General features: G+C 32.8%; 6 protein-coding genes across 6 annotated transcripts; 3 read left to right on the top strand and 3 right to left on the bottom strand.

Annotated features, from left to right (window-relative positions):
• The first annotated feature begins 28,542 nt into the window (after nt 1–28,542).
• Nucleotides 28,543–30,659, top strand: LOC139876216 (uncharacterized). The gene is made up of 4 exons (XM_071863503.1): nt 28,543–28,568; nt 28,839–28,987; nt 29,069–30,003; nt 30,591–30,659. Exons 1-4 carry the CDS (start codon nt 28,543–28,545, stop codon nt 30,657–30,659), a joined length of 1,179 nt encoding a protein of 392 aa, XP_071719604.1.
• Nucleotides 30,660–35,544: 4,885 nt separating this feature from the next.
• Nucleotides 35,545–37,815, bottom strand: LOC139877275 (probable enoyl-CoA hydratase 1, peroxisomal). Its single transcript, XM_071864683.1, has 3 exons — nt 37,381–37,815; nt 36,072–36,354; nt 35,545–35,787 (listed from the first exon to the last, which is right to left on the bottom strand). The coding sequence occupies exons 1-3, from the start codon at nt 37,788–37,790 to the stop codon at nt 35,683–35,685; spliced, it is 798 nt and encodes a 265-aa protein (XP_071720784.1). The 5' UTR covers nt 37,791–37,815; the 3' UTR covers nt 35,545–35,682.
• Nucleotides 37,816–42,319: 4,504 nt separating this feature from the next.
• LOC139877381 (uncharacterized) lies at nt 42,320–43,360 on the top strand. Its single transcript, XM_071864804.1, has 4 exons — nt 42,320–42,480; nt 42,560–42,615; nt 42,908–42,974; nt 43,137–43,360. The coding sequence occupies exons 1-4, from the start codon at nt 42,346–42,348 to the stop codon at nt 43,227–43,229; spliced, it is 351 nt and encodes a 116-aa protein (XP_071720905.1). The 5' UTR covers nt 42,320–42,345; the 3' UTR covers nt 43,230–43,360.
• A 764-nt stretch (nt 43,361–44,124) lies between these two features.
• Nucleotides 44,125–46,094, top strand: LOC139877050 (pentatricopeptide repeat-containing protein At3g02330, mitochondrial-like). The gene has a single exon (XM_071864451.1). The coding sequence runs from the start codon at nt 44,357–44,359 to the stop codon at nt 46,034–46,036; it is 1,680 nt and encodes a 559-aa protein (XP_071720552.1). The 5' UTR covers nt 44,125–44,356; the 3' UTR covers nt 46,037–46,094.
• LOC139876215 (uncharacterized) lies at nt 46,081–66,135 on the bottom strand. The gene is made up of 13 exons (XM_071863502.1): nt 65,897–66,135; nt 65,021–65,390; nt 64,301–64,868; nt 64,105–64,145; nt 63,877–63,945; nt 63,626–63,726; nt 63,454–63,532; nt 63,254–63,352; nt 63,082–63,150; nt 62,717–62,766; nt 62,494–62,575; nt 62,040–62,134; nt 46,081–46,733 (listed from the first exon to the last, which is right to left on the bottom strand). Exons 1-13 carry the CDS (start codon nt 66,133–66,135, stop codon nt 46,631–46,633), a joined length of 1,965 nt encoding a protein of 654 aa, XP_071719603.1. The 3' UTR covers nt 46,081–46,630.
• A 2,552-nt stretch (nt 66,136–68,687) lies between these two features.
• LOC139876212 (uncharacterized) lies at nt 68,688–70,350 on the bottom strand. The gene is made up of 3 exons (XM_071863501.1): nt 70,239–70,350; nt 70,031–70,141; nt 68,688–69,556 (listed from the first exon to the last, which is right to left on the bottom strand). Exons 1-3 carry the CDS (start codon nt 70,348–70,350, stop codon nt 68,688–68,690), a joined length of 1,092 nt encoding a protein of 363 aa, XP_071719602.1.
• Nucleotides 70,351–72,089: the final 1,739 nt, after the last annotated feature.

Here is a 72,089-nt window from a genome sequence, read left to right as displayed (position 1 = left end):
AAACAAGTCTCAAATGGCATTATCTTTCAAAAATCAAGTTCATGAATTTTAGACTTGAAAAAGTCCACTTTAATTCTCAAAATCATGTTTAGGCTCAAAGTTTGGATCATTTAACTACCTAGACATGTTACACTACTCAATTTAGCAACAATTCATGACAAAAATCGGCCATAACCTGTTTATATCAAAAAGCCCCAAATTGCTCGAGAACACAAACCCTAGATTACTCAAAATTTGAAGTTTAAGGCTTCTAATCATGTTAAACAGCATCAATCTAGGTTATACAAGCATAATACATAAACAATTTAAGCTTAATTACACTAAAAAGCATCAAAATCAAATTGGGGAAAAAATAGCTCAAGAACACCAAAATTCGGATTAAATGGTGTTTAGGTGTAGAAATTTACCGTTTTTCTTGAGTAATTCTTAGATAGCATCCTTCTCAACATGATTTTAGCAAAAAATTTGGTGATTAACGGTTAAAAATTGGGATTTTTGGGGGTGTTTTTCGGGTTTTTTCGCAGCTCTTTTCGCAGTGTATTTTTCTGTTTTGTGTGTGGGGGAGTGACTGATCGTGCAGCTCTTTATATTTTTTTTTCTGATTTTCGGTCCCTCCGCGAGTCGCGGAGGTTTCCCTTTCAAACTCCGCGAGTCGCGGAGTTTGCTCTTTTTTTTTTTTTTTTTTTTTTTTTATATAATCTTTAACTTATAAAACAATTAAGTATTTAATTTTAAAATTTTGTTTCCCTTGTTATTTAGGACGAGGTCGTTTCGGATCGATGTCCTAGTCCGTCTCTCGACAAAATTTTAAAATTTGTCTTTTTGTAGCGATTGTTTTAAAAGCTAAGATTTTTGGGTTTTTTTTTTATGTTTTTGGCATACTTTAAATCAATAAGATTAAAAATAATGATAATAAAAGTTCTCGTCCCTCCCTCGGGTAAAGCAATTTCGGTTCAAAGACCTAGTCTTCAACTTACGACGAATTTTAAAAATCATATTCTTAACTTAATGAGATAAAGTAAATTTTTGTTTTTTTTTAAATTCACACAACTTAAATATGAAATTCAAAATTAATATTAAAAATTCACACCAAACTTAAAATTTGAAATGCATAAAATTAAAAATTCATATTTTAAAAATTAAAAATTCACACCAAACTTAATTTAAAAATTTATAAATTCATATCAAACTTATATTAATTTTTCAAATATGTACAATTTTAAATATATTGTTTTTACAAAGTTTACAATATTAATTTAAGATTTAAATATTAATTTTAAAAACATGGTAAAGATAAATTTAAAAATCTTTTTGTCTTTTTATCCCACTTTAATCAATCAAATATTATCAAAAATATGCGCCCCTCTTTTCGGTAAAGTAATTTCGGTTCCAAGACCTAATTTAACTCATGACGAATTTTTGAAATATTTTGGGTTGATTGATTAAAGATATTTATACCTTAAGAATAAACGTTAAATTTCGCAGTGATGTAATAAATTTTTGAATGATATCAATAATTTCGGTCGCCAAACCTAATTTTATTCAATACCAATTTAATACTTTTTAGCGAACAAATTAGCGTTTATTATCAAAAGGTTAAAAATAAAAAAAAATAAAAACTGTACAGACATACCTGTGAAATAGATCTTAGTTATATGATCTATTCCATTCATAAGATAGTCGGTTTAATTGGTTTTCCATGGCTCCAAAGGCGTAACCTCGAGCATTCAGTGTCTTTTCTTCTAAACATATGAACGGTCCGTCTCTGCATAAAGTAACAAATTCGGTATTTGAATAGGTTTGATTATTTGAACATTTACCTCCATGTGACCATTTTCCGCATATGTGACATCGTTCTAGGTGTCGTGCTCTTCTTTTCGCTGCGGATTTTGATTTTCCTTTACCAAATTGTAACTTATTATCTTCGCATCTGGATTCTTTTCTAACTCCGTCCATTCTTTCTCTGATTACTGATACTAATTCGCTCGGTAGTATGTCATTATTACGTTTAGTGATCAAAGCGTGTAGCATTAGACCATGGTTTAGTTCACAGGCAGTCTTCATTTCGTAGAAACCTAAAAAAAATAAAAATTCAGAATGGGGGGAGAAGACTAGTTCTTTAGGGTCTGCTAGGGAAAGACCATACGTGTTCCATTTTCGAAAACTACACGAAAACAGACAATCTAACTCTAACAGAAATACATATTATCCTTTAAAGACTTGATTCTCCCCACACTTAGTTAGCTGTGGTGTCGAAATTGTGATTAACTTCGTTGTCGACTTCCATCGGACCATGTATGTAATGTTTAACTCTGTGACCATTAACTTTAAATTCCATCCCATTTGAATTTATTAATTCTATCGTTCCGTATGGGAAAACTCTTTTGACTATGAATGGTCCAGACCATCTTGATTTCAATTTTCCAGGAAATAGCTTGAATCGTGAATTGAAAAGAAGAACTCTGTCTCCTTCTTTAAATTCTTTTGAACTTCTGATTCTTTTATCATGCCATTTCTTCGTTCTTTCTTTATAGATTAACGAATTTTCGTATGCTTCATGTCTTAATTCTTCTAATTCGTTTAGTTGACTTAATCGTAGACGTCCGGCTTCATGTAAATCAAGATTACATGTCTTCAAAGCCCAAAATGCTTTGTGTTCAATTTCTACTGGAAGATGACATGCTTTTCCATAAACAAGTCTAAAAGGTGTGGTTCCAATTGGAGTTTTGTAGGCTGTTCTAAAAGCCCAGAGTGCATCCTCCAATTTAATGGACCATTCCTTCGAATTTGATCCTACGGTTTTCTCTAGAATACGTTTTAAAGCTCGGTTGGTATTTTCAACTTGTCCACTTATTTGTGGATGATATGCGGTGGAGATTTTATGAGTTACTCCATATCTTTTAAGAACTTTCTCAAGTTGATTATTACAGAAATGAGTACCCCGATCACTTATTAAAGCTTTCGGTGTTCCAAACCTTGCAAAAAGACGTTTTAAAAAGTTGACTACAACTCGTGCATCGTTAGTTGGGAGAGCTTGTGCTTCCGCCCATTTAGATACATAATCAATGGCTACGAGTATATATAGATTATTATGAGATTTTGGAAATGGACCCATAAAGTCAATACCCCAAATGTCAAATACTTCACATACTTGGATGACATTTTGTGGCATTTCATCACGTTGACTTATTTTTCCGGCCCTTTGACATGCATCACAGGATTTGCAAAGAAGGTGTGCGTCTTTGTAAATTGTAGGCCAATAGAATCCAGCTTCATAAACTTTTCTTGCTGTTAGTTGAGGCCCATAATGCCCTCCTGTTGGTCCTGTGTGACAATGGTTTAAAATTTTACTAGCTTCATCTCCAAATACACATCGGCGTATTATTCCATCGGGACAACTTTTAAACAGATGTGGATCTTCCCAGAAATAGTGTTTTATATCACTGAAGAATTTCTTTCGTCTTTGGTACGATAATCCTTTTTCAAGGAATCCACAAACTAAGTAGTTTGCATAGTCTGCAAACCATGGGATTTCTTTATAATCTATCTTCAATAGATATTCATCAGGAAAGTTGTCTTGTATGGCTGATTCATTCAGAACTTCTAATTCGGGATTTTCAAGACGAGAAAGATGATCAGCGGCGAGATTTTCTGCTCCTCTTTTATCTCGGATTTCAATATCAAACTCTTGTAAGAGTAAGATCCAACGGATTAATCTTGGTTTAGCATCTTGTTTTGAAAATAGGTATCTAAGAGCAGAATGGTCGGTATAGACCACCGTTTTTGCTAGAACGAGATATGATCGAAATTTGTCAAAAGCAAAGACAATAGCAAGGAGTTCTTTTTCAGTAGTTGTATAGTTTGTTTGTGCTCCTTGTAATGTCTTACTAGCATAATATATAGGTTGAAATCGTTTTTCAATCCTTTGTCCTAAAACGGCTCCCATTGCAAAATCACTTGCATCGCACATTAGTTCAAATGGTAGATTCCAATTTGGTGTTATCATGATTGGTGCATTAGTGAGTTTCTCTTTAAGAATATTAAAAGATTTGATACACTCATCTGAAAAGATGAATGGCGCATCCTTTTCTAGAAGTTTATTCATAGGAGTGGCAATTTTAGAAAAATCTTTTATGAAACGTCGGTAAAAACCGGCATGCCCTAGAAAACTCCTAACTCCTCTAACATTGGTGGGATGTGGAAGTTTAGCAATTACATCTACTTTAGCTCTATCCACTTCAATTCCTTCTTTTGAAATTTTATGTCCAAGAACGATGCCTTCTTTAACCATGAAATGGCATTTCTCCCAATTAAGTACTAGATTTGATTTTTCGCATCTAATTAGCATTCGTTCCAGATTAACTAGACATGATTTAAATGTATCACCGAAGACTGAAAATTCATCCATGAATACTTCCATGCATTCTTCTATCATGTCATGAAAAATCGCCATCATACACCTTTGAAAGGTTGCAGGGGCGTTACAAAGTCCAAATGGCATTCTTTTGTAAGCAAAAGTACCATAAGGGCACGTGAATGTGGTTTTCTCTTGATCTTCGGGTGCTATTGGAATTTGAAAATATCCGGAAAATCCATCTAGAAAACAATAGTAACTATTTCCGGCTAATCTTTCCAACATTTGATCTATGAAAGGTAAGGGAAAGTGATCTTTTCTGGTGGCGTCATTTAATTTTCTATAATCAATACATACACGCCATCCTGTTACAGTCCTAGTAGGAATAAGCTCATTTTTCTCATTTGTAATGACAGTCATGCCACCCTTCTTAGGTACGCATTGAACTGGGCTTACCCATGGACTATCAGAGATTGGATAAATTAAACCTGCATCTAGCAGTTTAATAATCTCTTTCTTAACTACATCTTGCATATTAGGATTTAGTCTTCGTTGGCGTTGCACATACGTTTTATGACCTTCTTCCATAAGGATTTTATGTGTGCAATACGAAGGACTTATTCCTTTAATATCATGAATCTTCCATGCAATGGCTGGTTTATGAGCTTTCAACACAGAAATGAGTTGTGATTTCTCATTTTTAGTAAGAGAAGATGATATTATTACAGGTAATTCAGATTCACCATGTAAATAAGCGTATTCCAAATGGTTTGGAAGTGGCTTTAACTCTAATTTCGGAGGTTCTTCTATCGATGATTTATATCGATATCTGTCTTCTTCTTTTAGAATTTGAATTTCTTCTGTTGTTGGTTCATATCCATTAGCTATAAGTGTAGCTAACATTTCAGCTTCATCAATTGGTTCATTACCTTCTCCTAAAGAACATTCTCCTGTTCCTTGTAATTCTGGAAATTCTTCTAATAATTCTGCATGTGCATCTATAGTTTGAATATAATAACATGTATCATCTGCAGATTGTGGTTGTTGCATTGCTCTATCAACTGAAAAGGTAAGACTCTCATCCTCTATACTTAGGGTCAGTTTCTTACCGAACACGTCTATCATTGCTTTAGCCGTGTTTAAGAATGGTCTTCCTAATATGAGAGGAACTTGAGAATCTTCTTCCATGTCCAAAACAACAAAATCTACTGGAAATACTAAAGTACCAACTTTAACTAGCATGTTCTCCATTATCCCTCTAGGATATTTTACTGATCGGTCGGCTAGTTGTATACTTATTCTTGTTGGTTTCAATTCTCCAAGGTCTAGTTTAGCGTATAGTGAATACGGCATTAGATTTATACTAGCACCTAAGTCTGCCAATGCTTCTATTGAACTAAGACTACCCAGAAAACATGGAATTGTGAAACTTCCTGGATCAGATAATTTTTCTGGTATCTTATTCAACAGCACTGCTGAACAATTTGCATTCATAGTGACAGCCGAGAGTTCTTCCATTTTCTTTCTATTTGTGATTAGATCTTTCAAGAATTTAGCATATCTAGGCATTCCTGAAATCACATCAATGAAAGGAAGATTTACATTTATCTGTTTAAACATATCCAAGAATTTGGATTGCTCGGCTTCAAGTTTTTCTTTCTTCATTTTACTTGGGTAAGGAAGTGGTGGTTGGTATGGTTTAACATAAGGTTTATCCTTAACTGTGTTATCTTTATTATCCTTTTCAACTACCGGTTCTTTTTCCTTATCTTGATCAGGTTGTGGTTCTTGTGGAGTAGGAATAGTTTCATCAGAAGTTACAGGTATTTCAGGTGGTTTAAGTGTTGTACCACTTCTTGTGGTAATAGCTTTAGCTGTTTCATTCCGGGGGTTAGCATTTGTATCGCTCGGTAGACTTCCCGGTTTTCTTTCACCTATTAACCTTGCTAGGTTACTTACTTCTTGTTCCAGATTTTGAATAGAAGCTTGTTGATTTCTAAATGCTTGAGCATTTTGTTCATTGGTTTGTTTTTGAGATGTGAAAAACTGTGTTTGAGTTTCAACTAGCTTCGTCATCATATCTTCTAAATTCGGCTTTTTATCATCGGTTTGTTGTGGTGGTTTGTTTTGAAAATTTGGTCTTTGCTGATTATAAGTATTATTGGATACTTGTTGATTGCTAGGACCTTGTTGGTTGTTGTATGGAATATTTCGGTTATAATTCTGGTTTTGATTGTAAATCGGTCTTGGCGGTTGATAATTATTCTGATAATTATTTCCAGGCCTTTGGTTTATGTATGAAATATTCTCTCTTTGTTCCATTGTTAATTCAATACTGAGACAATCTTTTGTCAAATGTGGTCCTCCACACTGCTCACAACTAATTCGTATTGAGTGAATATCTTTAGTCATCTTTTCCATTCGTCTCTCCACAGCATCTATCTTTGCGGAAATGGAATCTAAGTCATGGCTAGAATCGGCTCTAGCTGCTTTAGATGATCTAACGATGTCTTTTTCTTGGTGCCACTCATGTGAGTGGGAAGCAGTGTTATCAATAATTTTGTAAGCATCAGTTTCGGTTTTCTTCATAATAGAACCACCAGCTGCTATATCTATGTCTTTTCTTGTAGTGATGTCGCATCCTTGGTAGAATATTTGTACTATTTGACAGGTGTCTAAACCATGTTGCGGACATCCTCTTAACAACTTTCCATATCTTGTCCACGCCTCATATAGAGTTTCATTTGGCTTTTGTGTGAACGTAACAATTTCTGCTTGAAGTCTTACGGCTTTAGATGCAGGAAAGAATTGTTTAAGAAATTTGTCAATTAAAACATCCCATGTATCGATCGCCCCTTCAGGTAACGATTCCAACCAATCTTTGGCTTCTCCCTTTAAAGTCCAGGGAAATAACATGAGATATATCTGTTCATCCTCCACTTCTCGGATTTTAAATAGTGTGCAGATCCTATTAAAGGTACGTAGATGTTCATTTGGATCTTCCTTCGGCGCACCACTAAATTGGCATTGATTAGTCACCATGTGTAGAATTTGTCCTTTGATTTCATAATCTGGCGCATTAATGTCTGGATGAGTAATTGCGTGACCTTAGCCAGTGCGTTTAGCTCTCATTCGGTCTTCCATACTTAAAGGTTCCAGATTCTCCATAATTGAATTTGTTGAATCGGTATCACTAGATGATTCTGATTTAATGGTTCGTTCCTCAACAATCTCTGTTTGAATGATTGGTGGTTCCGGAGGAAAGTTTAGTGGTTCAGGATCTACGAACCGTTCCTGAATATTTTCCGGATTCTCAATTGTGAGGTCGGGTTCAAAAAATGGATTATCGGAAATTTGAACTGAAGTACTTGGTTGACTGGATGATGATTCTAAAGAAAAATCAACGGCGGTTATATTTGTTAAACGATGTCTTGATCGAGTTACAGGTGGTGAACGTACAAAAGGTGATGAACGTCTTGCTCGGTGCATTCACTGAATATCCTATTAGTTTTAAAAAGGAAAGAAAAATTATAATAAGTTATCCAATCAATAGACTTTTCTGATTTTTGCCCACGTTTCGAATAGCCAAAAGATGCAGCAGAGGGGCAGGATTCGTTTGGTCTCAATATAATTGAGGACTGTTTGGCTCCAATAACCCGGTCCACGTACAAATCCAACTATTACTACGAACCAGAAAATTTTGATGTCTATCAATTTAACCACTCAAAATAAATTTTCGTAATTTTAAGAAATTTAGATAAGAAGTAGAAAAAATTCTAAGTCCTAAAAACTAGAATAGCGAGAAATAAGAGAGAAAAAGAGTTCGTCGAAAAAGGTTGAAAAAGAAAAAAAAAATGGTTGAAAAATAAAAGATGACGGAAAAATAAAAGAAACTTATAAAAACTTAACTAACCTAACCTTATTACTACAACTAACTTAAAATTATAATCGCAAATTGAAATTACTAATTGGAATGATAATTGATACATAGTAAAAGGTCTAAAAATATTAAAGCTTACAGGAAAAACTAAATCCCAAATGGAAATAACTTAAAAAGAAACTAAAACTTAAAAAGGCGTCGCAAAATTCTAAAGCACCTAAATCTTAGTCTAAAGAAAAAGCACTTAAGGAATTCTACGGCAAAGCCTAAAAATCTAGGAGTAAAAATAACTATGGCAAAAACTAAGTTTAAAATTAAATATGAGCGAAAAAATACAAATATTACGCTACAGCGATTAAAAAGGTACAAAATATAAAAATATACAAAAAGTTGTAAAAAGTACAATTTTTATAAAAATATTATTTTTATATTATTTTTTTTTTATAAAACTACTAATTTTACAATTTTAATAAAACTAATTAAACAAAATACATAAATTAAATAAAAAGTAAAAATAAAACTAATAATAATAATAATAATAATTAGGTTTAAATAATAATAATAATTAAAAATAACCCGTAATTAATGCAGATTTAGGGTTTTTGTCCGTGTGTCAGATGGTCTCCGCGAGTCGCGGCAATTAAAGAAGAAAACCCCGCGAGTCGCGGGGTTCAGAAATTCAGTTGACAGCTTTCAATTTTTACTCGTTTTTCTTTATTTTTTTTTATTTTTTTTATTTTATGTTTTCTGTTTTTTAAATAAATAAAAGATTTTAAAATAAAACTTATATTTTTATAAACTAAAATAGAAATAAAGAAACTTATAAAACTTAAATATTTAACAAAATCTTAAAAATACTTATATTTTTGTTTTTCTTTTTATATTTTTTAAAACGTATTTTTACAAAAACGAATTTTAATAAAAGTTAACTAAAAATTTTTTTTTTTTTATATTAGCGTTGCGCTTCCGGCTTTTAAGATATTTCCCCGGCAGCGGCGCCAAAAATAACTTGGCGTCAGCGGGGTAGTATATAAAATAGTTTATATTTTACTAGGAAAAACTATTAAATACGATACAATTTTACACAAGATATTTATTTATTTATAGAATGGATATACTTAAACTTGCTACAACACTTATAGGCAGTGTACCTAATCGTACAGTAGTGTAGTTTTTAGTAAGTCCGGTTCGTTCCACAGGGAAATCTTTAAACAAAGCTCAACGCTATATTAGTTTACTTTTATAAAAATACAAATATATATATAAGTAATATTATTATTATAAAGGGGGGTTTTTACCGTTTAATGACCGGTTTGTCGATTTTAAGACTTTAGTCGCAGTTAAAACCTAATGTAAAATATAAAATAAATACAAGACTTAAATTAAAGCGTAAAGTAAATAACGATAATGAAATTGCGAATAATAAAAGTGCGATAAAATAAACTTACGATAATTAAAAAGTACGATAATTAAAATTGCGATTAAATAACAATAAATAAAAGTGCGATAATTAGAAGTGCAATTAAATATAAAATAAAGGAAATTAAATATGAAATAAAAGAATTATGCTTATTTAAACTTCCGTAATCATGATGTTTGACGTGTTGATTTTAGTTTTATGCCCATGGGTTAATTGTCCTTTGTCCTGGATTATTTAATATGTCCGTCTGGTTTTTGTCCATAACAGTCCATCAGTTATAAATATAAATTGCAAGTGTCCTTGTCAAATTATTATTATACCCGAAGATAAATATTCCAACTAATTGGGGATTCGAATTGTAACAAGGTTTTAATACTTTGTTTAATGAATACACCAGGTTATCGACTGCGTGTAAACCAAGGTTTTACTACTTTGTTAACAATTACACCAATTACCCTTGAATGTAATTTCACCCCTGTTTTAATTATTCTAGTGGCTATTAATCCATTTCCATTTCCGGTTAAATGAACGATTATTCGTACATATAAATACCCCGCCCATCGTGTCCGATCGAGTGTATATGGTAATTTATAGGGACGCCCAATTGTAAATCTTTATATTAACATTAACAAACTTTCATTTAGTTAAACAAATATAAAGCCCATTAATAGCCCATAGTCTAATTTCCACAAGTGTCGTTCTTTTGTCCAAACCCCAATTATGGTACAAAGCCCAATTACCCAATTTTAGTAATTAGCCCAACATCATGATTACTTCGTTTTAAATAAGCATAATAATAACTTAGCTACGAGACATTAATGTAAAAAGGTTGAACATAACTTACAATGATTAAAAATAGCGTAGCGTTACACGGACAGAATTTCGACTTACACCCTTACAACATTCGCTAACATACCCTTATTATTAGAATTAAAATTAAAATTAAAATATAAATTATATATATATATATATATATAAGTTTTACGTATGATAAGAGAAGAAAAAGATGATAATTTTGATCAGAATTCGGTTGGCTTTATAGCCAGAGTTGATTTTTGGGGCTCCGCGACTCGCGGCAAAATCCCCTTCAAACTCCGCGAGTCGCGGAGATAGAAATTACAGCTCAGTCCTTGGAGTTTTCTCTGCCGACGGTTTTATATATATAAATAATATATATATATATAATTAATATAATTAATTATATATTATATTATATTTATATACATAGTTAACTTGTAATTTTTAGTCCGTTGCGTCGAGCGTTAAGAGTTGACTCTGGTCCCGGTTCCGGATTTTCGAACGTCCTCGCGTATAATTTAATATCTTGTACTTTGCGTTTTGAATCTTGTACTTTTGTAATTTCGAGACGTTTCTTATCAATAATTGAAACCTTTTTGATTGTCTTTTGTACTTTTGAGCTTTTTGGTCGTTTGCGTCTTCAATTCGTCGAATCTGTCTTTTGTCTTCACCTTTTATTATACAAACGAATATCACTTATAAATAGAACAATTGCAACTAAAAGCTTGTCTTTCTTGAGGAATAATGCTATGAAATATATGTTCGTTTTTAGCATTATCAGGGACTATAACTCACTTTCACAGATTTTTACTTCGTCGGGAAGTAAGACTTGGCCACTGGTTAATTCACGAACCTATAACAATATATACATATATATCAAAGTATGTTCAAAATATATTTACAACACTTTTAATATATTTTGATGTTTTAAGTTTATTAAGTCAGCTGTCCTCGTTAGTAACCTACAACTAGTTGTCCACAGTTAGATGTACAGAAATAAATCGATAAATATTATCTTGAATCAATCCACGACCCAGTGTATACGTATCTCAGTATTGATCACAACTCAAACTATATATATTTTGGAATCAACCTCAACCCTGTATAGCTAACTCCAACATTCACATATAGAGTGTCTATGGTTGTTCCGAAATATATATAGATGTGTCGACATGATAGGTCGAAACATTGTATACGTGTCTATGGTATCTCAAGATTACATAATATACAATACAAGTTGATTAAGTTATGGTTGGAATAGATTTGTTACCAATTTTCACGTAGCTAAAATGAGAAAAATTATCCAATCTTCTTTTACCCATAACTTCTTCATTTTAAATCCGTTTTGAGTGAATCAAATTGCTATGGTTTCATATTGAACTCTATTTTATGAATCTAAACAGAAAAAGTATAGGTTTATAGTCGGAAAAATAAGTTACAAGTCGTTTTTGTAAAGGTAGTCATTTCAGTCGAAAGAACGACGTCTAGATGACCATTTTAGAAAACATACTTCCACTTTGAGTTTAACCATAATTTTTGGATATAGTTTCATGTTCATAATAAAAATCATTTTCTCAGAATAACAACTTTTAAATCAAAGTTTATCATAGTTTTTAATTAACTAACCCAAAACAGCCCGCGGTGTTACTACGACGGCGTAAATCCGGTTTTACGGTGTTTTTCGTGTTTCCAGGTTTTAAATCATTAAGTTAGCATATCATATAGATATATAACATGTGTTTAGTTGATTTTAAAAGTCAAGTTAGAAGGATTAACTTTTGTTTGCGAACAAGTTTAGAATTAACTAAACTATGTTCTAGTGATTACAAGTTTAAACCTTCGAATAAGATAGCTTTATATGTATGAATCGAATGATGTTATGAACATCATTACTACCTTAAGTTCCTTGGATAAACCTACTGGAAAAGAGAAAAATGGATCTAGCTTCAACGGATCCTTGGATGGCTCGAAGTTCTTGAAGCAGAATCATGACACGAAAACAAGTTCAAGTAAGATCATCACTTGAAATAAGATTGTTATAGTTATAGAAATTGAACCAAAGTTTGAATATGATTATTACCTTGTATTAGAATGATAACCTACTGTAAGAAACAAAGATTTCTTATGGTTGGATGATCACCTTACAAGATTGGAAGTGAGCTAGCAAACTTGAAAGTATTCTTGATTTTATGAAACTAGAACTTTTGGAATTTATGAAGAACACTTAGAACTTGAAGATAGAACTTGAGAGAGATCAATTAGATGAAGAAAATTGAAGAATGAAAGTGTTTGTAGGTGTTTTTGGTCGTTGGTGTATGGATTAGATATAAAGGATATGTAATTTTGTTTTCATGTAAATAAGTCATGAATGATTACTCATATTTTTTGTAATTTTATGAGATATTTCATGCTAGTTGACAAATGATGGTTCCCACATGTGTTAGGTGAATCACATGGGCTGCTAAGAGCTGATCATTGGAATGTATATACCAATAGTACATACATCTAAAAGCTGTGTATTGTACGAGTACGAATACGGGTGCATACGAGTAGAATTGTTGATGAAACTGAACGAGGATGTAATTGTAAGCATTTTTGTTAAGTAGAAGTATTTTGATAAGTGTATTGAAGTCTTTCAAAAGTGTATAAATACATATTAAAACACTACATGTATATACATTTTAACTGAGTCGTTAAGTCATCGTTAGTCGTTACATGTAAGTGTTGTTTTGAAACCTTTAGGTTAACGATCTTGTTAAATGTTGTTAACCCAATGTTTATAATATCAAATGAGATTTTAAATTATTATATTATCATGATATTATCATGTATGAATATCTCTTAATATGATATATATACATTAAATGTCTTTACAACGATAATCGTTACATATATGTCTCGTTTAAAAATCATTAAGTTAGTAGTCTTGTTTTTACATATGTAGTTCATTGTTAATATACTTAATGATATGTTTACTTATCATAGTATCATGTTAACTATATATATATCCATATATATGTCATCATATAGTTTTTACAAGTTTTAACGTTCGTGAATCACCGGTCAACTTGGGTGGTCAATTGTCTATATGAAACATATTTCAATTAATCAAGTCTTAACAAGTTTGATTGCTTAACATGTTGAAAACATTTAATCATGTAAATATCAATCTCAATTAATATATATAAACATGGAAAAGTTCGGGTCACTACAGTACTTCACTTTGTCCTCTTCAGTACACTTACTTATGGCAAACACCGATTCGGCCTTCTCAGTCTACCGTTTCAATCCGATCGGTCCTTCGGTTCCATCAAATTCCAAAGGTTTGCAGGCAGTGAATTCTTTATAGGTGCACCCTACACGATTTCATGTACTGCTAGATCCAAGGTTATTGTTGGTATGTAGCGCAGCCTGTACTGCGGCTATGTTTGAAGTAAGAAAGGTACGAAATTCCTCTTCGCTCATATTCAAGGTGTGTCGAGTAGTTGGTGCCATTTCCTTCAAAATAGTCAAATGAAACAAGTTAATCATACAGAATATTAAGAGTAGTCAATAGTATCTCGTAGCATAATATGAACTCATTTATAAAAGCTTTTTCTTCATATTAGCATTTTATAAGTTTAAATTCGGGTAGTACCTACCCGTTAAGTTCATACTTATTAGCTAACATACAATTCAACTACTACAATTCTATATGAAAAACTGATTATAATAATATTTCGCGTTCAAACTTTTACACAATATTTTACAAACTTACAATACCGCTTATTTTACATATAGCATGAAATATAGCACACAATAAATTTGATACAAGATGGTTGTGAAGATAATTCTAGCTAGTACACAAGTCGTTCAGCAAAGGCAATAAAGACACGTAATTCATACGTCCAGAAACAAATCATGCATTCTGGTTTTACTAGGACTACTTCCCATCCTTGGTCTTGTGAAACATAACCGTTGTGGCCGTTGATAAGACAGCGTGTTGTAACGTTGTCAAAGGGACGAGGGTTACGTAATGTCTAACAGTCCTGTAACAATCTAAAAACCTCATTTCTTACCCCAATTACCGACTCCGTCACTTGTGGGAACGTTTTGTTTAATAGTTGTAGCCCGATGTTCTTGTTCTCACTTTGGTGAGAAGCGAACATTACTAACCCGTAAGCATAACATGCTTCTTTATGTTGCATGTTAGCCGCTTTTTCTAAATCACGAAGTCCTATATTCGGATATATTGAGTCAAAATAATTTTTTAACCCGTTGCGTAAAATAGCATTTGGGTTCCCCGCAATATATGCGTCAAAGTAAACACATCGTAACTTATGGATTTCCCAATGTGATATCCCCCATCTTTCGAACGAAAGCCTTTTATAAACCAAGACATTCTTGAAACGTTCTTCGAATGTCTTACAAACTGATCTCGCCTTAAATAGTTGTGCCGAGGAATTCTGACCGACTCTAGACAAGATTTCATCAATCATGTCTCCGGGTAGGTCTCTTAAAATATTGGGTTGTCTATCCATTTTGTGTTTTTATACTGTAAAATAGACAAGACTTAGATTCATAAAAAAAATACTTATTAATACAAGCAATTTTTACATATATCATAAAGCATAAGCACACTATATTACATATATTACACCACATGAATACAACTATCTTATTCCGACTCGCTCGTTTCTTCTTCTTCGGTTTTAGTTCGTTTTGCCAAGTTTCTAGGGATATATGATGTTCCCCTAATACGAGCCGTCGTTTTCCACATTGGTTTAGAAAAACCTGGTGGTTTAGATGTTCCCGGGTTATTGTCACAACTTAAGAAATACAGGTGTTGACGATACATATAAAGTTCATCGGGTTTGGAATCAAATTTCTCTATTTCTATGCCCTTTCTCTTATTGTTCTCTTTTGTCTTATTAAATTGTGTTGGGGTAATTTCTTTAACATCATCGAAATCCTTGTCAGGATCCGATTCATCGGAGAATTGGTAATCCTCCCAATACTTTGCTTCCTTGGCGGAAACACCATTGACCATAATTAACTTTGGTCGGTTGGTTGAGGATTTTCTTCTACTTAACCGTTTTATTATTTCCCCCACTGGTTCTATTTCTTCTTCCGGTTCCGATTCTTCTTCCGGTTCCGATTCTTCTTCCGGTTCCGACTCTTCTTCCGGTTCCTCTTCGGGACCTTTTGAATCAGTCCACGAATCATTCCAATTTACATTTGACTCTTCATTATTATTAGGTGAGTCAATGGGACTTGTTCTAGAGGTAGACATCTATCACATAATATCAAACACGTTAAGAGATTAATATATCACATAATATTCACATGTTAAAAATATATAGTTTCCAACAAAATTTGTTAAGCAATCATTTTTCAAGTAAACACGGTCGAAGTCCAGACTCACTAATGCATCCTAACAAACTCGATAAGACACACTAATGCAAAATTCTGGTTCTCTAAGACCAACGCTCGGATACCAACTGAAATGTCCCGTTCTTATTGATTAAAAACATTCCATATTAATTGATTTCGTTGCGAGGTTTTGACCTCTATATGAGACGTTTTTCAAAGACTGCATTCATTTTAAAACAAACCATAACCTTTATTTCATCAATAAAGGTTTAAAAAGCTTTACGTAGATTATCAAATAATGATAATCTAAAATATCATGTTTATACACGACCATTACATAATGGTTTACAATACAAATAAGTTACAATGAAATAAGTTTCTTGAATGCAGTTTTTACACAATATCATACAAGCATGGACTTCAAATCTCGTCCTTATTTAAGTATGCGACAGCGGAAGCTCTTAATAATCACCTGAGAATAAACATGCTTAAAACGTCAACAAAAATGTTGGTGAGTTATAGGTTTAACCTATATATTATCAAATCATAATAATAGACCACAAGATTTCATATATACACATCCCATACATAGAGATAAAAATCATTCATATGGTGAACACCTGGTAACCGACATTAACAAGATGCATATTTAAGAATATCCCCATCATTTCGGGACACCCTTCGGATATGATATAAATTTCGAAGTACTAAAGCATCCGGTACTTTGGATGGGGTTTGTTAGGCCCAATAGATCTATCTTTAGGATTCGTGTCAATTAGGGTGTCTGTTCCCTAATTCTTAGATTACCAGACTTAATAAAAAGGGGCATATTCGATTTCGATAATTCAACCATAGAATGTTGTTTTACGTACTTGTGTCTATTTTGTAAATCATTTATAAAACCTGCATGTATTCTCATCCCAAAAATATTAGATTTTAAAAGTGGGACTATAACTCACTTTCACAGATATTTCCTTCCTCGAAAATAAGACTTGGCCACGGATCGATTCACGAACCTATACAAATATGTACATATATATCAAAGTATGATCAAAATATAATTACAACCATTTTTATTATGTTTTAAAGATTTGAGTGTATTAAGTCAGCTGTCCTCGTTAGTAACCTACAACTAGTTGTCCACAGTTAGATGTACAGAAATAAATCGATATATATATTATCTTGAATCAATCCACGACCCAGTGTATACACGTCTCAGCCTAAATCACAACTCAAAGTATATATATATTTGGAATCAACCTCAACCCTGTATAGCTAACTCCAACATTACTGCATATAGAGTGTCTATGGTTGTTCCAAATAATATATATACATGGGTCGATATGATATGTCAAAACATTTGCATATGTGTCTATGGTATCCCAAGATTACATAATATATTAGAATACATGTATAATACAATATAAGTTAGCTAGAATATGATTTGTATAGATTTGTTAAACATTTCCCGTAGCTAAAAAGATCAAAAATATCCAATCTTGTTTTACCCATAACTTCTTTATTTTAAATCCGTTTTGAGTGAATCAAATTGCTATGGTTTCATATTGAACTCTAATTTAAGAATCCAAACAAAAAAAGTATAGGTTTATAGTCAGAAATTTAAGTTACATATCAATTACTAAAGAGGTAGTCATTTCCGTCGAAAGAACGACATCTTGATGACCATTTTGAAAAACATACTTTCACTTTTAGTTTAACCAAGATTTTTAGATATAGTTTCATGTTCATATGAAAAATCATTTTCCCAGAAGAACAACTTTTAAATCAAAGTTTATCATAGTTTTTAATTATCCAAACCAAAACAGCCCCCGCTTTCACTACGACGGCGTATATCCGATTTTATGGTGTTCATCATGTTTCTAGGTTTTAAATCATTAAGTTAGCATATCATATAGATATAGAACATGTGTTTAGTTGATTTTAAAAGTCAAGTTAGAAGGATTAACTTTTGTTTGCGAACAAGTTTAGAATTAACTAAACTATGTTCTAGTGATTACAAGTTTAAACCTTCGAATAAGATAGCTTTATATGTATGAATCGAATGATGTTATGAACATCATTACTATCTCAAGTTTTCTGGATAAAACTATTGGAAATGAGAAAAATGGATCTAGCTTCAAAGGATCCTTGGATGGCTTGAAAGTTCTTGAAGCAGAATCATGACACGAAAACGGTTCAAGTAAGAGTTTCACTCGAAATAAGATTGTTATAGTTGTAGAAATAGAATCAAAGTTTGAATATGAATATTACCTTGAATTAGAAAGATAACCTACTGTAAATAACAAAGGTTCCTTGATCTTAGATGATTACTTGGAATGGATTAGAAAGCTTGGAAGTAGACTTGCAAACTTAGAAGTATTCTTGATTTTTATGAAACTATACTTATGGAATTTATGAAGAACACTTAGAACTTGAAGATGGAACTTGAGAGAGATCAATTAGATGAAGAAAATTGAAGAATGAAAGTGTTTGTAGGTGTTTTTGGTCGTTGGTGTATGGATTAGATATAAAGGATATGTAATTTTGTTTTCATGTAAATAAGTCATGAATGATTACTCATATTTTTGTAATTTTATGAGATATTTCATGCTAGTTGCCAAATGATGGTTCCCACATGTGTTAGGTGACTCACATGAGCTGCTAAGAGCTGATCATTGGAGTGTATATACCAATAGTACATACATCTAAAAGCTGTGTATTGTACGAGTGCGAATACGGGTGCATACGAGTAGAATTGTTGATGAAACTGAACGAGGATGTAATTGTAAGAATTTTTGTTAAGTAGAAGTATTTTGATAAGTGTCTTGAAGTCTTTCAAAAGTGTATGAATACATATTAAAACACTACATGTATATACATTTTAACTGAGTCGTTAAGTCATCGTTAGTCGTTACATGTAAGTGTTGTTTTGAGACCTTTAGGTTAACGATCTTGTTAAATGTTGTTAACCCAAAGTTTATAATATCAAATGAGATTTTAAATTATTAAATTATTATGATATATTAATATATCTTTATATGATATATACATTTAAATGTCGTTACAACGATAATCGTTACATATATGTCTCGTTTCGAAATCCTGAAGTTAGTAGTCTTGTTTTTACTTATGTAGTTCATTGTTAATACACTTAATGATATATTTAATTATCATATTATCATGTTATATATAATATAACAATGTATTAATATGCTTCATATATATTTAGTGAGACGTGGTTATAACGATAATCGTTATATGTATCGTTTCGAGTTTCATACGTCAATAGTCTCCTTTTTAAGTATATAACTTATTGTTACTATTTTTAATGAGATACTTGATGATCATTATATCATGTTAAACATATATATTTATTCATTTATGTATCATCATGTCATATACAACTTATAGCGTTCGTGAATCATTGGTCAAACTGGGTAATCAGACGTTTACAAAATTTCCGTTTCAATTAACCAAGTCTTAACAAGTTTGATTGCTTAACATGTTGGAAACATTTAATCATGTAAATATAGTTTTCATTAAACATATAATCATAGAAAGGTTCGGAAAAGTTCGGGTCACTACAAATATGGACTTCGTCCGGATGGATTAGGACGGGTCTCTACAGTTGGTATCAGAGCAGTGGTCTTAGCGAACCGGGTCTGCATTAGTGTGTCTAACTGATAAGTCGTTAGGATGCATTAGTGAGTCTGGACTTCGACCGTGTCTGCATGTCAAAAGTTTTGCTTATCATTCGTGTCAAAATTCATCTACTTATTATCCTTAAGAAATTACCTACTTATCATTATTTGTCTAGACATATCTTACTGCATTGATTGCATGAATAGTGTATAGACAAAATCCATATCTTAGCGTATCTATTACTGTAGACTTTATCTGACACGTTTCCTTAATTTCCTTCGTAATCTACGGGATCTTCTTTATTATATTAGATATTCTATCTAATTAGAATATTATTCGATAACTGAAAATCATTTCATATCGAAAATCCTCTATAGAAATGGATCCTACACCTAGCTTGGATTCCATTAGTTCCGGAAGCAATTTCGAGATGCGTATTGAAGTAGACTCCGAAGTCAATGAACCCGAAATGTCTCCACCGTTTAGCTATTTTTCTTTCTGGAGGAGATGGGGGTGGGTCCGAGACTTACTCACTCGATGGAGAAATGAAGAAGGCGAGCCCTACCGCGAACCAAACGTACCTCTTAACATCGGAGAAAACGATGTACTCACCGGTGAACCTATGCGCAACACTGTATTCACCCTTCTTGCTAAAGTTTTTCACCTCGAAGGTCGCATTACTACAATTTCAGAAAATATTCAACCTTTACTTCCGAATACCAATCGAAGGGGAATATTAGAAGAAGTTAGGGAACTTCGAATTGATAATCAAGATCTATCAAATCAGATGAGTGGATGGATAGAAATGATAGAGGGTAGGATAGAAACCCTGACAAGAATGGTGCGTGATCTACAAGCTATACTTACTACACCAATATCATCACCAACCTCAGCACCAACAACACTTGTAGCACCGATAGCAACAGTACCACCATCAGCAGCATAACCAGTACCAACCACAACAACATCATCACACGTCTCAACCTCGCAGTCTATACCTCAAGCATAATCATCGTTCAACGAATCGTTCTACATAAACTATCTTCGTCCTTCATGGCGATTATATAATCTCTAATGTTTTAGAGATTATGTACTCTAGTTCTAGCCGTAAATCTGATGAGTTTAATATCACATTGACTCATTAAATCCATGATACGTCTGAAGAAAATATATATGTATATATGTTTTCATAAAGATGGTAATTAAAAGTTTTATTGTACAAACTGTTAATGGTGAAAATATTTTAATGGGTAGGTAATACCCGAGGAATATTTAGATTTCACATTAATAATTTACATTGTACGTTCTTCGAATATGATTCAACAGTCTTTTACTATCCTACTTATATCCATCGATATACAAATCCGTTCACCACAGAATAACCATATTCATCCAATATCATATTGGGATTTTGATTTATCAGAATCCAACAAGTGGCATAATGAAGAAAACATTTGACAAAATAAAATTTGTTAGAAATAAACAAATTAACTATGAGAAACTTTGTTAAGAATCCACGCTAACTGTTCCGAGCTAATTGTTCCCAGCTAACTAATTACACTTTATTTATCGCAATTTAATTATCGCAATTTACATTCTCGCAATTTTAGTTATCGTCATTTAATTCCTGTTATTTACTTTACGCATTTTATTTATCGTCATTTAATTTCTGTATTTATTTTATGCACTTTAAATATCGGGACACGTATACAAGGTTTTGACATATCATATCGACGCATATATATATTATTTGAAATAACCATAGACACTCTATATGCAGTAATGATCGAGTTCTCTATACAGGGTTGAGGTTGATTCTACAATAATATATATACTTTGAGTTGTGATCGAGTCTGAGACATGTACACGGGTCACGATACGTATTAATTAATTCGAATATTATATATTAAATTATATATGAATTATTGAATTGCTAACTGTGGACTATCAACTGAGGACTACCAACATTGGACAATTAAAATGAATTAAAATATTGATTATAACATATGAAACTAAATAATTCTTCAAGTTTGCCACTTGATTTTATCTTAAACCTCATTTGTATCTTGACGATTACAATCTGCGTTCAAACCTTTCATTACGGAAGAAAAGATTAATGCCTATAGTGATGCACCTGAAAAACTCTCGAAATCTGAACAAACGTTTGACACGTATCTGTGCTAACTCCTTTGGCATTGTTATTACCGAAAATAACTTTGCATTTCCTTTTCAAATTAGCCAAATTTGTCACAGCTCCAGCAAGTCAACTTCGACTTTTCAGACGGACTAGCCTTACTATAACCTTGATATATATGCGTACTCTTTTATTGTTACCGGAGAACCTTTTATATTCCACCATATTACCAGCAGATGTACCAGCAGCCTCGTTGCTCCTTGGTTTAAATCTCTTCGACAAATCGCTATATTTATCTATTGAAGTCTCATCATGTACTCATCCGCATCTTGTAACAAGAAGTGTCATACCAATTATCGGAAATCAGTGAATCTGTATTGTGAGTCTCGCAACGTTTCCACAACAACAGTTATATGTATCCATATAACATTTATCTCTTAGAACTATAATCTTCCATTCTGAAATTCTGAAAAGCACCCATTCTGCGAATTAATACTCTGAATTTTGAAAAGTTGAATGAAGCAACAAAAACTGTAAACGACCTCAACAACCAAAAGTTGATGATAAAGAATTGTATGTTGACAAAGCTCAGAAAAAGTTTGAAACTGAAAAACTGATTGAACAAATCACGAAGGAGTCTCTGAACAAATCACAAGGACTAAACTTGTACATTAAGAATCCTGATGATTCTGTTTCCGATGAAATCTTTAGCGAGTACCTTGCTTCTGACTCCAACTCTTGCGGACAAATTTTCTTCACCATCCTTCGATATTAGAAATTCCAAGATATCATCGTATCTTTCATTATAAATATCCTCCATATTTCTGAAGATATTTTCATAACAGTTCTTATCTGAAATCATTAATCTCTTCGTGCTATCAGTGTTACATCATATAGAAACTGTTAGTTTCTATATTCTGTAAACTTTCGAGCTTAAAATACGAATGTTATTGAAGTAATGTTGGGAACTGATGCATGAGTTAGTATAATATAATGACACTTGATCAACGTGATTATATTACAGTAAGTCATGCTGAGTTTCTAATGGAACGTGATGATTCACAGATCATACCGTCATCATGTGCCATGTTACACGACTCTTGTATTCTATTTAAACCTCTAAAATATCAAGAAAATATTTCTTGATGATTCGTTCTTTTCCAGGGTATTCTGGTAATTTAACCAATCAAGATCGTGCCATTACCATTCCCTTCTTAGAACATTAACAATGTTTATTCTGAAATTTATATCTGCGAATTCTAGACCATTACAAGAGATGCCTAACCGCAAGAAGAAGAAACGAAGGGACAAAGCTCCGAAATAGAAATTGGAGTATAAATCGCAGCAAATATGAGGGAGTATTAACTGTGGATGACAATGATTATAGGAAACAGAAATATGGACATTGAAATATAAGGGGAGATATAAAACCTAACAACAACGCAAGTTACAAACCATGGATATTAATATGAATAGCAACATAAAGACACGGTAGGATTAAGAATAATATCATCCCAAGGTAATAGTAGAAGTAAACAGATTCTTCTGGTGGAAGATTGAAAAGAAAGATGACAGAAATGATAATTAGGAAAATATCAAGGATTAGAATTGGATTAAGTATTTTCAAACTCTTTAGAAATGTGAATTAAGAAAGAAATTATTGAAGTGGTGAAAATTAATGAAACGGAAAGGTTAAATTTATAGTGGAAATATCAGACAAAGCAATCAAGGCAGATGATAACATTTAATTAAAGAGATCATAATTTCCTTATCTACCGATGAATCAAATCTTATATCTATACGAAGATTTTCTTTAAATCCCTTGAATTTCGGAAATTCAACCCTGACTCTGTCAAAAGTTAAGACGCGCCTTATTTTCTAAATTCAACCATGACTAGTCAAAAGTTATAATGAATCATGTCTTTCTCATTTCACTATTTAGTGATAGCTTCACTCGTACTCTTCAAATAATCGAAATATCTTATCTATATTACTCAACAGTAATAAAACTCTATATATCAGCTCATATTCGTCAGGAAAACATATTTATTGTTAGCCATGACGATCTCACTCAAATTTCGGGACGAAATTTCTTTAAGGGGTAGGTACTGTGATGACCAGGGAATTTTCGACCAAATTTAAACTTAATCTTTATATGTTTCCGACACGATAAGCAAAGTCTGTAATATTGAAATCTCAAAAACTTTGAACTGTGTTCATATATGCATTTACCCTTTGACCATTCTCGACGATTCACGAACAACTAGTTGTAAATAGTTTCATATATATTTAAGTATATATATAATAATAATAATTTAAAATATTATTTGATATAATATATGATTTAATTTTGAGAAATAAATAAATAAAAAATAATATGAGATATAATGAAAACTATTATTACATATATATATATATATATATATATATATATATATATATATATATATATATATATATATATATATAAATACTACTTGTAAATATATAAAAATAATATTAAATCTATTTGTTTAAAAATATATAACATATATTATGTGGTAAAACTTGTTATTTAAAAACTGATTATATATAGAGAGAGAGAAAATGAAATATGAATGATTTCCAGCTTAATTAGTAACGTCAGTAACACTCGGTTGACGTTTTGTTAGTTTTAATATAGATATAGTACATGTTCATGAGGGATTAAAATAAAAGGTGAACTGTAAATTGATTACGAAGAGTTTAGATTTGTTAAATATAATTTTACCTTTTTAAGTTTAAATATTAGTACTCCGTACATAAAAATTGGAACAGAAAATAAATAATTATCGAATCTTTTTGATCAGGTTTCAAACAGTTAATGAGTGAAATAATTAAATATATTTAATCTAAACATTTGGGATTTTTAGGGACACTTTTATACATTAACTGTTTAGCAATGGACACGATATAGCTTTCCGTGAAGAAGTGTCGGCAGAAGAAAATTCACATGTACACAGATTACTGTTTCAATCATTCACTTGTTAATTAATATAATATAATTATTATTAATAATAAATATTATATATAATACATAACATATATATATATATATATATATATATATATATATATATATATATATATATATATATATATATATATATATATATATGTGTGTGTGTGTGTGTGTGTGTGTGTGTGTGTGTGTGTGTATGTGTGAATGAGTATCAAAGGGAGGGAGAAAAGGAAACCACCGGCTACCAGACTCAGCCACCACCAGTCACCATCGGAGCATCACTCCGGCATACACCACACGCCACCACCTTCAACAATAAAACCACCTTCAAAACCATCATCATCACCTTAATATTTGAAACTGTTTCATTTTTTTTGGTTGTTTGTTCTTGTCGTGATCAACCAAAACCGCCATTGTCACCATCACTTTGAGAAGCCACCACCATCATGATCCACCCTAATCATAACAACAACCATCATCACCACCGTAAGTCCACCATCACCTCACCATATTTTTTTTCCCTTTCCTTCTTGATCGTTCCCGTTTTTATTTTGTATCTTTTTCCTACTGTCGCTGCTACAGCAGCATTTCTATTTCTGTTAATACTCGATATAACAAACACAGGCCACTACAAAACAACCGTAAACCACCACCCACCATTTTTTCTTTCTCTCTCTTCGCTAAACAGACTGCTGCTGCAGTGCTTTTCCCGTTTCTGTTTCTATTAAAACAACGAAGTAAATGATGATGTTTAGGTACGATGTTGACGGAGGAGGGAGAAGATGAACAATGGAGATTGTTTGATGATGATGACGATGGGTTATGATGCAATGATGATGATGATAACAGATGGTATGATGATAAAGATGATGGTTGATGTTGATAAATAACGATGATTATAATATGATTAGGAAACGGTGACGATTATATTGATGATAATACTTTGATGATGTGATGATGTAGATGATATCACGTGATGATGATGATAATACTTTGATGAAGGCGATATCACGATGAATATGAGGCGTGAATGTTTGATGATGATGATTGATGATAATACCGAAAGTTGATGATGATGATAAACAGCCCCTATGTAATAAAGAATTAAATGTTTTAAGTATCTCAGAAAGTTTAGGATAGAGGTGTGGTTTGGGGTGGTGTTTGTTATCGAGAGGTCCCTGGTTCGAACCTTGGCATAGACAAATGTACATATTTTTTTTTAGCTGGGATGTTGACAAAGGTGGGGTATTGGGCCGTAAATGATTTATTGTAGTTGGGCCGAGAGTTGTGCAGTTGGGCTGATGGCAGACTAGGGATAGAATCAATTTCGGTTTATATGAAGTTACATATGAGATTATATAAGATAAAATGGAACGGATGAGTGGTTTAAGGGTGTTTCCGGTGAATGAGAGGTCGCGGGTTCGATCCCGGGCAATGGAATTTTATTTTTTTGGAGCTTATTATTGAGGTAGTCACCACCCTTTTTGTTATTATCATTATTATTGTTATTGTTATTGTTATTAGTATTATTATTATTATTATTGATATTGTTATTGCGATTATTAGTAATATAATTATTATTATCTTTACAAATACAAGTATTAGGATAAAATTATCATTTATTATTATTATGATAACAACTAATATCATGAGTATTATTATTAATATTAACATTACTTTTATTATTAAGTTTTAACAGCAATATTATTATTAACACTTTTACTACTAGAATCATTATTATTATTATTATTAAAATTATTATATTATTATTATTATTACCAATATTTCTATCATAATAATTACAATAAAAGTTAATTACATAAAAATATATTTAATAAAACTATATTATATATTTTATTTATTTAGAGTATGTAAAATAGATATATTTAAATTTTAAATTATTAATGAAACATATAATTTACTAAGATAACAATTGTAATAAATAAATATGTTCGATTACAATGTGTTAATATAAATAATTGATATAGGTTCGTGCATCCGAGGCCAACCCTGCATTGTTCAATATTGTCATATGTATTTTTACTACAAAATACATTAGGTGTGTTTCATTTGCCCTTTTTACTCTTTACATTTTTGGGCTGAGAATACATGCAAATGCTTTATTAACTGTTTTACAATATTTATATGCGTGAGTTTCATTACTCCCTTTTTAAATGCTTTTGCAATATATATTTTTGGGACTGAGAATACATGCGCTTTTATAAATGTTTTACGAAATAGACACAAGTAATCAAAACTACATCTATGGTTGAATTATCGAAATCGAATATGCCCTTTTTATCATGTCCGAAGTTGTCCCGGAATGATGGCGAATTTATTATGTCCGAAGTTGTCCCGGAATGATGGCGAATTTATCATGTCCGAAGTTGTCCCGGAATGATGGGTATATTCTATATTTATCTTGTTAAGGTCGATTACCAGGTGTTCAATCCATATGAATGATATTTCTGTCTCTATGCATGGGACGTATGTTTATGAGAATTGAAAATATGAAATCTTGTGGTCTATCAAAATTATGAAATGATTCTTTATGATAAACTAATGAACTCACCAACCTTTTGGTTGACACTTTAAAGCATGTTTATTCTCAGGTATGAAAGAAGTCTTCCGCTGTGCATTTGCTCATTCTAGAAATATTACTTAGAGTCATTTATGGTATCTTTCAAAAGACGTTGCATTCGAGTCGTTGAGTTCATCAAGATTATTTTTAAGTCAATTATAGTGGATATATTATAAAATGGTATGTATGTTGTCAACCTTCGATGTAATGAAAGATTGTCTTTTCAAAAACGAATGCAATGTTTGTAAAATGTATCATATAGAGGTCAAGTACCTCGCGATGTAATCAACTGTTGTGAATCGTTTATAATCGATATGGATTTTGTCCGGATGGATTAGGACGGGTCTCTACACAAAACCAGTCAGTGAAGCTGTGGTTGGTTGTAAAGTTACTCTGATACTCTCCGGCAGTTGAACAAAACATTGCTCGTAAACAATATCAACGCGACTGCCATTATCAATATGAACTTTCGTGATTGTGATTCCAGTTTCCGCGATCTTGCACGATACTACTATCAACATTTCAGAGAAAACTTCGCTCTGCATATTTGGAAAATTAATTGGCGCAAATTGCCAATTTTGATACATTCTTCCCGACTTTCGCTTTTTTCCTCTTTTTTGAGCATTTGTTTGAGCAGCAGCATTGCTCATTATTTCAGTTAATCAGCAACTTACCGCTAACTACAAACGTATTCGCCTGTGAATTATCAAAATAATACACGATCAGAATTAAACAAGGCAATTAATCGCTTGTTAGCACAAAACAAAAAATTTCAAGTTTAATTCGTAAAACGTGTCCCACGGATGGCGCCAAATGATCAATCCATAATTAATGAATTACTTAATTATGAATTGAGTGCAATAATGTTATGATGGAGGATGGGATGTTTGATGATTATTTTGGGCCCCGATGATCGTCTTTCACTTTAACAATCAAGTGATCAACCACCCCGACCCGGTCATGATTGTCAATTAGCATGATTTACCTTAGCGCGATGTAAAAATCTCTTGGGCAAGATCACAAGTGGAAATCACAAAGGCCTGGGCAAATAACCGAGAACCAACAACCTATAAATGAGAGGCCATGCTCTCTATTTATAGTATTCTAAACATTCGCGGTCTGCGGATTGCTTAACTATCCGCGGAAATTTAGCGAAATGACCCGCAGTCTTTTATAAGCGCGGAAACATAACTGTTTTACTTATTTTCAGCGAATATTCCATAACTTTGGATTATAGTTCACGCAATTTTGCTTTTAGCCTTTAGCAAATAAAATATACATATACAATGTTATGTATATGATCATTTGTCAGCCATTTAAATACTTTGTTTTTTATTAATTATAGCTTAGTATTATGTATTTATAAAAGATTATGAAAAAACAACTCATTTTTAAAAGAAAATGAAGGTGGTTGTCTGCCTGATCATGTAGGTTTAATTATGTAAAAACTAATATATGAACGTGTTGAACAAACAAATTATCCCAAAAAATTTGAAACCAAATTATTCAAACTAAAATAATAATAATATTAAACCGTAAAAATCAAAATTTGAAAGCATGTGATATCCAAATATTAAAGTAGTTTCAATCAACGAAAATACTTGAACTTATTGAAATGTAGAAAAACTTAAAACATAAGAGATCTTAATCATTAGCAAGTATCAATTTTTTGGCTCTTGATGTTGTTGATTTAACAGAAAGGAGACTTTCTTTAAGTTCTTGCTTGATGACTTTCTTTGGTGGCGTGTAACCGGTACTGGTTCCCAAGCTTACTGCATCAAGATCATCAGGAAGTTTGGAAGAATCACACTGAAATGTTTCATGTTGATAATCAGTTTATCAAATGGTGAATGGTGGTTGCAATTTAAAGAAGTAATAATTAAAGATGATGAACAATTGTAAGTTCAAGCTATAATTGAAAATTTAGAGAGTATTAGGAGGAATTTTTTCTGGGGCGGGACGGGTGAGAGTGCAAAGTTGGTGTGGGTTAAGTGGGAGGAATCCCTCTTACCTTATGACGAGGGGGGCTTAAATATTGGGTCTTTACGGGGAAAAAACCTTGCTCTTTTGGGAAAATGGTTTTGGAGGGCCAAAACCAAACCTAACGCTCTTTGGGTTTCTATCATAAAGAGTATTTATGGTACTAACGGGCTACTTCCCCCCTTAAACCTTAACGGGTCAAAAGGGGTGAGTAGCGTTTGGTCCAACATTTTACGTGCAGGTTACATGATCGAGCAAGTGGACATCAAATTCGCTAGCTCATTTGCAAGACTAATCGGAAACGGGGAAGAAACAGATTTTTGGAATGACTTGTGGCTTTGTGAAATCCCATTAAAGCAAAAGTTCAAGCGTCTACATCGCCTCGAGTTGGAGCCAGATTGCAAGGTTCGAGATAGGGTCATTTGGAGCGAGCAAGGAATGATATTATACTGGAATTGGAGACACGCTCCTAATGGACGAACACTCTCTAATCTAGATTCACTTTTAATTCTCCTACACACATACATTAAACACGACAAGGCTGTGGATACGTGGGTCTGGAATATGGCTACGAATGGATGCTTTACAACAAAAAAATTGTCAAGCATAATTGATGATAGGATTCTTGGTAACAGGTTCAATAATATTGGTGAAACACTCAGGAACAACTTGGTGCCGGCTAAAGTCTCAATTTTCATATGGCGGGTATTAAAACGATGGATTCCAGTACGTACCGAACTTGATAAAAGAGGTATAGATCTTGACTCCGTTAGATGCCCGCTATGTGATGACGATGTTGAAACTATTGATCATTCTTTAACTTTTTGTCGTCATGCTATGGATTTGTGGGATCGAATTTATAAATGGTGGGGTTTAGGTATGGTTACAAACTTAAGTATCAACGAGGCCTTTCGGGGTAATTGTAACCGCACCTTAACCCCGTTATGGACGAGTATTTGGCAATCAATCGAGTGGGCGTGTGCTTACATGATATGGAATAATCGTAATAACAAAGTCTTCAAAAACATTAGTTGGAACGGTCCTACGGGGTTAATGGAGATACAACTCAAATCATTTGAATGGATTTCGGGTCGGATCAAAAATCGGAAGATGGATTGGCTTCTCTGGATCACGGATCCTTGGTCGTGTTTTGTTTGATGTTGTGTTTTAGGTTTTAGATGCGTCCTCCGCAACTTGTTCTCGTGCTCTTTCATGTGATTCGTGTCTCGTTGTTTTCGTGTTTTTTGTTGTATGCTCGCGTTCTAATTGTAAAAGGTTAGCCACCTTACGGCTCTTCTTGTGATTAATATGACTTGCTTTTCGAAAAAAAAAGCTATAATTGAAAATATATGATAAAACAATTAACAAAAGTTTATATATGATAAATAGTTTAAACTTTAATATACTATGTGTCTATGTATTATATAATGTATTTAGACCAATATTAATGCATTTATATCAATATACAGTCATGGTGTAATAGGCTGTATGAGGTGCTTTTGTTGGGTAGTACTGATGTGACAAGTGTGATGATGTGATAGCGTGATGGAGTTTGTAATAGTAACGGGGCGATAGAGTGTGATAAAAAGTAGGTCCCACCATTTATTAATGGTTAAATTGCCCAGAAAGATAACATAAAAACCACTTTTCCCAATAAACTAGTGAAATGACCCGTAAAATTACGGGTTTGTTTAAACGAAACAGTTTAATGATATGTTTTAAGTATTAAGTGAATGTAAATGCTAAAGTCATTTAGTTTAATGACCCGTGTAATCACAGATTCCGAATAAGAAATTTGGTCAGAATAAATGAACTACATTGATTCTCCCACCACCTTGTTTCAATTTTCATCACAATTATTATTTTTTTGTCATAAAAGCTTGTACATTACAACATTTTATTGAGACATGTATTTCGCATATATATGTAACGGAATTAATCTCGTAAAGATGACCCAGTTTTGAATAATAATAATAATAATAATGATAATAATAATAATAATAATAATAATAATAATAATAATAATAATAATAATAATAATAATAATAATAATAATAATAATAATAATAATAATAATATAATAAAGTTTGCTCTAAAATTAAGTATTTATATTTTTAATAATAATTATTAGTAATAACAAATGCCTCTTTAATTTTATTTTTTTAAAAACTAAAATACAATTATTATATGAAGGCGGTACAATATGCTTCAAAGTTTATACGTGTGTTCATGAGGGTTTTTTTCATAAAGTTGTATATAATGTTTCAAATATTGTACATATGGTCATGGAGGTGTTTTACCAAAAGGTTGTACATATTGCTTCAAATATTGTACCTATGGTCATGATGGTATTTTATCATAAAGTTGTACATAATGCTTCATATATTAATTGACAATTAACATGTTAATAATTATATTTAAAATAATTAATTATTTTAATGACATGTTAGTTACTATAAATACAATTTTTTTTAATTATAAAGTATTTAGAATTAATGACATCATCTAAGTGACTTATATTTTTTTCTTTTTATTTTTAATTTTTTCTTAACAAAGCAATTAGTCTAATAATGACATCTCATTTTAGCATTTTAATAGAAACTATAGATGTTATATTATTTTTTTCTTCAGATCTTCATCCCCATGAAAAGTACCAGATGAACGATTACCTTTTTATCATCACCAATTCACCATGAACTCTTCAGATCTTCAATTTGGGTGAGAGTAAACAACCACCATCGCCACTTAGTTTTCACACCGGACCACCATCGCCCTTTGTAATCTCTTCCACACCATCAACCACCTGCCGCCACCTACCGGAAGTACCTCCACCATTTTCGTTCAGATCTTGGTTACGAACTGCAAGGGAAGAAAGTATTTATAATGGGTTTTTAAGTGAAATGAATCTGCAATTGAAACCGAATTAGGGTTGAAGCTTCGATCTGCGATTCATCCTTCAACCATCGTCGAAAACCTGTATGGTTTCATCTCCATTAATAATTTTGTTGTTAACTGCCAAATCAATTAGATGATAATAAGATATCAAATCTGGATAAAGGTTGAAGCTGGGATGCTCCCTCAACATATAAAGTTACTGCCTTGTCCATTTTCCCGTAGTCTTTATTAGTCCATTTTCTCGTGGTATTTATATATAAATTGTTGCTGTTGTTAAAAAAAGAGATGATAATAATTTTACGATTTGGAATTATATGATGTTGTAATGTTGTTAATAATCTTATTATTAATTGCGAAATCAGTTTTATGATGTTGTTAATTATCTTCATGTTTGATGTTATGATGATGATAACTTAAATGAAAAATCAGTTTCAAGATGTGTATGAAGAAATGATGATGATGATGATGATGATGATGATGATGATGAGGATGATGATGATGATGATGATGATGATGACAACTTACGTGGAAAAATAAAATAAAAAAATGACATGAAAATACATATAAGCAACAAAAAATAAAAAATAAAAAATTAAGGTGTCAAAAATATACCTCAATTGCAAAAACTTTACAATCAGACATTTTTTAGGCATTAAATTGAAATCAAACTTCTTTATGGGCAAATAAAAAATTGATATACCCTTAATTGGGAAAAAGTTGTTTTTATATTATCTTTCTGGACAATTTGCCGTTTATTAATTTGTGATCGGGTTTTTATTATTATTTGTTTACTTTTAATTTATCTCTTAATTGTGATTGGGTCATAACTGCCTCACGCCAAAATTACTTCCCGTGAAGCTATCATCACACCAACAACATTTTCCTTCCATCATGTCGCATTGTGGCGTGATATGTGATGGAGGTGACTTTTGTTGGTAATTTTAGTGATATCGAACAATACATTTTAGTGGATTGGATTTACGTTGAAAGTGAAAGCAATCTTTGATACTCTAGAACGGATTTAGGAAGTGTGAAGTACACGTCCGTCAAAGGGTTAAAGAGATGGCTTGAATCGAGATTATTTTGTAACTGAACAAACTAAAGTGGTTGTCCAGGCTAAAGGTGTGTCGCACTTGTTGATTGGTGCGCCACACTTTGTGGTGGTTTGGTGCGCCACAATAAACCCTTATTGCACCGCACCATATAACATGAAAGGGACCATTTCATCATCAGAAAGTTTTGATGAGTTATGGTTCGCTGAACCACATATCTGGTGCGCGGCATGTTCAACAAAAAGGTTGCAACTTTTCATGTACGAGTTGCAATGGTTCACAAATGGTTGCCTTGTTTACCTGAACGTTTTGGGACATGTTTAGATGGTTTATTAGGGTATTAATGCACATTGTCAAGAGATGTGTCACTTAATTATGGTCATTGCCAAAGGTTGCAACATTTGGATTGCACATTTTCGACTATTATAAATATATGGATTCACTTTCATGGAAAAGGTTACAGATTTTGGGTAACTAAAACACACTTTCTACACATAACATCCAGATTATACAATATGCATTTTCTAGATTTATTATCTTTTAGCCGAGACGATACGTTGTCTTATCCCAATCAAGATTTTATGTAACTCGCGGCTAGTAGGGTCGAAATACTTGATTAGGAAAGTGATTACACGAATCAAGGAACAATCCGGTCATCTTATTCTACAACCTAGCCATGATTTATAACAATTTTGGCCCTATCATGCCACGTTTAATATGGTCTTAGGTATGTTCAACGAGCATCCCCCTAAACCCTGCACAAAATAAAGTTTTAATATCTCGTGCATTTGATTTTCTCATATATTGAGGTCGTTAAAACTCAATAATACACTTACTCAAATTGTTTTAACTGTTAACCAAAGTTTTCTCGTTCATTTTAAATATTATCAAACATATATGCCATACGCGTACTAGCGTAAGCCAGATGTACACTTTTTGTAGTGCACTCAAAGATTGACGATGGTCGTTAGAAATTTCTTTAAACAATTTTAAGTGATCGGGAAATGACTTCCCGGAGTGTTGAGATATACTTGCGCAATTTGGAGAAACAACTAGTAGCTCATAAGAAAACATCCCCGAAAGACATTCAGCGAATACTTAGGCGTCTTCGAAAAGTAACCTTCCCATACTTAGGCATCCTCGAAAAATATGTATTACAGAGTATTAATAACCCGTCAAATAATATATCAACACATCACTAAATTCATTTTCGCTCAAATTTAATATCCACCACTATTTACTTTCAAAATTTGCATTGTCATGTCACAGTCAAAAAATCATTTTTTTTTCCTTCAAAAAATGCAAAAATTTAATTCCATCATTCGTAGTTGCGGGTGGTCTAACACAACTTCAAAATTATTAGAACCCTAATTTTAACTTTCAAAAATGTTTATAATTAGAACCAACATATATCCATCACCCTGTCTTGTTTTAACTTTCGAAAATGTTTAATATTGAACTTCAATTTTAAATATTCTTGTTTTAAGCGTATACTCCGCAGATAAAAATGTGACAGTTTTGAAAGTGAGTAATAGTTTCAGTCTTTTTATCAGTGTTGCAAAAGTCGGTCGACTTAGCCGACGCGTCGTTTTTTAGGAGGCCGATGCGTCGTTCCTAAAAGTCGGTCAAAGGTAAAAAGTCGGTCAAAGTCGGTCAAATTCAGAAAAAGTCGGTCAAAGTAGGTCAAAGTCAGTCAAAATCAGTCAATTTTTTTATTTTTATTTTGTAATAGAGTTAATAATTGTTAATTGTTCATGTTTATTGTAAATATAGTTTATATTTTAAGATTTAATATATATAATATTATATATAAATATATATTTAATAAAATTATTTTAAAAAGTCAACATTAGTCTTTAAGAAAGGTAATGATATATCCAACACACTTTTTGATACATCCACAACAAAATATGCACTAGTTAATTGTACAGTACAAACTGTTACTACATATTTATGGTGAATATATCAAAAAGTGTATTGGATATATCAATATCCCTTTAACAAAACAACTTAACAAAAACCCCACTAATCCGTGTTCATTAACCAAACATATATGTAAAGCTAATATATTATATTTTGGGTCCGTGGTGTTTCTTTGACATGTAAATGTCTTTTGGTTGTCCCACTTATCCTCATATGAAAACAAAATAACACCAACTAGTTGATAACGTAATAATCAAATTTTTTTAGACTTCTTTTGTCAAATTTGACCAACTTAAATAAGTTTAAATTATCATCGCGTTATAGAAAACTATCTCACGATAATCAAACATGTCAGAGTATCAAATATTGTATTTAGCAAACGAATCTTGTTAATTAGAATCGTCCAAATAATGTTAAATCAGTACTATGTACTACGACTACTATCATATCTTCGGACTGGTTATTGAATTATTCGTCATGTTCGTGTTATTCATTTTAAAATATCGTCGACCAGAATCATGTTTACACATACACTCCATATTTGTTTTAGAAACATGAAGATGATAGATTTAGATACTTAAGAAGTAGTATAAAAATAATGATATTATGGGTAATCCCCTTTTAGTTGCACAACTCAGAACACACTACAACTTTTACATGTATCATAAACCAAACATTAATGATTTTAAAATTATAACTTAGATGCAGGTTTTTTCGAGCTTCTACCAGCTATGAAATCCTGCATTTTTTTGAATTGTTCCTTTGTCATCCCATTGTAATAGTCATGAGCTCTTTCCTGCAAAAAAATAAAATAATAATAATAATAATACTCCGTAATAAATAAATAAAAAATATAAGTAAACAAAAATGCACAGCAATCATATCATATATAACATATACAGTATCATATCATGAATCTTTATACCAAAGAGCTTCTGGCCCAGCGGTAACATGGAGTCTCATTAACTTTGAGGTTATACGTTCGACTTCAGTTGTGGACAAAATTGGTTAATTGGGTGTGTGTTTGCCATTCCAAAAAAAAAAAAAAAAAAAAATCATGAAATTTTATGAAACACGTACTTTCTCTAATAAAAGAGCGCGATGAAGGTCTAGCTTGGCACCGTCATTTATAACAGCTTTGTACTTCAACACCAAATCTCGATTATTTTTCATGATGGACTCTGCAACTTGACGTGCTTTCTTTAACAAATCGTTACCATCAACCACATGGTTCACCAACCCCAACTTCTCTGCGGTCGCTGCAGTTAATGGGGTAGCTGTTAGAGACACTTCTCGCGCTTTGTTGACCCCGATTATGCGTGAAAGCTTTTGAGACAACCCCCATGATGGAAATATCCCAAACCTAACAAATACAAATTTATCAAATCATCATATAACCAAAGTGTCTATTCATAACACATGTGTTAATGTCCAGTTTTACCAAAAAAGTGTCACATATGCAAATTTAAACTAATCGATGTAATATTAGTAAGTAACCAATTAACCAAATATAAAAAGGTTGCATTTTTAACCCATTGACCTCTATATACACACATGTGCCCGGTGCCCCTGCTTTCAACTTACTGCGCGTATTATCTATCAATAAACCGCCTAGATGATACTAAAACTATTAAGTTCTCACCGATAACAAGTAAAAAGAAAGAAGTACATTATGGTCACATTGACAAATTTCAACCGCAGAATAATCAGACCGCACTGTGTATATCACAGTATATGGCACCTTAGGCCACTTCCTATCGTAACTAAACTATTCATCCTCTTAACCTTCCACATCAGCGCCACATCAACACAAATATCCTATAACTAACTTATAACTAAACACTCCCTATCATGGCTAAAACAATATACAAGCAATAAAGCATCAAGTCCAACAATAAAAAGCCACCGGGACCCACAATTCCTATAACTAACTAAACACATCCGTTAAATCCATGGTGAGTGCGGGTAACTAAGCCGTGCCTATGGTTCATTACGGGTAACTACGGGTAATGAGCGGGGAATGACGGATAACTAACCCATAGGGAGTGGTCTTATAACTTTCTTCAAGGTCTAATGTGACAAAAATTCATGATAAAGTTCAAAAATTTCATTCACACATCAAAACTTTAAAACAAATAGACAAATTTTGATGTAAAACCTAATTCAAAATACTAATTAAAAATTAGAATTACATTTTAACCTGTACATTCTCAAACGGTTCGGATAGATTTAAACATCATACTAAATTTTTAGACATCATTTTGACTTTCAGAAACTTAAGTAGAACTAGGCGGCTTAACACCATATTCATATTAATTTATTAATAATCAATCGTTAACTAATCTAAGATCTAAGATATAAAAACAAAAGAAATGTAAAATTAACAAACCTAGCATGTGTATCAATAAATTTAGCATCGGTTGAAGCAATTAATATATCACAAGCAAGTGCGATCTCAAAACCCGCCGTAATCGCAAAACCCGAAATCGCCCCAATTATCGGTTTACGGCACCGCTCCATTTGTGCAACCGGGTCAGATTCTACATCCTTCACGTCTCCTTTAAAAACATCCTCAGCTGAAGTCAAATCAACGCCCGAACAAAAAGACCGACCCGACCCGGACAAAATGATAACCCCCACGGATTCATCGGCATCAAGTGATTTGAATGCACGTGCAAGATCCGTCATCATTGGTCTCGTCAACGAATTTAACGACTTGGGTCGGTTTATAGTGACGTAAGCTATCCCGTCGGAATCTTTCTTCACGACGATCAGATTTTCCGGCGACGAATTATCCATATTTATTTTTTATTTTGTTTAAGTTGGTGGGAAGCTGTTTTTGCGTGAAACAGTTGTTTACTGTTTTATATATAACACGGTGGATGTATCATTTGTATGTAAAGTTTGATCCCTCAAGTTTAATCTTTTAGTCAAAACGGTCCTCAAAAGTATTAAAAATACTACAGTTCCGATTCAATTAAATTATCTTCTAATAAAAAATATGGGGTTTAAGATATAATAATATCAAGGTTGCAAAATTCGCTATTCGGAGATTAATCGGTTGTGACTTTGAAAGGATTAATCAGAAATTCGGGGATTAATCGAAGATTAATCGGATTGTACTGTATACATTTAAATATTAAATTTTAAAAATTATATGTGCAAGTATAGAAAAAAACCACAAATATAAAGATAATTATTAACATAATTGTTTAAAAATGTTCATTTTGCTTTAAAACTATAAAATTCTAGTTTAAATTCATGTTAAAATGTTAACCATTTTTAACTTTGACTTTGATTACCAAATTCGATTTTGATACATCAATTAACGTTGACCGTTTAATTAAACGGATTTTTAGAAATCGGAACGGATTGCTCCTAAAAATGATTAATCGGGGGATTAATCGGCGAGTAATCGAGTTTTTTTACAATATTGAATAATATTATGACTCATTCTTTATTTTACAATTTTATCATTACGTTTTTAAATATTGAAAATATAAAGGAATTCTATCTTTTTATTCTTACATATTTTTGGACGTAGAAAATGTGTTGGGACAGTCGGAAAAAAGTACTATGCAATTGAATTGGAAACAAGTAATTACAAACTTAAGTAATTACAAACTTTTTATACTTCTAGTTTAGCTTCATATACTATTTATAGTAATTGAGAGCCACTTACACAATGAGACAAATAGTTTAACACTTTTTATGTGATTCCTTCATTATTATTTTATTATTTATTTATTATTTATTTATTATACCTATACTAAAAGGCACTTAATTTATAGTTGTTTCGGTTGTTGAACCGACAATTACTCTTCTATTTTACTACTAGTGACATGAACTATAAAATTATGGGTTTGTTTAAACGAAATAATTTAATGACACGTTTTAAGTATTAAGTGAATGTAAATACTAAAGTTATTTATTTTAATGACCCGTTTGACTAAGAAACTTGTTGTTGTTTTTAAAAATATATAGAGACATGTATTTTCGCATACATATGTAACGTAATTAATTTCATAAAAAGAATCCATATTTGAATATTAATAATATAATAATTATAATAATTATTATTATTATATTAAAAGTAAAATAATAATAATAATAAAATTCGCTCAAAGTTAAAGCATTTATATTTTTAATAATAATAATTATTATTATTAGTAATAATAATTGGCTTTTAAAAATTTTTAAAAAATTAAAATTATAATTTAGGAGAGATTAGTATTTCCTTTTATAAATGATTTTGTATTATTTTTTTAATTAAATTAATATATAATTATGACATCATCATTATGAAAATTAAAGGATAATTAGCTTAATGACGATATCATTATTTTAGAGATTTATATGACTATATATAGATTAAACTTTTATATATATCTTATATAATTGTTAGTTAAAAGAACTGTCAATTCCCATTTCAATTTCAATATCTACTAATACCAAGCAAAAAATTGATCGTTTTACTCCCTACAATTTGCGTTTTGATCAAGGAAGACTTTTGTCAAATGGCTAATAATTTAGGGGTAAAATCTGTAAGTTTTTTGGGGTAACAAAAGTTATAATTTGAGGGACTAAAATGTACCTTTACAATTTATTATAATAATAACTAAATAAAACTCACCCATTTTTTTAGGGAGATGATACTCACACACCAAGAATTGATCCATACACACCAACTTACTATTATACCCTTAATTTACAATTATGAAGGTTCAAGTCTCTAGATAAACTTAGGGTTATAACTGTCAATTTTGTGCTAAAAAGTGTGTATGGATCAATTTTAGGTGTGTGAGTATCACCTCCCTTTTTTTTCGGGATTTATCTTTTTTCCCGCCGCGAGTTAAGTTTCTCCGTTATCATCGTTCAACTCGAAATAATTTTATTAACAAAACGCAACTAATTATATTCGAAACGAAGCTTTTTTTATTTTGGATAAATTATATATATATATAATTTTATCAAATGGAAGACTAGAACAAGTGTTAAGTTCATGAGTTTGTAAGAAAACATACTTGGGTTCGAGTCCTTCTTACCTTTATTTTTTTTCTTTTTACGTAAACATTTTGTACATAAATATCGTCTGTTACTAAAAACGGGTATAAAAAGCGTATATCTAAATGAAACCGCTGCAATGCGCGGTCCAAACTTTCTCTAGTTATAACTAAGTGCCTTTGGAGTGTGTTATGACATGTAGATAGACAGGATATTCGATCCCCTTCTTTCTCATTTATTTTGTTTAATTTTTAATATTCATTTTTTTCTTATAAAATAGAATATATATATATATATATATATATATATATATATATATATATATATATATATATATATATATATATATATATATATATAAAAGATTAATAATTAAGAATTTATATATTACTAACTGTTGAACCAGTGTATTGTTTTTTCCAGATATGATTACGACGCATAAATGGAATTTTGTATAAGTTGTCGACATGCGCATTGTAATTGTAAAAATTATTATTTAATTTTAGAATTGAATATATGACAATTTGTGTACAGTCAAAATTTGTTTTATTTGTTATGAATAGTTCAATTTAATTTTTTTACTTTTTACAAATTTAACCCCCTAAGTTTCATTAAAATACAAATCGAACCCCCTACTTTATACCTATATTCTAAATTATTATTTATCCCATCACTAACAGCAAAAATACTACTAACACCCACCATGCTTTACCGACTTATACACTACGCTCAAACAGTAAGACCCACTTAGGCCACTACTGTGCTACTTTTTTTTTTGTCTCCAACGATAAAAGAAGCAACTTTCTTAAAAGGAACAACCCTTCAATGTTACAAAAAGATGTCGAAAAACATTATATTTTACAAAATAGATCAACTAACTTTAACGCTAAACCTTTCACAAATGGAACAACACTTCAATGTTATATGTCGAAATTTTTTTTTTTTTACAAAATATATCAAGACTTTTTTTTTTAAACTCGCATTCAAAACGGATACCCGACGCGAAGCGAGGGCTCCATAACTAGTAATAACTATTTATGACAATTAATTTGATACATATCAAATGAAATATTATATAATAAAATTTGGACGACTTAAGAAGTAATAATAATAAAATAGGCCATTTATGTAACAACATTGAATTATAAAGGGGTAGATTTTAATTTGGTTGGGATAAGCAAGAGGATAAATTTGAGGTGTTTTCTGCTTTGAAATGCGGTCCGTTTGAAATGGTATCGCGTCAGCATTTTAAAGTTTTCCATACTTGCTCCGTGTCTCCGTATAATTTAGAGCGGTGGGTATCATTCTTTCAATGTCTTGAGATTTTTTTTTTTTTTTTTTTTTTTCTTATACTCTTGAGTTTGGTTGTGACAACTCCTCGTGCTCTTAGCAGACTAGAAAAAGTATGTATTTAAATTTAATAAATCTTGTCAAGTACTAACAAATAACTCAAAATAAGAGAATCATAAGGTTGGTGGTTTGAGTACACATGCAGATAGGCTTAATTGAATTTTTTATGAGGTCAGTTGGCCCACTAAATCAAATTCTTACAAACTTGTGGGAGTTTATTTTCATTAATTGGAGATTTGTGTCAAAAATGATATCATACTCTTACTAGATTTGATCCTTTTTTTTTTTTTTTTTTTTTTTTTTTTTTTTTTTTTATGAGGTGAATTTTGAGAACCATTTATGATTACCTTTTCAGTTCAAATATATATTATTTTTGTTCAAAATTTATTGTTTTCAGATAAAACATGCATTTTTTGTTAACTTTCTAGTTTTATCTCTTAATTTTTATCTAATTTTTTTGTCTTACATGTATAAAGTAGTGGTACACATGAACTTCCTCATATTATTCTTACTCATTTATGAAAATGAATAATTAATTTGGGAAATCCTAAAAAGAAATATTTAATAATAAGTCAGGGTTAGAAATAGTCTAATAGTATTATAATTGATAGATCTAACGATCTTTTCTACTTTATATTTATATTAAAAAAAAAATACCCCGTAGTTAATAATTACCAACTAATTAGTTAATGTTTTTGCTTCTAGCTTCTTTCTAATCGCTTTTTAATATATTGTGCTGTCGTTAAAAAGAAATATTAATTAATATTTTAATGATTTTAATTAATAATAAACCCTTGTATATGACTAAACATCTAATCTATTTAGCGGGGGGAAATTGAAGAAAAAAAGCCCATAACACATTGGGTCAGAAGATGGGTTTGAGCCCATTCTTAAATAAAGATGAACGCTCGAAATTGATTTAGGGCAAACTCAGAAAGGGTTTTGCTTAGAAAGCGATAATCATAATCATAATCAAAATCAAAATCAATTGCATTAATAAATGGAGGGCGGTGGAGATGAAGGAATCGAATCGCGAGTTGAAGACTCAAAAGATTTACAGCAACAAAGTAAAGCACTTGATAAACTTACGGATCATGTTGAAGACCGTCAGCTCGATTCCACTCGTGTTCAAGAGGTATTTTATTTTATTTTAACTTTAAGTTAATTAATTAGCTTAATTTCAATCTTAATTGTTGTAATTATTATGGACATAGGCTATGGCTTCCATAGCTGCATCAAAGGAAGCTGATTTGAATGCCATGCGATTGAGGTTTGTATTTTTTTACTTTTTTATCTTTATTCTTATCTTATTTCAGTTTGCTCTTTATATGCATATATATCTAATAATAACAACATACACTGTGACCATGATGAAAAAACTTAATTAGTTCGAGTACTAATTACTATTGTTCTCTTGCAACTCAATTCTGTATGTATGTTGCATAAATTCATTAGCAACCCTTGTGTTTAACCATTTGATAACTTTGAACACTATATCTGTTTGCTGAATATTTTAATATTTATTTTATGATGCTTGCTGGTTTTTATAAATTCTTTTAAAGGGAGAAAGAATTGGCTGCTGTTAAGATCAATGCTGCTGAAGTTGATATTATCGCCAACGAGCTTGAGGTCAGTCTCTTTGTATAACTGTAGTCACATTATTGCGTCTAAAGTGTGAATAATTGGACATATCTGAATTGACTGATTTTCAAGGAGAGATGGTTAGTTAATATCTAAATATGTTAATGTTTATAAATCTCAAATAAGCGTTAATTATCTTGGTTATGACAGTTGGATAAGAAGGTGGCGGAGAGAACATTACGTGAGCACAAAGGCGATGCAGTTGCTGCTATCAGGCATTTGATCAAAGTTGGAAATCACTGAATACGACACAACGTTTAAGATGAAATAGGATTTGGTTCCATAAGTTTTACAACTTTAATTGTTATATCCATTTCCCAAAACAGGCCCATGTTGTTGAAGAGTCTTTATAAAAGTATCCAGTTGTTTTGTTTTGTGTTTCTATGCAACTAAAGGTGACTTTTACCACTGTAATGCTGCAAAACTGAAATAGATAGTATCATTAACCACAATAAAAAATGCGTCAGTGTACCAGTGTTTCAAATTGTGAACTGAATAGCCTTGTTACATAAGGTTAAAACCGGCTTGCTATAAGACGCCAGTTGTTGATTCGTTGCAAGGTGTTAATGGATAGCTAGTTGTGTGAAAACACATCTTTTTTTTGGTATTGCTCTGTGGCTTGTGTTTTCAAACACACCATAAAGATCGAACAACTACACGTGTGGTTTTTTTCACAACTGTCTGCTTACAGATTTCAGATCACTTATTTGTGCAAAAAGTGAAATACTTGAGGTCCATAGGATTTCGGATTTTGGGCAATGCGTTGCTCTCATATTGCCATTACTTGAATCCAAAAGTGGCCTGAGTTTGAACCGCAAACTTTTTCCTGCAACTCTTTTAGTTCCCTTTGTATTTCATGGACTCTGGTTCACTGACGATGCAACAAACCGAATGTATTGAACTCTTTTAGGTACTTGTGAAGTTCTGTAAATGCTTATGACTAAGAACAAGCTCTAATGAGATTCTTAACAACTTAAGATTAAACCTGAATGCACATCTTTGTATAAAGAAAGCCCACTGTGTGAATACACATCATTTGAGATATCTAGTTTCTAGACCTGCAACTATTCACTGTTTTCATACAGATACCGAACAAACAATTACAAAATATGTAACTCAGATAACATTTATTATTAATTTTTTTTTTTAACGGCAAACACACACCAATTTTTATTCACCACGGAACTCGAATTCATAACTTTAACGTTAATGAGACTCTTTGATATCGCTGGGCCATAACCTCTTTCGTAACTCAGACTACAAAGAGGATGAAACAAAATAAGAAGCAAAAAAAACGTCAGTTCATGAAATGATTCTGAGCTACAGAGAGATTCATATTCACGAGCTCTCCTTGCAATCCAAATCCCACTATGTATCAATATAATAGAATGCTTTATAACTATAGGCCCTTCAATTACGTTTTTACATCATGTATTCACGCTTTCCCATTGAATACAGTTGGTCTGCGTGGATTTTCATTTGGCGCCCACAAACTGTTCGATAAAAGTCCTGAAAGACAAGAGTACGAAACGTTGGTCCAGGGAAACATGTTAGGTGAGAACCCAACAAAGTTTGAACTTTGCACTGCTCTTAAATCTTGTGCCAAGACACGGAACTTGTATCTCGGTTTTCAAATTCATGCTAGAATACTTCACGCGGGTTTGCACCTAAATTTGTTTATAAGTAGCGCATTAGTCAATTTCTATGCTAAATGTGATGCGATTGATCAGGCAACAATGGTATTCAATGGAATGGAGTTGCATGATCAGGTATCATGGACTTCGATTATAAGTGGACTTTCTCAAATTGGGCAGGGAAAAGAAGCCCTTTGTTTATTCAAGAAAATGTTGACAACAATAGTTAGACCGAATTGTTTCACTTATGTCAGCGTTATTAGTGGCTGTACGCAACAAGAATCGGTGTTTAAATGCGGTGAGCTTCTTCATGCTCATGTTATAAAACTCAGGTATGATCACAACAACTTTGTTGTAAGTTCACTTATTGATTATTATTCAAAATGTGGAAAGATGGATAAAGCTGTCATTATATTTGAAGAATGCCTTATTAAGGATTCAGTTCTATTGAGCACTATGGTCTCAGCGTACGCCCATAACCAACAAGGCGAAGATGCAATGAAACTTTTTGTGAAAATGCACAATGCAAATGTGAGTCTGAGTGAACATGCTCTGACCAGCATTTTGGATGTTTGTGGGGCCATGACGGTTCTCCACCAAGGACGACAGGTGCACGCTTTTGTATTGAAAACGGGTTCACATCACAATACGTTTGTGTTATCTGGTTTAATCGAGATGTACTCAAAATGTGGTAATATCGAAGAAGCTGTTCATGTTTTTGATCAAGCCGTTTACAAAAACAACATAATATGGACTTCAATGATATCAGCGTTCTCGCAGAGTGGTAGAGGTTTGGATGCTTTAGAACTTTTTGATCTTTTGGTGGCGGAAAATAGATTCATCCCGGATCATGTATGTTTTACTGTTGTCTTGACTGCTTGTAACCACGCTGGACTTTTTGAAAAAGGTGTAAGTTATTTTAAAAAGATGACATCAGATTATAATTTGGATCCTGAAATCGATCAGTATGCTTGTTTGATTGATCTCTATGCAAGAAAAGGTGATCTTGTAAAGGCAAAAACGATAATGGATGAAATGCCTTTTAATGCAAATTTTGTAATGTGGAGTTCTTTTTTAAGTTTTTGTAAAGAGTATGGTAATGTAGAGTTAGGGAGAGAAACGGCTTATAAACTATTTGAGCTTGAACCGCGTAGTCCGGTGCCTTATTTGATTTTAGCTGATATATATGCTGCTGCTGGTTTATGGACTGATGTGCAATTGATAAGGAAATTGATGGTTGAGAATGGAGTAAGAAAATATTTGGCCGGATCAAGTTGGGTCGAGGTTGACAATCAAGTCCATGTTTTCTCTGCGGGCGATTTATCCCACCCTCGTTCAAAGGATGTTCATTTAGAATTGAGAATGCTTAATTTTGAGATGCGCTCGTGTAATAAACAATCGTACCTTGGTACTTAGATATATTCGAGTACATTTGCCAAAAAACACAATCATTTGCCAACCTTTCAACCAGACAAGGCCTTTATTGCATTGCATCACTTTTTTGTGAACAATGGTTTCGTATAGTGTTCATGTAAACGACGAATCAGGGTATACCTGAGCTAAAAAGATTACAAACTCTAATAGAAGATATCATCATATCTATATATCACAATTAATTTTAATTTTTTACATTATGAGATTGTATATATCCTGTTCTGCCCATACTATCCTCTTAAACAGTAAGTGTCAAAGAGCGATTAGGATTCACACGAGAAGTCAATCTAAGTTAGCCTGATTGCAACAAACTGTCATCCAATGTGACTTTCAAGTTGCTCGGATCCAACTTGTTAATTTGAAAGAATCAGCTAGCCTCGAGTCCAATCTAGCAAAAAGAAGACACTTTGCATGTATCATATACAAGTAACGAGTAATCTTTTAAGTGGTGATTTGTTCACCTTATAAGGGAGTAGACAACCTCAAATTTAGGAGTATGCAAGAGACCTGAAAATTATATTATATCAACTAACAAACAAAAATCATAAGCTTCGGCCTCTTCAATGCAGGTTCGTTTTATGTCAGTTTGTTAACAGCCCTACGGGGGACCACAAACTTCTTGTGCAAATCTTTCAGCTGAGTTAGTATTTCTTGGAATGTTGGACGGAACTGTGGTTCACTGTAAACAAGAAACAAAATCAAGGAAGATCATATAATTAAGTCATCTTGTTGGAATATGACTTAAATTCAGCAAGTAGAAATTGTTTTCGTTTATTGTTGAGTTGGGGATAAATCTTGGAATCTTTTTGTTGTTAATAGACTCCAAGTAGTTGTTGGGTATTGTAGATAGTATAAATGAGAGTCTTAGGATTGCTGTTTTGTTAACAATTAAGTTCACAGAAATAGTGATAATATCAGTTAGGTGTGAGAATAATAATAAATATAAATAATATATAATGTTATAAAAGTAATAATTGAATGATAATTTTATTATTATTATAGATATTGCATAGTATATTTTTTTGAGTATAAATAGGTGTGTTGAGTTAGAGTTTATTGTATGTATTTTTTGGTTAACAAAAACACTCTCTCTCTCTAGATTCCAAATGCCACCAAACTCTCATTGTACATTTTTCTATAAATAAAAAATCAATTACTCATACCTTTTGTTCAACCTTTGTTTTCTCCGTTTTACAGTATCTCTATCTCTATATACCTTCTACAGTCAAGAACCACTAAAGGTAGTTATAAGCCTACTGAATTATAACACGTTATCAGCACGATTATCTCAACATTTATACTAAATATGGTTGGCTCTGCCACCTAACTAATATATGGTCGGTTATACCACCTAAATGATATATGGTCGACACTGTCGCCTAATTTACATTTATGTTATCTAACATTTATTTATGTATACTAACATTTACATTTATGTTATCTAACATTTATTTATGTATACTAACATTTACATTTATGTTATCTAACATTTATTTATGTATACTAACATTTACAGTTATGTTCACTAACATTTATATTTATGTTATTTAAGTTATATATGGTCGGTTATACCACCTGAATTATATTTTCTGTAATCTAACTCTTATTAACTTCACTAACATTTATATTTATGTTAATAAGACCTCATGATTGTACGCAACACGTCATTTGACAACACGGTACTTTATGTACGCAACACGTCATTTGACAACACGGTACCATGGGTCGAGATTAATTCCGATCAATACGAATACGATTGGGTCTTTATATGTTATCTAACATTTATGATTACTTATGCAATTAATCATTATTTATTTCATGCATACTAATGTTTATCCTTAAAAGTAAATCTTAAAAGTTAAAATAAGAAAAAGTAGTTTGTATTTTTATTAAAAGTAAATTTTAAAAGTTAAAATAAGAAAAAGTAGTTTGTATTTTTATTAAAAGTAAATCTTAAAAGTTAAAATAAGAAAAGTAGTTTTGTATTTTTATTAAAAGTAAATCTTAAAAGTTAAAATAAGAAAAGTAGTTTGTATTTTTATTAAAAGTAAATCTCAAAAGTTAAAATAAGAAAAAGTAGTTTGTATTTTTATTAAAAGTAAATCTTAAAAGTTAAAATAAGAAAAAGTAGTTTGTATTTTTATTAAAAGTAAATCTTAAAAGTTAAAATAAGAAAAAAAAATCTTGTCCTTTATATTACTCATACGCGTTTTGATATAGTGACTTTATTCGTTAACGTCAACTAACGACGTTACAACGGTCATATATACATAACGGTTGTTAACGTCAACTGACGACGTTACAACAACTATATTTTTCAAATATAAAATAAACATCTCCGTTTTCACATTTTCACAAATCAATCTTCATTTTTCAGATTACTACTCTCAAAAAGTTTTTGTAAAAATGATTCACACAAGAATGATTTTTCCTATTGTATTGGTCATATTAACTATCATCATTGTTGCTAATATACCACCGGGTGAACCTATATTCTATCCTGCCCTTGTGGTTTTATTATTTGTAATCATACCATTATTCTGTTGTTTGCTACTTATGAATTTAAAATGATTCTAATTTCATTTTATTATTTGTCTATGAATAGAAGTTGATTATGATTATGATTTATGTTATTCATCTTTTTTGATAATAGAAAATGTCGAATTTGAAAAGGCTTAAATTTGCTCATTTAGAACAAGTGGGAACAACTACTTAACATGGGTTATGAATGTAGAAAAACATCTCGAATCAAACGGTATTTTAGAAATCCTGAATGAAAATAACAATTATTCCGAACAAGAGAAAGCAATAGTAAGTATTTTTCTTAGCAAACATATTGACGAGTCCTTAGAATCCACATATTATATGATCGAAAATCCAAGTGTATTATGGAAAATACTCAAAGATAGATACGATATTAATTATCAAAAAAAAAAATAATAATAATAATAATAACGGTGATCCATGAAAGAATAAAATTAAAGATATTAGTAGACGCTCTTATAAGAATTCCGTAGATTCTTATTAATGATCTGGTAACGTGGATCATCAGTCTAGTATTTCTTGAATACATGAACATCTTGTTTAGCTCTACAAATAAGTCCCAAAAGAAAAGAAAACGAGAGTGAATCTGTTGACAAATCTTGATTAAATTAACCCTGACTGTAACATCCCGCGTTTTTTCCGTTAAATTTATTTTAACACCGTCTTTTTTTTTATATATATATAATATCTTCCGTTATTTAATTATAACGACACCCGTTTACTCTAGCGTTTTTTTTTTTTTTTTAAAGTATTCGTTTGGTTAATTCACGCACCCGCACCCGAACTAGAGGGACCATTTTTGCCAAGTGATCAAAGGTGTGACTAGGTCAACTAGTCAACACCCTTTCTCCTCCATTCATTTATTTTCATTTCATTTTCATTTTTCCTTTAACACTTTCAACTTTTCTTTCAATCTTCATCATCAAGAATCATCATCTACTTACAATCGATCAAGCTTCAATCAAAACAAATTATATATTCGTGATCCTCTCTTCATCCTCTTCGATTTGGTACCAACTTCATCACATTTGGGTAACATTTCTAAAACACTAGATTTCTTTAAATTCGTGTTCTTGACTTATAAAGTTGTTAATTAGTGTCTATGGCTCATTGTGATGTCGTGTATGTAATTTGTATGCTCGATTTGTTGTATTTGGTGTAACTAGTTCATTATGAAAATTGCTTGCTAAATCTTTGACTTTGGATGATTAAAAGTTGTTTAATTGTTAAAGTTCATGTATTAAATGTGTTACTAGCATCATTAGCTTCAATTTGATGTGGAGGATGATTAAGAAAACTTCAAAAACATGATTATTGATTTTAAGATGTTTGACTAGGGTTTGATAGTTCTTGACATGAATTTTTGGATGCTTGAATGTCATGGAATGTTAATTGTTAGTGTTTAGTAGTAATGTATGCTCCATTACCTTCAAAACGGCATATCATATGTGTGAATTGGTTTCCCGAAACTCAAATTGCATTTGATGAACTTGAAACCTTGAAATGAACGTTTAATGATCACTTGATGAGTTTTCGGCTATTGTAAATGATGTTGTCGTCTGATGATAAGTGCTTAGTTGTGTTCCTTGTCAAAAGAGCTTTCCAACGGTATAAGATACGTCTTCTAGTTGTTTACGGTTTGCGTTTTGTGGTTGTTTGAAGTTTTGACCAAGACTTGAACCTTGAAACTGACCAGGTGCCAGACCACGTGTTAGGTCGCGGCGCGACACCCCTGGCCGCGGCGCGGCATAGGCCGTGTCCAGCTTCTGTCCCACTTGTCCATTTTACCAAAAATGTTTGGGATGTTCTAGACCTCCAATTCACTTGCAACTTGTTTTAACATGCTTATATATGAATAACTAGCATAGAAAATTTGTTCGAGACTCGACCCGAACATGTTGACTTTTTCGTTGACTTTGACCCGACCAAGTTTGACTTTTTGTCAAACTTAACCAAATACTTATGCAACCTTTCTAACATGATTATTTACTAGTATCTTGCATGAAACTTGACAATTTGATTCACATGCTAATATAATCGAGTCGTAACGAGCCATAGGACTAATTGAACATCTTTGACCGTTTGTGTTTACCGTTATTGATATAACCTATATGTTTAGGTCAAGACTAGCTTTGTCTTTGCATGCGTCTACTTGTTGAAGTACTTTATTAACTCTTGCACTCAAGGTGAGATCATAGTCGCACTTTTACTCTTTTTGAACTTATATTGGGATGAGAAAACATAAACGATTCTTTTGAACTAAGTGAACACAAGAACGGGAAAACAAACATTCTACATACGAGTTTAGAACAAAAATCCTCAATTCGATTATCATTAGTTACACTTGCCGGGTGTAAGCGAGAACTTATGTTATATGGCCATATGGGTTGACAACCCTCATCTTTGACGGTTCGCTACCGTCTACGGATGAAATATATTTTCGAGAATCAGTGTTTGTTCTAGCACTAAGTGATGGGGTATACAATGGAAGGAATGTTAAGCTTTGATAATTGGGTGCTCGTGAAACAAACTTTTGGAATGTATTACTATTATTTCATTGATGCAAATCTTGTGGTTGACTTGTACTTACTTACTTAAACCTATGATTTCACCAACGTTTTCGTTGACAGATTTCTATGTTTTTCTCAGGTCTTGCACAATATGTGAAACATGCTTCCGCTTACTATTTGATACTTGCATCCGATGTCGAGTATACATGCATTTCATGGAGCGTCTTTTGACTTTACTTTGAACCGTGTCGCCTAGATTTCAATCGTACTTATAACGTTGTAACTTAACTTTTGGTTGAACAATTCTTGTAAACTTTGAAACAATCTTTATTTTGAAATGAAGGCGACATATTTTGGTCAAACGTTATCTTAAAGACTTATAATCAGGTAATGGGACCCACGTAGCCGACGCCGTCACTTGACGATTTGTCGGGGTCGCTACAAGTGGTATCAGAGCCTTGGTTGTAGGGATTTAGAGTTCATTTGTGTCCACCCCGAGTCATAGGGTACATAGGTGAATCTAGACTACAACCGGCATATAGACTGAAGTAGGAATTATTTGACTAATTGTGCATTTATACTCGAACTCTTCTATCATATCTAACTCGTATTCGATCTTGATCTTACGTTGATAAATTTTGTTGATGCGCCACCTTGACTTTATGAAGTAATGTTAAATGCACATGAGAATTAGGGTAATATAATTTCCGGGACTATATTACGGTGATTCACATGGACGTTCCGACATTATGACGTAAAGAATTTAAGGCGAGTCAAGGAAAAATTTCCTCTCTATCCTATTTCCATACTCCGGTTAGTATTGTTGAAAATACTAACCAACGATATTCTTGTCTCATGAAGGAACAATGGCTCACCAAGGTCAACACAATACTCCTCTCGAAACTCTGGAACAAGCTCTTCAACGAATGATAACCACCGCCGTGGGTACGGCCGTGGCCGATCACTTTTCTAACAACAACAATCATGGAGCCGGTAATTCAATCGAGGGTTGCTCCTACAAGAACTTCATGAAGTACAATCCTCCCACTTTCGATGGAACCGGAGGACCGGTTACTCTCACCCGATGGTTTGAACAAATGGAGACCGTTTTTAACACAAGCGGTTGTCGAGACCAAGATAAGGTCAAGTTTTCCACCCTCACCTTCACCGGCATTGCTCTCTCGTGGTGGAACACGTATGTACAATTGGTGGGGAGCGATGAAGCCCACACACTCTCTTGGACCGAATTAAGAGAAAGAATGATCACCGAATACTTTCCGCGCGACGAGACTCGAAGGCTCGAACAGGGTCTAAGGAATTTAAAAACAGTCGGAAATGACCTCGAAGCTTATAATCAACGGTTTACCGAACTAGTCTCGATGTGTCCAAATCTCATGACTCCTGAATCCCTAAGAGTCGAACTTTACATGGATGGCCTCCCTAAGAGCATTCAACACAAGGTAATGACATCTCAACCCACTAACCTACAAGAGGCTTTAACAATGGCCCGCCAAGCCTTAGAAACGGTGAATGAAATGGAAGCACCGGTACCAATGGTCGAGAACCACCCGAGTAACAACAAAAGAACATGGGAAGCCTCTCAATCAAGCAACCACAACAATAACAACAACCCCGCCAAGAAGCCTTTCGCCTCCAACGACAAGAAAGGCTATACCGGAAAACTACCTTTTTGTAACGAATGCCACAAGCATCACTTTGAAGGATGTGGCAGGTTTCACCACCGGCGCCAAGGACCCGTCGCTCGAAGGATGCCCAACGCACACAGAACGGGTGCTTGCTTCGAATGTGGCCAACTGGGTCATTTTAGGAATGTGTGCCCAAATAAGAAAATCAACCCCAACGCACGCCGTTGAACCTTCAACATCGACACCTAGGATGCCCGGAACGACGATGGACTAGTAACGGGTACGTTTCTTCACAACAAAATGTATACTTCATACTTATTCGATTTCATTACCGTTAGACGTTTTATAACCAAGTCTTTGACTCGTGCTCTTTGCAATCCACTTTTTCCCTAGACACTACTTAGGCAATTTAAGCGACCAACGGAAAATATTGTGTGCCTATAAATATTATCGGAGGATATACGTTAAGAAATTTAACTCGAGACCAATAGAACTAAGGAACTCAAAACCTATTCATTAAGGAGAAATTGTTGCCCTACATTTATGTATAGATTATTGTGAACTAAGAAATTTTCGGTTGTAAACCGATACCCTCTCCCTCGCATCCATGACCTCATGATTATTTGCACGAATCCCGTATATTCCAAATCGACCTCCGTTCCGGTTATCACCAATTGGGGGTTAAGGGAGACGATGTCTCCTAAGCCACTTTCCGAACTCGCTACGTTAGTTGTAAATCTCTCTTAGTACCGTTTGATTTATTTAGGGCTCGCCCGTATCCATAAACCTCTTGAACCGCGTATGCAAATTCATATAGACTAATCTGTATTTATAGATGACATCTTAACTTATTCAAGTAAAGAAGGAAAACGAACAACATCACCATCTTAAGCTCGAACTTTTGAGAAAAGAGCAGCTTTATACCAAATTCTCCGAGTGAGAATTTCTGTTGAACGAAGTCCAATTTTCTAGACCATGATGTTAAAGGTCAAGGCATTACAATCAATCTCGAAATCAAGCCCCATGTAATCAGGAAACTCTCCCAACTCAGACTTGTATTCGTAAAATCTTAAATCTCGTCTATTTTTACCGAAGATTCATTTCTGACTTTTCTCGTGTTACACGACTTTTAAACTCGTTAACTCACTAAGGAAAACTTTAAACCTCTTCATGTCTGAGCCTTGAACGTGATTCTTCACACCAACCTTCCTAGCTAAATTCGTATAGCACTAGATGGAACTCAAACATGGAAATATTTCTACTTGAACGCCGAAAGGCATACTCTCTCGTCTCAAAAAAAAAAAAAAAAAAAAAAAAAAAAAAAAATTTTCAACATAACTAAAATTCGTTATTTTACACGAAGAATTCGAATACTAAATTGTGGATCCGATCAAACTTCTCGTCATCACGTACCACACTACATACCTCTGTTATTTCACCGTCACCGTCTGATATTACTGGAATTTAAGATAACACACAACCCAACGATACTTCACTCTTCTTTGATTTAACGTCCTTGTGTTTCTGATAATCGGCCAACCACTATTCAACCCCGAACTATACAACTACGTGTACTATCTCGTTTCTCTTTCAAACCTCAACTTTTGACAACTAGAGGCACGATATGGCAACCTCGATGTGTAAACTCACTCTACTCTAAGTTCTCATTTCACTCCTATCTTTATCGCTCGCACTTCCGTATAAGAAAACTTCTTGTAACATTTCCCAATGGATAGAGAAACTCTTCATATTACATTAGTATTCGCCACGAGGGTGAATAGTCCTAACGAACATTTTTCGAACCCTAACTGACTTGTTCAAACATATCTTGAGAGATTCTATTCCAACACGGTGTATCTTTGTCAATTATCCCGTATCGAAATACTCGTTTCACTTCTAGTTTTACAAGAAACCTTGGAGACCCGCTTAGACATGAGTACCGCGTACCACCCACAAACCGACGAACCAAGCAAACGAACGATTTACGTCTTGGAAAGACATGTCACAAACTCGTATTGTCACCTTTAGTAGTTCTTCTTACAACGACAGCTATCATTCGTATATTAACGCAACACTTCCGAAACCCTATATGACCGCAGATGTCATACCCCTGTTCATTTAACCAAAACATGTGGCAAGCAAATCACCGAATCTGAACTCCATCAAGAAACAACAATTGAGATCATTCAAGTCCGAGAAGGGCTCGAGACAACCCATAGTCACCAAAAGAGTTATACCAAACTTAGATGAAAACCTCACAAAAATCCCTATGTGTAACAGTGTAATATTGAGAACCTGCACCTTGGAAAGGTGTGATCCGCTTCGGGAATTAGGGAAAGTTAAAACCCGCGACACGTTGACCCTTTTGAAACCTTGGGGCGTATTGGAACCGCTTCCTACCGTTTAGAACTTCCGACTCAATTAAGTTTCCGTTTACCTTACTTTTCGTGTAACAAACTTAGAAACGTGTCCTGCGGAACAGGAACGTGCAATCCTGTTAGATACCTCAACTATCGACGACAAACTTCTCTTCATAGGAAACCGGTTGAACTTGTGGGTCGTGAAACCAAACCTTGATACTACGTAACACCCCCACTATTCGGGTTCGTGGAATACCCAAGACAGCACCTTCACTCAGTCGTAGAGTTACAACACTAGGTCTCGAGTAAGAGACATCGGCTATTACTTCCAACTAAATTTCGGGACGAAATTTCTTCTGAGGTGTGGATAATGTAACATCCCGCGTTTTTTCCGTTAAATTTATTTTAACACCGTCTTTTTTTTTATATATATATAATATCTTCCGTTATTTAATTATAACGACACCCGTTTACTCTAGCTTTTTTTTTTTTTTTTAAAGTATTCGTTTGGTTAATTCACGCACCCGCACCCGAACTAGAGGGACCATTTTTGCCAAGTGATCAAAGGTGTGACTAGGTCAACTAGTCAACACCCTTTCTCCTCCATTCATTTATTTTCATTTCATTTTCATTTTTCCTTTAACACTTTCAACTTTTCTTTCAATCTTCATCATCAAGAATCATCATCTACTTACAATCGATCAAGCTTCAATCAAAACAAATTATATATTCGTGATCCTCTCTTCATCCTCTTTGATTTGGTACCAACTTCATCACATTTGGGTAACATTTCTAAAACACTAGATTTCTTTAAATTCGTGTTCTTGACTTATAAAGTTGTTAATTAGTGTCTATGGCTCATTGTGATGTCGTGTATGTAATTTGTATGCTCGATTTGTTGTATTTGGTGTAACTAGTTCATTATGAAAATTGCTTGCTAAATCTTTGACTTTGGATGATTAAAAGTTGTTTAATTGTTAAAGTTCATGTATTAAATGTGTTACTAGCATCATTAGCTTCAATTTGATGTGGAGGATGATTAAGAAAACTTCAAAAACATGATTATTGATTTTAAGATGTTTGACTAGGGTTTGATAGTTCTTGACATGAATTTTTGGATGCTTGAATGTCATGGAATGTTAATTGTTAGTGTTTAGTAGTAATGTATGCTCCATTACCTTCAAAACGGCATATCATATGTGTGAATTGGTTTCCCGAAACTCAAATTGCATTTGATGAACTTGAAACCTTGAAATGAACGTTTAATGATCACTTGATGAGTTTTCGGCTATTGTAAATGATGTTGTCGTCTGATGATAAGTGCTTAGTTGTGTTCCTTGTCAAAAGAGCTTTCCAACGGTATAAGATACGTCTTCTAGTTGTTTACGGTTTGCGTTTTGTGGTTGTTTGAAGTTTTGACCAAGACTTGAACCTTGAAACTGACCAGGTGCCAGACCACGTGTTAGGTCGCGGCGCGACACCCCTGGCCGCGGCGCGGCATAGGCCGTGTCCAGCTTCTGTCCCACTTGTCCATTTTACCAAAAATGTTTGGGATGTTCTAGACCTCCAATTCACTTGCAACTTGTTTTAACATGCTTATATATGAATAACTAGCATAGAAAATTTGTTCGAGACTCGACCCGAACATGTTGACTTTTTCGTTGACTTTGACCCGACCAAGTTTGACTTTTTGTCAAACTTAACCAAATACTTATGCAACCTTTCTAACATGATTATTTACTAGTATCTTGCATGAAACTTGACAATTTGATTCACATGCTAATATAATCGAGTCGTAACGAGCCATAGGACTAATTGAACATCTTTGACCGTTTGTGTTTACCGTTATTGATATAACCTATATGTTTAGGTCAAGAATAGCTTTGTCTTTGCACGCGTCTACTTGTTGAAGTACTTTATTAACTCTTGCACTCAAGGTGAGATCATAGTCCCACTTTTACTCTTTTTGAACTTATATTGGGATGAGAAAACATAAACGATTCTTTTGAACTAAGTGAACACAAGAACGGGAAAACAAACATTCTACATACGAGTTTAGAACAAAAATCCTCAATTCGATTATCATTAGTTACACTTGCCGGGTGTAAGCGAGAACTTATGTTATATGGCCATATGGGTTGACAACCCTCATCTTTGACGGTTCGCTACCGTCTACGGATGAAATATATTTTCGAGAATCAGTGTTTGTTCTAGCACTAAGTGATGGGGTATACAATGGAAGGAATGTTAAGCTTTGATAATTGGGTGCTCGTGAAACAAACTTTTGGAATGTATTACTATTATTTCATTGATGCAAATCTTGTGGTTGACTTGTACTTACTTACTTAAACCTATGATTTCACCAACGTTTTCGTTGACAGATTTCTATGTTTTTCTCAGGTCTTGCACAATATGTGAAACATGCTTCCGCTTACTATTTGATACTTGCATCCGATGTCGAGTATACATGCATTTCATGGAGCGTCTTTTGACTTTACTTTGAACCGTGTCGCCTAGATTTCAATCGTACTTATAACGTTGTAACTTAACTTTTGGTTGAACAATTCTTGTAAACTTTGAAACAATCTTTATTTTGAAATGAAGGCGACATATTTTGGTCAAACGTTATCTTAAAAACTTATAATCAGGTAATGGGACCCACGTAGCCGACGCCGTCACTTGACGATTTGTCGGGGTCGCTACACTGAGCTACCTTGAGACTTGAATGGTTTGAATTTTCTAAGATGCCTAGTTTTTTTTTATGTATCACTCATAAATAAATGGTTTTAGACCATAACGCATATGTTTTATTAAGTGTTATCTTTTATGTACTTCAGATTATAACTTGTTTGCATGTAATATAATTTGATTATCTTGCTGAAATATAACTCATTATTTGCTTATCTTATTTGAAGTTTTAGTATGAATCCTGCAGAAATACAACATCAATTAAATGGTAAAGTCCTATGTATTGCAGATAGTAGTAACATACACACTATGATCAAATCTAAGAAATATTTCATTGATTTAAATCAAATGAGGGAATTATAAATACTATATCAGCTCTTGCAAACTTGATATAAGAAACGAAAAAGGCAAAATTTCATATTACCAAATGGTACGAATTTTTTGGTAAACAATGTCTTGTTTTCTCCCAAATCAAAGAGAAATTTGTTAAGTTTCTCTGATATATATCATAATGGATATGATTATCAGTCAATGATAATCGAAAATGAGAAATATCTATGTAACACCGAAAAGCGCATAGGATTAAAAGCGCATATGATAAAAAGCGCATATGATGAAAAGCGCAGCGCATATGATTAAAAGCGCATATGATAAAAAGCGCATATGATGAAAAGCGCATCGCATATAATTAAAAGCGCATATAATGAAAAGTGCATATGACGAAAAGCGCAGCACATATGATTAAAAGCACATATGGTGAAAATGATATATGATGAAAAGCACATATGGTGATTAATGAAAATCACATATGGTGATTAATGAAAAGCACATATAGTGATTAATGAAAAGCACATATAGTGATTAACGAAAAACACATATGGTGATTAATGAAAATCACATATGGCGATTAATGAAAAGCACATTGAGAAATAATCACCAATGTTTCTTGAAAGAATTCAAGGGTATATATATGGACCAATTCATCCATCATGTGGACCATTTTTCTAATAGACGCATCTAACGCATGGTCTCATGTTTGTGTGTTATCAAGCCATAATATGGCATTTGCAAAGTTTCTTGCACAAATTATTAAATTAAGAACACATTATTCTGATTACACCATTAAAAGGATGAGACTTGATAATGCTGGTGAGTTAACATCTCAAGCTTTTAATGATTATTATATGTCTACAAGGATTGTTGTTGAACATCCAGTTGCTCATGTGCATACACAAAATTGGTTTAGCTGAATCAATAGATAAACGCTTACAGCTAATAACTAGACAATTAGAAATGAGTACAAAACTCTCAATATTTATATGAGGACATGTAAATTTACATGATGTGACATTAATTCGCATTAAATCAAGTGCAAGTTATAAATATTCTCCATTACCAACTTAATTTTGGTGGAGACCAAATATTTTCCATCTTAGAACATTTGGTTGTGCAGTGTATTTTTAATTGAACAACCACAACAAATGGTTCCTCAAAGAAGGATTGAAATATATGTTAGATATGAAACATCTTCAATCATAAGATATATTGAACCCATGACGGGTGATGTTTTTGAAGCAAGTTTTGTCGATTGTCACTTTAATTAAACATTGTTCCCTATATTAGGGGGAGAAATGAAATATAAATAAAATGATGTTTCATGGTGTGAATATCAATTAAGGAATATTGATCATCGCACAAAAGAATGCGAAAAGAAAGTTCAAATATAATGCATATGCAAGAACTTGCAAATTAATTACTTTATGCATTTAAAGATACAAAAAATAAGTGACTAAATCATATATACCAGCAGTAAATGCTTCAGCTAGAATTGAAATTACAAAAGCTGGCAATAATGTCACTCATGAGTCTTTGCTACGGCAGAAACGTGGGAGACCAATTGGTTCCAAAGATAAAAATCCTCGAAAAAGAAAATCAGCTGATAATGAGGTAAAAGAAAGTGTTCAACAAGAACCACAAATCAATACTCCTTCTGCAGAGGATATTGATAAATGTAAATACATAAATTGCAATAAATTATGCAATATTATGAAACTGAAATGAAATGAAAAATCTTGATGAGATATTTTCATATAATGTTACAATGACATCATGAATAAAGATGATGATCTGGAACCAAAATCTGTCATTGAATATCAAAATAGACGTGATTGAACTCAACGGAAAGGAGCAATACGAGCTGAATTAGAATGGCTCAATAAAAGAAAAGTTTTTGGATCAATCGTTATCACTTTTAAAGATGTGAATCAATGGGATACAAATGAATTTTTATCCGAAAAGAAATGTGCAAATGAAGTTACAAGGCAAAACTAGACTTGTAACTCAAGATTTCCCACAAAGACCAGAAATGAATTAGGAGAAAAACTTATCCTCCTATAATGAATATAATTACTTATTAGATACTTAATCAACCTGGTAGTTATTTAAATGCATCTCATGGATGTTGTTACTACTTATCTGTATGGATCACTTAATAGTGATATATATATGAATATACCTGAAGGGTTAAGGTATCATAAGCATCTAATGCAAAACCCAAGGGAATATATTCCATTAAATCACAAAGATTTCTAAATGGGTTTATACAATCGGGACGTATGTGGTATAATCGATTAAATTACTACTTGATAAGAAAAGGGTATACATATAAACTTATTTGCATGTGTGTTTTATAAAAACAATGTTCGGATATGTGATCATAGCTGTTTATATCAATTATCTTAAATAAAGAAATCTATGAAGCCATTCAACTTCTAAAGAAAAATTTTAAAATAAAAAAAAATCAAGTATTACGTTGATTTACATATTGAGCATATAACTAATGACTTACTTATACATCAAACAACTTATACCGAAAAGATTTTAAAATATTTTAATATGGACAAGACAAAAACCATTAAGTACTCATATAGTTGTTAGATCTTAATATTGATACTAATCCATTTCATCCTCTAGAAGATCATGAAGATCTTCTTGGTTCAGAAGTTCCATATTTTAGTGCAATTGGGCTCTTATATATCTTACAAATTATACAAGATCTGACATTTCTTTTGCAGTTAATTTGTTGACAAGGTTCAGCTCAGCCCCTACCAAAAGACATTGGAATGGGATCAAACAAATAGTTTGATACCTTCGGGGAACTACTGATTTATAATTATTTTATTCTAACGAATCAAAACAAGATTTGGTTGGTTATGCAGATGCAGGTTATTTATCTGATCCACATAAAGCTAAATCTCAAAATGGATATGTATTCCTAAATGGAGGTACCGCAATATCATGGCGTTTTCAAAAACAAACACTTGTTGCAACATCATCAAATCATGCCGAAGTAATTGCATTACATGAAGCCAGTCGGGAATGTTTTTGGTTGAGATCAATGACACAACTCATTACTGATTCTTGTGGACTAGAACGCAATAAAAGTTCAACAACTATCTATGAAGATAATGTAGCTTGCATAACACAGATGAAAGAAGGGTATATCAAAAGTGACCGAACAAAACACATACCCCCTAGATTCTTCTCATACACTCAAAATCTCATTAAGGACAACCAGATTGAAATGAGATATGTTCAGTCCAGCAAAAACTCTGCTGACCTTTTCACCAAAGCACTTCCAACTGCTATTTTTAGAACACACGTTCATAATATTGGCATGAGGCATGTTCAGAAGATGTAACAACTCAGGCGTTGCCTACTTGAGGGGGAGTCAACTCTATGCTGCACTCTTTTTCCCTTAGCTAAAGTTTTATCCCAAAGGGTTTTCTTTAGCAAGGTTTTTAACGAGGCAGTACTAGTTATTCACTAATAAAATTATCATCCAAGGGGGAGTGTTATAAAAGTAATAATTGGATGATAATTTTATTATTATTATAGATATTGCATAGTATATTTTTTTGAGTATAAATAGGTGTGTTGAGTTAGAGTTTATTGTATGTATTTTTTGGTTAACAAAAACACTCTCTCTCTCTAGATTCCAAATGCCACCAAACTCTCATTGTACATTTTTCTATAAATAAAAAATCAATTACTCATACCTTTTGTTCAACCTTTGTTTTCTCCGTTTTACAGTATCTCTATCTCTATATACCTTCTACAGTCAAGAACCACTAAAGGTAGTTATAAGCCTACTGAATTATAACATATAATAATATATAAATATAAATTAGAAGTGAATCCTCATTAGCCAAAACAAATGAACAATATATAAATCAACCTGGACCAACAACTTTCGATAAGAGAAGCCCATTGTGGATCAACGTCTTTCGGAATCTCTAGTCGTTGATTCATGAACCCTACAGCTCCAATAACCTGCAAGTATAATAACTGTAAATAATATATACAGTTTCTACCTCATTGACTTTGTAGGTCAAACAAACTTCCAGCCTCCAACGCAACATTAATTCTTCTTATTCTTATTAGTAAATGTTTAAATAACATTGAAATGAAAACAGCCAGGGATCTTCCTATGGGTCGGATTACTCACGCTCCCGGGTTGTCCGAACAGGGAAAACCTTCTACCTTCCTTCTAAATAACATTGGAGTTTATAACAAATACAAAAACCATATACACTTTGATGTCAAATACAACCATTATACATATCAATTCAATTTAAGTATTAAAATAGCTAAGTTTGAGTTTGAAGTTTAGTATTGTTTGAAAAGAATACCTGCATCGAGTTGAGAGTAGCCCAAGGGATTTTTGCAGTGGTAATTTCCCACAATACGACACCATAGCTGTATACATCGGACCTACAAATCTCCAAGAAAAGTTTAACCTAAACCTGACCCGAACTGGCTTACGTGAATATATTACTTTACATGAGTTTTAGTTGGATTCGTCTGTCCAACTATTAACTCATATTGACTATAAATAACAAGATACTGACTTACTTTTCATCTGCTTGCTCGTTGCGAAGAATTTCTGGAGCCATCCATTGAGACTAACCAAAAAAAAAAAAAAAAAAAAAAAAAGGAAAAAGCAAGATTTTAACTAATTATCCCATGCTATAATTTATGAAAGACCCACTTTAAAAATGATTTTTAGTATATAAATTCCTGATTATCGTCAAAACAATGTTATGAGTTCAAATGGAAACACCTTATAAAATACCAAATAAATTGTAAATTGTAAGTATTGTTTAAGAGAAGCCAAAAGGCTGAATAAAATCCAAATAGAAGCTAAAGTAAAAATAAAAATAAAAAATTGTTTCGTTTGGAATAAAAAAGACATTAATATAGAAAGAAAATTGCAGTACCGTTCCTGTCCCGGTCGTTGTTGTCAAGTAAGTTTCTCGTTTGATTCGGGAAAGACCAAAATCACCAACCTATTCAATTGTAAACAATCTAAGATCATCTTATTCAGAAGGAAAAAAAAAAGATAAAAAAAAAAAAAAAATACAAAATCAAAATCAAACTCAACAAACACACCTTCACAGTCCAGTTCTTGTCAACAATAAGATTAGAAGACTTGAGATCACGGTGAATGATAGGCGGTTGGCAATGATGAAGATAATTCATGCCTTGTGCCTATTAAAACAAACAACAATCTAATACTAGCCGAATAATGGACATTTTAATAAGCAAAATAATTGGTCAACAAAAAATAATTTGTGCAAAAGAGTACTTACAATATCCACAGCCATACGAACACGGCGTCTCCAATCCAATTTTGTTGTGTTTCGTTGAAGTAACCGGAACAAACTTCCACTACAAATGAAAGAAACAAAAACTTACAATTTTTAACTTCGTCCGCCATACAATTTTTTTTTCATTATTTAAAAATATAGAAATTAAAGTAACCGTGGAAGGAACTCAGTAACAATGCATAAATGCTGAGGCGAAGTTACAGCACCCATGAACAGCAAAATATTTGGATGACGAAGCCGTTTCATTAAGGATACCTTTAATCAACACAACATGATTATGTTACATAAAAATCTTAAGCATATGTTTTTTTTTTTTTTTACAAAAAAAAAAAAAAATAAAAAAAAAAATGGTTCAACTGATCTATTAAAAAAGTGGTGGAACTGATTCATTGATAAGAATATTACCTCTTTTCTAAAAGCTAGTATGACGTCATCAGAGTATTCTTGCTTAGTAAAAATCTTGACTGCAACATCCTGCATATAAAGAAGATACAGTGATGTCGAATTAGTATTTTGAACAACCAAGCATCATAACTCTTGAAGCTTTTATTTTTTATTTTTATTTTTTTGAGGACACAAAAACAATTAAGGATGCTTTTAGCAAAAGGTATTGGGAAAGGATGGAAAACATACTGATCCATACCACAGTGCATGACATACTGTCCCATACGAACCTGTAAAATTGTAAGTAACAAGTCAAACATCAAAAACAAGATAAACCCAATTAAATTTCAACTTAGATACATTTGAAAAAATCTTTTCATTCAATGAAAGAGTTGTTCGAAAGAAGAAGATAAAAAATGAAAATGTCCAATGCAATTTGCTATACCTTGTCCAATCTGTTGTCCGAATATCAAGTCTTCCCACGAGATCTCAAAATCTAAGTTGTCGATATCAATATCAAATTTACTTATATAATTACTGTTTGTGCTCCCGCTCCCAGAGCTACTTGGGTCACAAGAAGACGACCACAAACGAGGAGCTTCATTAGTATTACTACCACTTGTACTTTCATACACTTGATTTTCAACTTTTAATGATGTGATAGAAATCGAATGCGGACCGTACTCTTGTTCTTGATTATTATGTAGCCGAGGCCAAGTAAATCGACCCGTTCCGTCACCTTCATTTTCATTACTTTTCCATGCCCGTGAAATTCCTTTTTTACCCATCCATATGGCCTGTGCTTTTGAAGATAAAACTTTATGGATTGCGGGTCTGTTTTCACTCACCCCATTAGAATCTGTTGTACCATTTTCGGTAAAATGATCGCCTGTTGAAAAAGCATCATGCTTGTGAACAAAATCGGCAACATCGGAATGATGATTAACACCATTCAAGTCACCGTTATCCAATTTGTTCCCTCCCGTTTTCATTCTTGACTTAACCTTGGAAGCCTGTCTTTGCGATTTCAAGGATCAATAGGCAACTTTGCATAACATATTTTTATTGAAGTATTCGACTAATTACATTTTTAAGTATATCAAGTACAATGGTCTAAAATGCTAATTACGTGATACAGAATACAAAATAGACTTATATTACTAACCAAATCTGAAATCTTTGAGACGATTGCAGTATGTAGAGGTTGTTGAGGATCAAATCCAAATTTGGCAGAAGAAAACTTGTTAGATCGTGGCCTCAAATCTCTAAATGCGCGAGCATCGGTACACACGCATAAAACACCGCTAATTATTCCATTCTCATCACGGGATGGTGTGAGGGTAGTGAAAACAGTAAATCTTTCCCAGTTTCTATTTCTAACAGGAAACTCTCCGGACCAGCTCTCACCTATTGCGGCCCGTTTTATAATAAGAGTAGCTAATTCTGCATAATTAGGCTCTATAATAAGGTCAGGTGCAGTTCTCCCTATAGCTTCACCAACAGGATAACCAAAAAGGTTTTGCGCCGTTTGATTCCTACATAATTCCAATACAAGCCCACTCAAGCTTAATATCTTTGGACAGAATTGTAAATTTAAATGATTCCTGCAAACTACTTTTAGATATTTTTATAGCGTTTTTGCAACCATTAGGTTCAAACATCACTAGTTGCATATCTTATAGTAGCAGTGACTAGTAGTTGACCCTATCATCATTAATGAATAAATAGATGTAGTAGAACTTGAATTAGTTGAGGAAACTTAACAGGCAATTGATGTAGAACCACTGCATTCTTAAATATAATTTGATTTGATAAGATTAACAGAAGAAACAGTTCAAAAATCACTAGTAGCATATCTTATAGTAGTAGTGACTAGTAGTTGACCATATCATCATTAATGAATAAATAGATGTAGTAGAACTTGAATTAGTTGAGGAAACTTAACAGGCAATTGATTTAGATCCACTGCATTATTATATTTATTTTGATTTGATAAAATTAACAGAAGAAACACATATAATTGAATGATATAAAGACTGACCAGTAGATAATGTGACGGTTAAGATCGAACATATGCACCGATTGACCCATTGACTGCAATATATTCACGCAATCACTTTCCGTCAGATTCACGCCGACTGCATCGCCGTCAGTTTTCCGATCACCAGAAATCGTCAATAGCTTAGAGATCTTTTGCTTAAGGTATGCATGATCTGTCTCTAAATTCTGTATCTTCTTTAATAGCTCAACTGGAGTTTCTATTTTCGTATATTCTTCCATTGAAAAATCGTTAATGCTTTAAACTCTGTGTATAATAACCTAACTAAATCTATATCTATACTTTATATATATATATATCTATCCACTGAGCGATCCTATTTCAATATTTATCTTTAATTTAATTGTTCTGCAGAGTTGATTAATGAGATATGTTGCGTGTCATATATGAAATGAAGCTATATCCATCTGCTTCTTTCACTCCCAAAACCGTTTATCTCTTGATATTTAAATTGTCTACTTTTATGTATTTACTCCCTATAGTATTGATAACTATCATTTTTAGTATCTTACTCCTATAAAAAACTGATTTCAATAAAATATATTCTTTTTTGACATCAGTTTGGGATCACTGACCTCTCGCTAAAAGAGGCAGACCACTATCAGCCGAGCTACAATTCAATGTTATTTCAATAAAATATTATGACTCGATTAATGTTGTAGATTCGTGAAAGTTATATTAGGATAAGACAAGAAATACAATTTCTTTTGATAATAAGAACGGAAAACAAATTATTTTTCACAATTAAAAGGAATGAAAAATGGTTAATGGTAGTTGAAAATGAAAAGGTTTAACTCCTCATTTTTTTTCGAAAGATACTGATTGATATGTTTGCAGAAAATTGGTTAGGACACATTATCAAGTTAGTTCGAACGAGTCTACATTGAACTCAACTATATAACCCTTTTGCTTTCAGTTAAATCACAATTAACCAACATAATAATTATTGATAACGTAAAATCACCTACACCTCGATCGCCCCCGAGCTTTTTCGTGACGACGGTGACGTCATCCCCCTTCCCACACTTTCCCCTCGACGTCACATTTTGAAGAACGGCGAATGGTTCACTTAGTCCGCTCTCGTGTATTTATTTGATTTTTCGTTCGAGTTTAGGTGATTCGAATGAGACCCACAATTTATTATGATGATGATATTGGCGTATTTTTAATTTTTAATAATAATAATAATAATAATAATAATAATAATAATAATAATAATAATAATAATAATAATAATAATAATAATAATAATAATAATAATAAAATAATAATAATAAAAATAAAAATATTTTTCAATCCAAAATTAGTGGGACCATTTTTTATGAAGTGTGCTATGAATGTTACAACGATCCGGTACGTAGTTATTTTTGAAAAAAATGGTGATGTATTGTTAATGTAACAGTTATTTCTGTGTAAAAAATTAGTGTCGTTTAGTGATAGTCTAAATGAACTTAAATTTCATATCATTATCACATCAACATATCTATAACTGACTCGTAACTAACATAAAAGCAAGAACTACATATCATCATAAGTATTAATGTAACAGTTATTTCGACGGTTTTTTCCGGGTGAAAAGTGCCATTTTTTCCGGTGATTTAATGACAAGTGATGCGAGTAGTTTTTGCCAACGAAGACGGACGAAGGTTGAGGAGTAGTGGAAAAAGAACTGTGATTTTAGTGATTCCCAACTCCCAAGTACAATCGTACCATTTTAAATAGAGACTATTTTGATGACCCCTAAATCAATCGTACGCATTCAATTTGCATGGTAAAAACAAATTTATATATTACTATTTTAATGATTTAATGTATGAATGTGTTTAAGTGTTTAAAATAGTCATATACTCCATATGATATTATGCTTTTGAAGTGGTTAAATATGTTATTTGAAATGTTAAAAATCGACTTATATGATATTATCATATTTAATTGGGTATATATGTGATTTTTTTAGATTAGGAAGGGTAACTAGTTGTTGAACCCTCGCTTCGCGCCGAGGGTTCGATTTTCAATGTATTTTATTGCGTTTAGTTTGTAAAATTATTTTGTGGGTAAAGAATGATTTGGTTGAAGCGCAACTCGAGTCAAACTAAAAGATATAACCCGTGAAAGATTTAAATGTTATTTTATATTAACAATATATGTTCATCTCCGCGCTTAGCTATGTAATTATCGACTTTTAAAAATTTAACACAAAATCACCGTGTATGAAAAGTACCCCAAATATTTAGCGTTTTTTAAAAAGCGTCCGTTTTGCGTATAGTTAGTGACATTGTGTTCCTAAAATTATTTCGAGTTTAACGATGGTGTCGGAAAAATTTAACTCGTTGCGAGCGAGAAGATATGACCCGTTGAATATTTGAGTGGAGTTTATTTAAGATTTTTTATGAAAATGGTTATTTGACACTTTACCCCCTGTTTGGGGGTCGATTTGAATATTTGAAAAAGTGTGGGGGTCTTTGTTGGTATAGTGAAATTTAATTAGAATTAAAAAAAAAATGTAAAAGGACGGAAATGCACCTAGTTACTATTCATCTTTTTTGTCTATTAGATAATATAGTAATTATAATGTTTGTCCATTTTTTACGCAATAAAGGGCGATAGTCTTTTCACTAATAAAGGGTGATAGTTCTTAGTCCCTATTTTTTTTTTTCAAAGGCGAAAGATGAATTTTATTAAAACCGATTACTTCATCAAAGCAATGAAGATAAACGGAAATGATTACAAGCAAATAAAAAACATTACAAAGTACACTTGAAGAACTAAGAGACTATAAGCAAAGTAAAAACAGATTTTGCTCCCAAACATAAGCTTGTAGGCCGTGAACCAACTTGAGATTTGTCGCCCAAAGAAAGCTTTTTAACTTGACGTTTCGAATCACAAAGGAACGACATGGAACGGTACCATTGAAGACAACATCATTCCTAGTCATCCAAATAGCCCAAATAGTAGCGGGACCAATCAACTTCCAAAACCTTGAAGCTTTAATACCCATACCGTAATACCAATCAAAGGAAAAGTCAACAATAGATCTCGGGATAACCCAACGAATGTTCCACCAACGAAATAACTCCGTCCAAATACTTGAAGTCCACTTGCAATGAATTAACAAATGATTGACGGATTCCACTTCAACCCTACAAAAGACACATACCGATGGAATATTTGAAGGAAGGATATGTCTTCTTGCGAGGACATCTTTGACCGGTATACTATCTTTAATAGCGAGCCAATGAAAAACCATGATTTTAGATGGAACGTTATTGCCCCAAACGACTTTGGGCCACACAGGATGAATAACATTGCTCGACTGAACCAGCAGCCTAATGGCATCTGCAATAGAGAACGCCTCGGATGGGCCTGCAGCCCAAATTAATTGATCCGAAACAGAATCCAGTAGGGAAAAACGAGCGAGAAAAGCGTGAAGTTGTTGGGCTTTGAGGCGATTAAACTCGGATAAAGGAAAAGATAAATGAAGATTCCAACCAAGCTGTCTAGTAGAAATATCAGGAGGAAAACGAAAACTTTTTACACAGCTAGTTTTCTGCTCACTAATGAAAAACAAGGAAGGGAAATCATCCTTCAAAATACGACCACCGGCCCAAGGGTCGAACCAAAACAAGATACTCGCCCCATCTCCTAATTTCCACTTCCAAACATTGGATCCAACAATACACTGAGCGGGGTTGGTATTTTGGATATTTATCAAATCTCTCCATATTGGCGAAATTTGGGAATTATGAAGCGAGGATACATTGTTCGTGATTTTACCACGAAACGAAGGGCCAAAGGAGGTAACAACCAAGGATTTCTATAAGAATTGTTGTTTGGAATCTAAGCGAACCCACCACTTGGCTAACATATCGAGGTTTTTTAGTCGAAGCAGAGTGATGCCTAAACCGCCCAAGTCATTAGGAAGACACACCGAGTCCCATTTCACTAAACACGTTTTCTTTTTAAGACAATCACCTCCCCATAAGAAATTTCTACAGTACCTTTCAAGTTGTTTTATGATGAACACCGGTGCTTTATAAATTGACATATAGTGAAGAGGTAGGTTAGAGATTACCGCATTGACCATAACGAGTCGTCCTCCAAACGAGAGGAACCTACCTTTCCATCCGGCTAATTTGCGTTTGACTTTATTGATAACCGGCTCCCACATTGACACTCTTTCTCTAGTAAGGCCAATAGGAATACCAAGATATTCCAAAGGAAAGTGACCTACTTTACAATAAAAAAATATTCGAGAAGGAAATCATTTCTTCTCTAGAAACATGGATCCCATACATGGTAGTTTTATTTGCATTCATTTTAAGACCGGAAAGTTGAGAAAAGACATGCAAAATGTACTTGATTCGGTTAAGCTCCTTTGCATTTGGTTGAGCAAATATAACCGTATCATCGGAGAATTGAGAGTGGTTCAATATCATATTGGGATTAACACAAAAACCTTCGAGCTCATCGTTAGATAGATCTTTGGAAAGAAACTTACTTAGGACCTCCGCGACTATGATAAACAAGAAGGAAGATAGCGGGTCTCCTTGTCTCAACCCACGCTTCATAATACCCTAGCGAGAAGGAGAACAGTTCAAAAGAACCGAAAAGTTAACACTTGAAATGAACGTCTTGATCCATAGAATAAATTTAGACCCGAAACCCATCTTGTGCAAAACTTTTAGGAGGAATTCGTGAGACACACTATCATATGCCTTTGAGAAGTCAATTTTTAATAACACAAGAGGAATCTTTTTCTTCTTTGCCATATGGACAACCTCGCTAACAACCATTACCCCGTCCATAATTAAACGTGAAGGAACGAACCCATTTTGGCTTTCGCTAATAATGAAAGGAATAGCCCGTTTCAATCTATTAGCTATGGTTTTTGCAATGATTTTGTAAGGGGCATTTAAGAGACTAATAGGACGCAAGTGCTCGATACTCATGGCCAAATTGGACTTAGGAATTAGAACAATAAAAGACGAGTTGAACCCCTTGGGAAAACAAGGGTTAGCGTGGAACTCATCAAACATTTCCCTAATGTTGTCTTCTAAAAAATGCCACGACTTTTTAAAGAAATATAGGGTGAAACCATCCGGACCCGGTGTTTTATTACCATCGAAGAATTTGATAACTTAACAGATTTCTTCATTCGAAAATGCAACATCTAAAGAGGGTAGCAGGTGGGCTGGAACGCGACCCAAATTAATGGCAGCCCACATCCTGTCGACATAAGCCTGGTGAACAGTAATAGAAGGGACCGAAAAAAGAGACTCAAATAAACTGACCGCGTATTCCTTAACAATAGCAGGATCTTCAACCCATAAGTCATTAATTTTAATACCCGCTATGTACGATGATTGTTGTCTTATGCGAGACATGGTGTGGAAGAATCTCGAATTCTTATCACTAAGTTTTAGCCAAAGAAATTGAGAGTGGAGCCTATTTTTGGATTCGATTCGGATTGACAATTTCTTTTTGATAAGCTTTAAGGAGGCTAACCGTGCAACCTCGGCATTGCTCAAATCTCTAGCTCGAAAACTAAACTTTAGATTTTTAATTTCAGCACCACAAGTTTTTAAATCAAAAGCATCCCTGTCTGTTTGTTCAGAGTTCCACTGTTTTATGTCGTTCTTGAGCAATCTTAACTTTTTGTTGATTTTGAAAGCAGACCATCCCTTGACTTGAAAACTCTCCCACTGAGATTCACAACGTTCGATAAAGCCTTTGTTTGCAAGCCATATGTTGTTAAAACGAAAAGGTATGGGGCCCTAATTGCATAACTTTTTCCCTAAAACAATAGGTTTGTGATTAGGGATGGCAATAGATATCTGATCCAGTGGATATCCATCCGATCCACCCGACTATTCGTGGATATGGACGATCTAAATGGATATGGATATGGATATGGACGAAAAAATTTCATCCATGGATGAACCCGCTTCCACCCGAAATAACTAAATATATAAATTTATTACTTAAATTAGTATCATTTATGTAGTGATATTTCATTAATTTTATTCATATTCATCTTTCGTTATATTTTCTCTAAAAATATAACTTTATTCTTATATTTTGTTTTGTTTAATTTAAATGTATTTATCATACTTTGGTGGTTTAAATGTGTTTTCATGTAACTAAAAGTAAGCAACTTGCATGTCAATGTCTTTAC

This window comes from Rutidosis leptorrhynchoides, chromosome 11 (assembly GCF_046630445.1).
Source record: "Rutidosis leptorrhynchoides isolate AG116_Rl617_1_P2 chromosome 11, CSIRO_AGI_Rlap_v1, whole genome shotgun sequence".
NCBI lineage: Eukaryota > Viridiplantae > Streptophyta > Magnoliopsida > Asterales > Asteraceae > Rutidosis > Rutidosis leptorrhynchoides.
This window is presented reverse-complemented; position numbering and strand designations above follow the sequence as displayed.

Bases quoted from the DNA above. Each gene is read 5' to 3' on its own strand.
- LOC139876216 (XM_071863503.1), top strand. From the start codon at position 28,543: ATGAAGGTGGTTGTCTGCCTGATCAT. The intron at 28,569-28,838 runs GTAGGTTTAATT...TTGATTTAACAG, and splicing joins GTGGTTGTCTGCCTGATCAT to AAAGGAGACTTTCTTTAAGT. The intron at 30,004-30,590 runs GTTACAAACTTA...ATCAATATACAG, and splicing joins AATGGTGGGGTTTAGGTATG to TCATGGTGTAATAGGCTGTA.
- LOC139877275 (XM_071864683.1), bottom strand. From the start codon at position 37,790: ATGGATAATTCGTCGCCGGAAAATCTGATCGTCGTGAAGAAAGATTCC. The intron at 36,355-37,380 runs GTTTGTTAATTT...TGTATTTGTTAG, and splicing joins TTTATTGATACACATGCTAG to GTTTGGGATATTTCCATCAT. The intron at 35,788-36,071 runs GTACGTGTTTCA...ATTTTTTTGCAG, and splicing joins GCGCTCTTTTATTAGAGAAA to GAAAGAGCTCATGACTATTA.
- LOC139877381 (XM_071864804.1), top strand. From the start codon at position 42,346: ATGGAGGGCGGTGGAGATGAAGGAATCGAATCGCGAGTTGAAGACTCA. The intron at 42,481-42,559 runs GTATTTTATTTT...TTATGGACATAG, and splicing joins ATTCCACTCGTGTTCAAGAG to GCTATGGCTTCCATAGCTGC. The intron at 42,616-42,907 runs GTTTGTATTTTT...ATTCTTTTAAAG, and splicing joins TTGAATGCCATGCGATTGAG to GGAGAAAGAATTGGCTGCTG.
- LOC139877050 (XM_071864451.1), top strand. From the start codon at position 44,357: ATGTATCAATATAATAGAATGCTTTATAACTATAGGCCCTTCAATTAC.
- LOC139876215 (XM_071863502.1), bottom strand. From the start codon at position 66,135: ATGGAAGAATATACGAAAATAGAAACTCCAGTTGAGCTATTAAAGAAG. The intron at 63,533-63,625 runs GTTACTTTAATT...TTTCATTTGTAG, and splicing joins GTTACTGAGTTCCTTCCACG to TGGAAGTTTGTTCCGGTTAC. The intron at 46,734-62,039 runs GTTGATTTATAT...TCTTGTTTACAG, and splicing joins ATCGAAAGTTGTTGGTCCAG to TGAACCACAGTTCCGTCCAA.
- LOC139876212 (XM_071863501.1), bottom strand. From the start codon at position 70,350: ATGATATTGAACCACTCTCAATTCTCCGATGATACGGTTATATTTGCT. The intron at 70,142-70,238 runs GTCTTAAAATGA...ATTGTAAAGTAG, and splicing joins TGTCTTTTCTCAACTTTCCG to GTCACTTTCCTTTGGAATAT. The intron at 69,557-70,030 runs GTAGGTTCCTCT...AGTGGAAATTAG, and splicing joins CAAATTAGCCGGATGGAAAG to GAGATGGGGCGAGTATCTTG.